This window comes from Echiichthys vipera (genome assembly GCF_963691815.1).
Source record: "Echiichthys vipera genome assembly, chromosome: 1".
NCBI classification, from domain to species: domain Eukaryota; kingdom Metazoa; phylum Chordata; class Actinopteri; order Perciformes; family Trachinidae; genus Echiichthys; species Echiichthys vipera.
The window spans coordinates 38,389,070-38,450,500 of record NC_139826.1 but is presented as its reverse complement, the minus strand read 5'-3'; the positions used below and the strand labels follow the sequence as shown (position 1 = coordinate 38,450,500).

The 61,431-nt window shown below is 43.2% G+C and overlaps 3 protein-coding genes across 3 annotated transcripts; 1 reads left to right on the top strand and 2 right to left on the bottom strand.

The window, feature by feature from the left end:
- Positions 1 to 20,989: 20,989 nt before the first annotated feature.
- cdhr5a (cadherin-related family member 5a) lies at positions 20,990 to 31,585 on the top strand (the record flags this gene model as incomplete). Its single annotated transcript, XM_083920723.1, has 13 exons — positions 20,990 to 21,016; positions 22,809 to 22,898; positions 23,056 to 23,142; positions 23,829 to 23,933; positions 24,021 to 24,206; positions 24,430 to 24,520; positions 25,832 to 25,929; positions 26,025 to 26,231; positions 26,378 to 26,491; positions 26,826 to 26,892; positions 27,017 to 27,177; positions 28,237 to 28,786; positions 31,578 to 31,585. The coding sequence occupies 13 exons, from the start codon at positions 20,990 to 20,992 to the stop codon at positions 31,583 to 31,585; spliced, it is 1,791 nt and encodes a 596-aa protein (XP_083776849.1).
- A 1,347-nt stretch (positions 31,586 to 32,932) lies between these two features.
- Positions 32,933 to 41,415, bottom strand: ctsd (cathepsin D). The gene is made up of 9 exons (XM_083917886.1): positions 41,274 to 41,415; positions 39,166 to 39,322; positions 36,551 to 36,674; positions 36,343 to 36,461; positions 36,063 to 36,262; positions 34,499 to 34,621; positions 34,050 to 34,194; positions 33,706 to 33,804; positions 32,933 to 33,474 (listed from the first exon to the last, which is right to left on the bottom strand). Exons 1-9 carry the CDS (start codon positions 41,333 to 41,335, stop codon positions 33,313 to 33,315), a joined length of 1,191 nt encoding a protein of 396 aa, XP_083774012.1. The 5' UTR covers positions 41,336 to 41,415; the 3' UTR covers positions 32,933 to 33,312.
- A 4,219-nt stretch (positions 41,416 to 45,634) lies between these two features.
- Positions 45,635 to 47,308, bottom strand: LOC310950221 (tripartite motif-containing protein 16-like; the record flags this gene model as incomplete). The annotated part of the gene is made up of 1 exon (XM_083917915.1): positions 45,635 to 47,308. Exon 1 carries the CDS (start codon positions 47,291 to 47,293, stop codon positions 45,635 to 45,637), a length of 1,659 nt encoding a protein of 552 aa, XP_083774041.1. The 5' UTR covers positions 47,294 to 47,308.
- Positions 47,309 to 61,431: the final 14,123 nt, after the last annotated feature.

Genomic DNA, 61,431 nt, shown 5'->3' with positions numbered 1-61,431 from the left:
ATCCAATCAGGAAGTGCCAAAAACGTCAGTTCTCTGAGTGTCCACTAGGGGCAGGTTTCATAACAGAGCAGTTTCTCATTGAGCCCCATGTTAAACAGGCCGTTTACACAGCATCATTAAACCTGTTTAAGGCCTGGGGCGGGGGCGAAAAAGGAAAAACAGGGCACATAAAGCGTGTCCTCGCCACGGAAGAGGGCACTTTAGCACACGTTTTGCTCCTAGAGGGCACTTTAGCACGTGTTTGGCTCCTAGAGGGCACTTTAGCACGCCTTTTGGCTCCTAGAGGGCACTTTAGCACACGTTTTGCTCCTAGAGGACACTTTAGCACGTGTTTGGCTCCTAGAGGGCACTTTAGCACGCCTTTTGGCTCCTAGAGGGCACTTTAGCACACGTTTTGCTCCTAGAGGACACTTTAGCACGTGTTTGGCTCCTAAAGGGCACTTTAGCACTCGTTTTGGCTCCTAGAGGGCACTTTAGCACTCGTTTTGGCTCCTAGAGGACACTTTAGCACGTGTTTGGCTCCTAAAGGGCACTTTAGCACTCGTTTTGGCTCCTAGAGGGCACTTTAGCACTCGTTTTGGCTCCTAGAGGGCACTTTAGCACACGTTTGGCTCCTAAAGGGCACTTTAGCACTCGTTTTGGCTCCTAGAGGGCATTTTAGCACACGTTTTGGCTCCTAGAGGGCATTTTAGCACACGTTTTGCTCCTAGAGGACACTTTAGCACGCGTTTTGGCTCCTAGAGGGCACTTTAGCACGTGTTTGGCTCCTAAAGGGCACTTTAGCACTCGTTTTGGCTCCTAGAGGGCACTTTAGCACACGTGTTTTGTTCCTAGAGGGCACTTTAGCACACGTTTATGCTCCTAGAGGGCACTTTAGCACGTGTTTGGCTCCTAAAGGGCACTTTAGCACTCGTTTTGGCTCCTAGAGGGCACTTTAGCACACGTGTTTTGTTCCTAGAGGGCACTTTAGCATGCATTTGGCTCCTAGAGGGCACTTTAGCATGCGTTTCGGCTCCTAAAGGGCACTTTAGCACTCGTTTTGGCTCCTAGAGGGCACTTTAGCACACGTGTTTTGTTCCTAGAGGGCACTTTAGCATGCATTTGGCTCCTAGAGGGCACTTTAGCATGCGTTTCGGCTCCTAGAGGGCACTTTAGCACGCATTTTAGCTCCTAAAGGGCACTTCAGCACGCCTTTTGGCTCCTAGAGGACACTTTAGCACGCGTTTTGGCTCCTAGAGGGCACTTTAGCACGTGGTTTGGCTTTCATGAGGGCACTTTAGCACTCATTTTGGCTCCTAGAGGGCACTTTAGCACTCGTTTTGGCTCCTAGAGGACACTTTAGCACACGTTTATGCTCCTAGAGGGCACTTTAGCACGTGTTTGGCTCCTAAAGGGCACTTTAGCACTCATTTTGGCTCCTAGAGGGCACTTTAGCACTCGTTTTGGCTCCTAGAGGGCACTTAAGCACTCGTTTTGGCTCCTAGAGGGCACTTTAGCACACGTTTTGTTCCTAGAGGGCACTTTAGCATGCGTTTCGGCTCCTAAAGGGCACTTTAGCACGTGTTTTGTTCCTAGAGGGCACTTTAGCACGTGTTTTGGCTCCTAGAGGGCACTTTAGCACGCATTTGGCTGAGGGCACTTTAGCACAAGTTTGGCTCCTAGAGGGCACTTTAGCGCACATTTTTTCAACAATTGGACCACTGTTGTAAAAAAAAACTCCTTGAAATAAGTTTCATTCACTTTCTCATCTCTTCTGGAAGTTTGATCGCTGCCTTTTTGGACCTTTCGGTGTTTAAATTGTGTCTCATTGAATCAAATTATTAATCCATTTTGGTTCATTGGTTGAAAAGTAATAAGGAGGCAATTATCATTTCACACAGTGAAGTTTGTGTTGAATAACGTTTTTCGAGAATCATTTAAAAACTGTTTTTGTCTTTGTATGATGATCAGCAGCTTGGTTTGTCTGAAACAGTCAAATGTGCAAAATTCAGATCGGATAGTATCTGCAGCACAATAGATAGTAGAAAATGTGGATTCCTCTGGTGTCTGAATGGAGTTTTACGCTTAAATGTAAGTTCACAAAGTTCAGTATTTCTTATGTTTCCTTCCCCTCCTCTTCCTGTCATGAGTTCATTGGTCGATGTTAATCCTGTTTTGACTTTTCGCACTCAGACGTTTTGATGAACCATGACTTAATTAAGAGGAGCATGAGACACGAGGCGGCTGCCGAACTTCTGTTAAACAACTTCGGCTGTTGATGGAGGTCACAAGACTGAAACCTCAGGCTCTTTATCTTTAAAAACATATTGTGGGAAAACTGACGCTCGTTAATACAATATTTTCCTTTAGGCCAGAAGTCTTGTCTCACATCTGACCCTTTACTTCCACTTTAAAAACAGGAAATGAACTTTCTTATTGTTTTGTCTCAGTGTGATTCCACTGTAGTATTCTTTACCGTACCTTTCTTACTGTTTAAAGACGAAAACAAGTTTAATGAAACCTTAAGTACAGCACCAAAGTATGGTTTACCTTCATCATTTCAAGTGTTAGGGCGCACTCACACTGTGCTCCGTCCCGTGCCCCGTGCTTTAGGGTCCTTGTCCCCCCCTCCAGGCCCGTTTGTACTCACACTACCTGGGCCTCGGAGAATGCTTCTTGCTGCCTATACGTCATCACGCCGTAACACGTCACACGCATTGATGACGTCATGGCGATGCGTGGCTTTGTTTCCAGATCTTTCCGTAGACCTCTGAGTTTTTGTGCGTCTTGTCGACTGTTTTTGAATCTTTTCATCGACCAAATCTGCAGTAAACACTCCACCTCCGCATCACACCAACGTGAACCTTTCGCCGCCATTGTTTTAAATGTCCGCACATGGTCCCTCCTTTTTTCTATGTCCCAACAGGCGCACAGGAAATGACCTCTGAACCGCCGTAGGCCTCGTGCTCGTGCTCGTACACGTGCGCACGCTCGTGCTCGTACATGTGCAAACGCGCTTTACAAAAGCCCACCTCTCTCAGACGGGCCGTGGACGGCAAGCTGGCCGCAGCTAGACGCAGAACGGTTGCACTCACACTGGTCAAAGGAACCAGACTTAAGTCGTGAAACGTGTTTGGGCACGGTGCGGAAGGACACTGTGAGTGCGCCCTTAGTTGTAAAAAGAAATGCTCTAATTGTCGACTCTTCAGAACTTAGTTAGATAACAAAAAAGAAAGAGACCAAACTCCCTTTTCACCTTTTTGTTTTTGTTCGTAAAAATATATTAAAGGCAGTCATCAGCACATTACAAGAGGCCTCAATCCAGAGATGCCTGCACAAACCAATCTCTACCCCACAGCTGGTTTGGTTTGGTTCGGGCACTATGAGGCCAGCCTGACACAAGGCTAGGGTCCTTTGTCCCTGCCCTGCACCAGGAAATACTAGGGTGAGAAAAGACCAATTACCGTATTTTCCGCATTATAAGGCTCATAGAACAGACGCCACAGTGGAGGCTGGGGTTACGTTAAGGACCGCCTCTAAATTAATTGATGCTAAGTTGGCGTGCTTGCGCTGTTGCCTTCAGTGGAATAGTGATTGTACGGACTCTTCTACTTGCCGCTCTCTGTTCAACAACCCACTGTTGGAGTTTGTCCTCCAGCTGCAGCCGTCTCGCTCTGTTCCCTCTAAACTCTGTTTAGTCTTCTTTACTCGGCGCAGGTCGTCTTGTTGCTTCCTCCACTTCGGCACCATTGATTGGTTCATGTTAAACTCTCTGGCTGCTGCTCTATTCCCGTGTTCTACTGCGTGACTAATGGCCTTGAGTGTAAACTCTGCGTCGTAAGCGTGTCTCTTAACAGGAGCCATTTTGGGCTCTTTACACAAACACACACATGGAAATGAAACGGCACGCTTCACGCAGTCGTATATCTCAACATGCACCCGTGTTACTTCTTCTACGGGGAAAATAGAGTCGGCGGCTGCTCACCGTAGTTGGAGACCTGTTGTGGCTCAATATTGGTCCATATATAAGGAGCACCGGATTATAAGGCGCACTGTCGGCTTTGGAGACATTTGGAGGTTTTTAGGTGCAACTTATAGTGCGGAAAATACGGTAGTTAAACTCAGGATTACTATTATTATTAGGAAAAAATACTCAAAACAATACATGTTTGTGTGTGTGTCTATGGAAAACTATGAAAATACATAACACAGGACACTTACTGGGATGTTAACTGTAGTTCAGTGTGTGCACCCACCAAACTAACAACAGTACGCAGCCTTGCTAACATGTGGTATGTGGACTGAATGATGGTGTGGTGTTTTACCAGTGGCAGGGGAAAATGCCACAGTCATGTAATAAGTGTTCGACTTGCAGTGTGTAGTCTTGTGATCCCACATTGAGTAAAAAATACATGTTAAACTCTATTTGACTGTTTGTGTGTTGTCTGATAAATCATTTTGGCCATATCCTGCTGTAGTCTGGGGTTGTTTTTCCCTCTTTATCCGCAGCAACTGAGATAAATCTCCCCATCACCTTTTCTGTGACCACCCAGTGAGACGTTTCTTTCCCTGGATCCTCAATCTTCCTGCTACTTGGCCGCCGTTTTTCACAGGTGAGTCTGTTCCTAAGTGACACACACACACACACACATACTGTACACTCTCACACACACACACACACACACAGATAAATAAATTAAAGATGTATTTCAAAAAGCCGGGGGGCTCCTCGATTCATCTTGGAAGGAGACTTCTTTAAATTTGGTTTGAAAAATTCATCAGAAGACAGCAGGAGCGCTGTGAGACGGAGCTGACTGATGGGATAAGGCTAATTACTGAAGTGTGCGTGCGTGTGTGTGTGTGTGTGTGTGAGGAAGTTGATGTGCTTCCCAGCAAACTAACCTGACCACCTAATAAAGATGAATAACCAGACAAATAAATAAAAGACAAAAACACGTTCAGGGCCAGGCTAAGTTAGTCATCTGCAGGTTTGCGAGTAAGACGCATGTTCTGTGTGTATGGAAAGACGCGCGGGGGGCAAAGGGGTTGTGTTTAGTCATTCCCTTTTAAAATTCAGGTGCACCTGCAGCGAGCGCATTATTATTTAAACAGAAACGGATCTGCTCGTGCACAAAGAGGACGATGTGTGTGTAACAAGCATGAAGCAGCTCTGATATCATCCACCTGCAGGCGGCCGCTTTTAAATGATTTATTTCATCTTCTATTTTGATGAATGAGCATTTTCTTCAGTTATTTACTTCAATGGAGATAAAAACACAATAGAAGAAGGTAAAGACACAGAAGAAGAAGATATAGACACAATAGAAGAAGGTAAAGACACAGAAGAAGAAGATATAGACACAATAGAAGAAGATATAGACACATTGGAAGAAGGTAAAGACACAATAGAAGAAGGTAAAGACACAGTAGAAGAAGATGAAGACACAGTAGAAGAAGATAAAGACACAGTAGAAGAAGATGAAGACACAGTAGAAGAAGATAAAGACACAGTAGAAGAAGATGAAGACACAGTAGAAGAAGGTAAAGACAATAGAAGAAGATAAAGACACAGTAGAAGGTCACGTCTCGTTGCTGTGATTGGTTGTAGGTCACGTTTCGTTGCTGTGATTGGTTGTAGGTCACGTTTCGTTGCTGTGATTGGTTGTAGGTCACGTTTCGTTGCTGTGATTGGTTGTTGGTCACGTTTCGTTGCTGTGATTGGTTGTTGGTCACATTTCGTTGCTGTGATTGGTTGTTGGTCACGTTTCGTTGCTGTGATTGGTTGTTGGTCAAGTTTCGTTGCTGTGATTGGTTGTTGGTCGTGTTTCGTTGCTGTGATTGGTTGTTGTTCACGTTTCGTTGCTGTGATTGGTTGTTGTTCACGTTTCGTTGCTGTGATTGGTTGTTGTTCACGTTTCGTTGATGTGATTGGTTGTTGTTCACGTTTCGTTGCTGTGATTGGTTGTTGGTCACGTTTCGTTGCTGTGATTGGTTGTTGGTCACCTTTCGTTGCTGTGATTGGTTGTAGGTCATGTTTCGTTGCTGTGATTGGTTGTTGGTCACGTTTCGTTGCTTTGATCGGTTGTTGGTCACGTTTCGTTGCTGTGATCGGTTGTAGGTCATGTTTCGTTGCTGTGATTGGTTGTAGGTCAGGTTTTGTAGCTGTGATCAGTTGTTGGTCACGTTTCGTTGCTGTGATTGGTTGTTGGTCAGGTTTCGTTGCTTTGATCGGTTGTTGGTCACGTTTCGTTGCTGTGATCGGTTGTAGGTCACGTTTTGTTGCTGTGATTGGTTGTTGGTCATGTTTCTTTGTTTGATTTTAGCAGAAGATCATAAAGTTGTGAATGCATAATGATCCTGTATTTCACATTATACTTTACATAACTGTTGATACTCAGAAACAAAACTATGAAAATGTAAATTTTTGTGGCTCAGTGAAAGAGTGGATCGTCCTCCATTCGAGAGATTGGCGGTTCGATCCCCACCTCCCCCGGTCCACATGTCGAAGTGTCCTTGGGCAAGACACTGAACCCCGAATTGCTCCCCGTGCTGCGCATGGGTGTGTAAATGTGGTGTGAATGGTCAGATTAGATGGTCTGTAGATGTCCACTGCCATCAGTGTGAATGTCAGTGTGAACGGGTGAATGTGACAAACACTGTGAAAGCACCTTGAGTAGCCAGAAGACTAGAAAGGCGCTTTATACGTACAAGTCCATTTACCATTACCATAAATGGCCTAGTGTGAACGAGTGAAAGGAGTAAATGTTTGGAGAATGTCAGGTTCAAACAACCTAAAACATCCAAAACATAACAAAAGAGAGAAAGACGGGTTATATGTTGCGAGGAGAACGGACAGAGATGCGTTCAGTTACAATCTCCCACCGCTCTGAAACACACTCTGCCGAGCCCTTTCTCTTTATTTCCTTTAGTTGGACCCGAGTTACAGTATGAGTTAGAGCTGTAAGGGAGAGGGGGCACACACCTGCAGCTCTTCACATGTTGCTCAGTTCATTATCTTCATGAGTTACAGCTGTGAGGGAGAGGGGACACACACCTGCAGCTCTTCACATGTTGCTCAGTTCATTATCTTCACGAGTTACAGCTGTGAGGGAGAGGGGACACACACCTGCAGCTCTTCACATGTTGCTCAGTTCATTGTCTTAATGAGTTACAGCTGTGAGGGAGAGGGGACACACACCTGCAGCTCTTCACATGTTGCTCAGTTCATTGTCTTCATGAGTTACAGCTGTAAGGGAGAGGGGGCACACACCTGCAGCTCTTCACATGTTGCTCAGTTCATTGTCTTCAGGAGTTACAGCTGTGAGGGAGAGGGGACACACACCTGCAGCTCTTCACATGTTGCTCAGTTCATTATCTTCATGAGTTACAGCTGTAAGGGAGAGGGGACACACACCTGCAGCTCTTCACATGTTGCTCAGTTCATTGTCTTCATGAGTTACAGCTGTAAGGGAGAGGGGACACACACCTGCAGCTCTTCACATGTTGCTCAGTTCATTGTCTTCATGAGTTACAGCTGTAAGGGAGAGGGGACACACACCTGCAGCTCTTCACATGTTGCTCAGTTCATTGTCTTCATGAGTTACAGCTGCAAGGGAGAGGGGACACACACCTGCAGCTCTTCACATGTTGCTCAGTTCATTGTCTTCATGAGTTACAGCTGCAAGGGAGAGGGGGGCGCATGTTGCTCGTCCTGGAAACATGTTCTGTCTTTAAGCAGATGAGCAGTTTCTGTTTTTGCACAGATACCTCTTTGGTGACTCATCAGCAGTCACGCTTATCTGATTTCTTCTACCTGCGAAACAACTCTGCACAAATTAGCTTTTCACACACACACACACGCACACACGCACACACACACCAAGGAAGGTTAGTTTATATGTAAACATAATAGGTCATTGGAGTAAATATGAGATTACTTTATGTACAATTATTCCAACAGAGGAAAAAGAAAGTTAGACAGGTTTTTGTTTCACATGTGACATTTGTCGACGCTGATCTCTTCACACTCCTGCTGCGAACAACACGCAAATATACGTGAATCATAAATATACTGCATGTGTGTCAGCCCAGCGCCTCCTCGTGCTTAACGTGCCACATCCTGAACTCTGCATTTACCTTTTAAATGTGCTCTATTTTTGTGTGTGTACGTGTCAGTAACAAGGATTTCTGCAGCGCCGGAATCTAACTGACTGAATATCACCCGTATGTGATACTTTTGACTTCATTCATGAGAGAAAACTTCCACTATATTTGCATTTTTAACAGCTTATGTTACTTTGTATTTTAAGGTTTTACAAACAGATGAATATCAACTCAAACATCAAATATGGTACATTATTAATATATGTATAACTAAGTACATTTAATCAGTTACTGTATACTTAAGGACAAATCCAAGGTACCGTATTTTCCGCACTATAAGGCGCATAGAACAGACGCTACAGTGGAGGCTGGGGTTACGTTCTGCATCCATTAGATGGAGCTGCACTAAAGGGAACGTCAACAACACAGTCAGGGGAGGTCGTCTTGCTGCTTCCTCCTCTTCCGCACCATTGATTGGTTCATGTTCAACTCTCTGGCTGCTGCTCTGTTCCCGTGTTCTACTGCGTGACTAATGGCCTTGAGTGTAAACTCTGCGTCGTAAGCGTGTCTCTTAACAGGAGCCATTTTGGGCTCTTTACACAAACACACACATGGAAATGAAACGGCACGCTTCACGCAGTCGTATATCTCAACATGCACCGCGCGTTACTTCTTCTACGGGGAAAATAGAGTCGGCGGCTGCTCACTGTAGTTGGAGACCTGTTGTGGCTCAATATTGGTCCATATATAAGGAGCACCGGATTATAAGGCGCACTGTCGGCTTTTGAGACATTTAAAGGTTTTTAGGTGCAACTTATAGTGCGGGAAATACGGTACTTGTACTTTATACTCCACTTTAATCCAAAAACATCAAATATAATAATAAACCACTGACAGGGAACATTTAAGCGCACAATTAATACGTTTACTTTAGGTACATGAATCAACCTGCATCCATGAGAAGAGTTATTTTAAACCAGCAGTGGAAGAAGTAATCAGGGGGAAAAAGCACTAATACCATTAAAAACTTGAAAATGAACCAAATAAAGTCTTGTTTTATTTCTTTTTAGAATCAGAAAACCTTTAATAAGTGTCTTTAAATCTATCTATCTGTCAATTAAATCAATATATTCGATATATATATATTAATTAATGTACATACAGGATACAAATTTACTAGAATAAAGTGTAAACAGAACTTTTTATTGTGATCAAATATATAAATATGAATAAAAAGGTCAAGTTTAACTCCAAACAGAACATCCAACTACATACAGGCCTTTATATTCAGATAACTTCAGATAAAAAAGTAAATATAAAGGAGTGAGAACTGTGTAAACACTGACTCTCTGTTGCTGCTTTATGTGGAACAAGAACTTTATAAAGTAGGTCTCTAATGAGATTAGCTTCTGCGCTAAACCCCACCAACACCTACGCACGGTTACGTCACCGGCGCCGCACAAACTATTTATTATATAAACGGGCTCGGTTCAAAAGTCCAAAGTTCTGTAAACACGCTGAACACACGTTTATATCCACGCCGTGAGGCTAAAAACAAGAAGGAAGGGAAAACAACTTTCTGCTTCCTCCTGTTGGTCGCGTTTCGTTGCTGTGATTGGTTGTAGGTCACGTTTCGTTGCTGTGATTGGTTGTAGGTCACGTTTCGTTGCTGTGATTGGTTGTAGGTCACGTTTCGTTGCTGTGATTGGTTGTTGGTCACGTTTCGTTGCTGTGATTGGTTGTAGGTCGCGTTTCGTTGCTGTGATTGGTTGTTGGTCACGTTTCTTTGCTGTGATTGGTTGTAGGTCACGTTTCGTTGCTGTGATTGGTTGTTGGTCACGTTTCGTTGCTGTGATTGGTTGTAGGTCACGTTTCGTTGCTGTGATTGGTTGTAGGTCAAGTTTCGTTGCTGTGATTGGCTGTTGGTCATGTTTCGTTGCTGTGATTGGTTGTAGGTCATGTTTCGTTGCTGTGATTGGTTGTTGGTCACGTTTCGTTGCTGTGATTGGTTGTAGGTCGCGTTTCGTTGCTGTGATTGGTTGTAGGTCACGTTTCGTTGCTGTGATTGGTTGTTGATCATGTCTCGTTGCTGTGATTGGTTGTAGGTCACGTTTCGTTGCTGTGATTGGTTGTTGGTCACGTTTCGTTGCTGTGATTGGTTGTAGGTCACATTTCGTTGCTGTGATTGGTTGTAGGTCACGTTTCGTTGCTGTGATTGGTTGTTGGTCACGTTTCGTTGCTGTGATTGGTTGTAGGTCACGTTTCGTTGCTGTGATTGGTTGTAGGTCACGTTTCGTTGCTGTGATTGGTTGTTGGTCACGTTTCGTTGCTGTGATTGGTTGTAGGTCACGTTTCGTTGCTGTGATTGGTTGTTGGTCGTGTCTCGTTGCTGTGATTGGTTGTAGGTCACGTTTCGTTGCTGTGATTGGTTGTTGGTCGTGTCTCGTTGCTGTGATTGGTTGTAGGTCACGTTTCGTTGCTGTGATTGGTTGTTGGTCGCGTTTCGTTGCTGTGATTGGTTGTAGGTCGTGTTTCGTTGCTGTGATTGGTTGTTGGTCACGTACGTTGCTGTGATTGGTTGTTGGTCACGTCTCGTTGCTGTGATTGGTTGTTGGTCATGTTTCGTTGCTGTGATTGGTTGTTGGTCACGTTTCGTTGCTGTGATTGGTTGTAGGTCACGTTTCGTTGCTGTGATTGGTTGTAGGTCACGTTTCGTTGCTGTGATTGGTTGTAGGTCATGTTTCGTTGCTGTGATTGGTTGTAGGTCACGTTTCGTTGCTGTGATTGGTTGTTGGTCACGTTTCGTTGCTGTGATTGGTTGTAGGTCGCTTTTCGTTGCTGTGATTGGTTGTAGGTCACATTTCGTTGCTGTGATTGGTTGTTGGTCATGTTTCGTTGCTGTGATTGGTTGTAGGTCATGTTTCGTTGCTGTGATTGGTTGTAGGTCACGTTTCGTTGCTATGATTGGTTGTTGGTTATGTTTCCTTGGTGTCATTGGTTGTTGGTCACGTTTCGTTGCTGTGATTGGTTGTTGTTCACGTTTCAGTGCTGTGATTGGTTGTTGGTCACGTTTTGTTGCTGTGATTGGTTGTTGGTCACGTTTTGTTGCTGTGATTGGTTGTAGGTCACGTCTCGTTGCTGTGATTGGTTGTAGGTCACGTTTTGTTGCTGTGATTGGTTGTTGGTCACGTTTTGTTGCTGTGATTGGTTGTTGGTCATGTTTCATTGCTATGATTGGTTCGTTGGTCATGTTTCATTGCTATGATTGGTTTGTTGGTCGCGTTTTGTTGCTGTGATTGGTTGTTGGTCGCGTTTCGTTGCTGTGATTGGTTGTAGGTCGAGTTTCGTTGCTGTGATTGGTTGTAGGTCGCGTTTCGTTGCTGTGATTGGTTGTTGGTCACGTTTTGTTGCTGTGATTGGTTGTTGGTCACGTTTCGTTGCTGTGATTGGTTGTTGGTTACGTTTTGTTGCTGTGATTGGTTGTTGGTCACGTTTCGTTGCTGTGATTGGTTGTAGGTCACGTTTCGTTGCTGTGATTGGTTGTTGGTCACGTTTCGTTGCTGTGATTGGTTGTTGGTCATGTTTCGTTGCTGTGATTGGTTGTTGGTCACGTTTCGTTGCTGTGATTGGTTGTAGGTCACGTTTCGTTGCTGTGATTGGTTGTTGGTCACGTTTCGTTGCTGTGATTGGTTGTTGGTCACGTTTCGTTGCTGTGATTGGTTGTTGGTTGCGTTTTGTTGCTGTGATTGGTTGTTGGTCGCGTTTCGTTGCTGTGATTGGTTGTTGGTCACGTTGCGTTGCTGTGATTGGTTGTAGGTCGCGTTTCGTTGCTGTGATTGGTTGTAGGTCACGTTTCGTTGCTGTGATTGGTTGTAAGTCACGTTTCGTTGCTGTGATTGGTTGTTGGTCACGTACGTTGCTGTGATTGGCTGTTGGTCGCGTTTCGTTGCTGTGATTGGTTGTAGGTCACGTTTCGTTGCTGTGATTGGTTGTAGGTCACCTTTCGTTGCTGTGATTGGTTCTTGGTCACGTTTCGTTGCTGTGATTGGTTGTAGGTCACATTTTGTTGCTGTGATTGGTTGTTGGTCACCTTTCGTTGCTGTGATTGGTTGTAGGTCGCGTTTCGTCGCTGTGATTGGTTGTTGGTCGCGTTTCGTTGCTGTGATTGGTTGTAGGTCACGTTTCATTGCTGTGATTGGTTGTTGGTCGCGTTTCGTTGCTGTGATTGGTTGTAGGTCATGTTTCGTTGCTGTGATTGGTTGTTGGTCACGTTTCGTTGCTGTGATTGGTTGTAGGTCACGTTTCGTTGCTGTGATTGGTTGTAGGTCATGTTTCGTTGCTGTGATTGGTTGTAGGTCAGGTTTCGTTGCTGTGATTGGTTGTAGGTCATGTTTCGTTGCTGTGATTGGTTGTTGGTCACGTTTCGTTGCTGTGATTGGTTGTTGGTCACGTATTGTTGCCGTGATTGGTTGTTGGTCACGTTTCGTTGCTGTGATTGGTTGTTGGTCACCTTTCGTTGCTGTGATTGGTTGTTGGTCACGTTTTGTTGCCGTGATTGGTTGTAGGTCATGTTTCGTTGCTGTGATTGGTTGTTGGTCACGTTTCGTTGCTGTGATTGGCTGTAGGTCATGTTTTGTTGCTGTGATTGGTTGTAGGTCACGTTTCGTTGCTGTGATTGGTTGTAGGTCACCTTTCGTTGCTGTGATTGGTTGTAGGTCGCGTTTCGTTGCTGTGATTGGTTGTAGGTCATGTTTCGTTGCTGGTTGTTGGTCACGTTTCTTTGCTGTGATTGGTTGTTGGTCACGTTTCTTTGCTGTGATTGGTTGTGGGTCACGTTTCGTTGCTGTGATTGGTTGTTGGTCACGTTTCTTTGCTGTGATTGGTTGTGGGTCACGTTTCGTTGCTGGTTGTTGGTCACGTTTCTTTGCTGTGATTGGTTGTAGGTCACCTTTCGTTGCTGTGATTGGTCGTAGGTCACGTTTTGTTGCTGTGATTGGTTGTTGGTCACGTCTCGTTGCTGTGATTGGTTGTTGGTCACGTCTCGTTGCTGTGATTGGTTGTTGGTCACGTCTCGTTGCTGTGATTGGTTGTTGGTCATGTTTCGTTGCTGTGATTGGTTGTAGGTCACCTTTCGTTGCTGTGATTGGTCGTAGGTCACGTTTTGTTGCTGTGATTGGTTGTTGGTCACATTTCGTTGCTGTGATTGGTTGTAGGTCACCTTTCGTTGCTGTGATTGGTCGTAGGTCACGTTTTGTTGCTGTGATTGGTTGTAGGTCACCTTTCGTTGCTGTGATTGGTCGTAGGTCACGTTTTGTTGCTGTGATTGGTTGTTGGTCACATTTCGTTGCTGTGATTGGTTGTTGGTCACGTCTCGTTGCTGTGATTGGTTGTTGGTCACGTCTCGTTGCTGTGATTGGTTGTTGGTCACGTCTCGTTGCTGTGATTGGTTGTTGGTCTGTCCAGTTGCATCCAGAAGCATTTCGCTCTGCACCGTTAAACTCAGAGCCTTTGATTGTTTTAGGGTTTATCAGTGCTCTTTTCTTCTTTTCCTGTTTATTGTGTTTATTTATTCTGTTCATAGTGTTTATTTGATGTTTATATGTTCATTCGTTCGGTTTATTCTGTTAATTTGTTGTTTATTATTTTTATGTGTTGTGTTTCTATGTGTATTTGTTGTTTATTCTGTGTATTTGTTGTGTATTGTGTGTTTTTTTGTTATCCTCAGTGCTGAGCTAACGGCCCTGGCAAGAGTAAATACAGTTGTATTTAAAATGTAAATGAAGGAGCTGAAGGTCGCTGATGTTAAGGCTCCTCCTGGTGGTCAGATGGGAAACTGCAGTGTGTGTGTGTGTGTGTGTGTGTGTCTGTCTGTCTGTCTGTCTGTCTGTCTGTCTGTCTGTCTGTGTGTGTGTGTGTGTGTGTGTGTGCCTCTGTCTGTGTGTCTGCCTGCCTCTGTGCGTTTGTGTGTGTGTGTCTGTCTGTCTGTGTGTGTGTGTGTGTGTGTGTGTGTGTGTGTGTGTGTGTGTGCGCCTCTGTCTGTGTGTGTGTCTGTGTGTCTGCCTGCCTCTGTGCGTGTGTGTCTGTCTGTCTGTCTGTCTGTGTGTGTGTGTGTGTGTGTGTGTGTGTGTGTGTGTGTGTGTGTGTGTGTGTGTGTGTGTGTGTGTGTGTGTGTGTGTGTGTGTGTGTGTGTGTGTGTGTGTGTGTGTGTGTGTGTGTGTGTGTGTGTGTGTGTGTGTGTGTGTGTGTGTGTGTGTGTGTTGAGCATCTCTGCACGGAAACATAATGAGCTTCATGTAACATCATGACACTGTGAGCTTGTTGTTCCCACAAAGAGGAGGTGTGTGTGTGTGTGTGTACTTAGTATGTCAGCCTGGTGTGTGTGTGTGTGTGTGTGTGTGTGTGTGTGTGTACTTAGTATGTCAGCCTGGTGTGTGTGTGTGTGTGTGTGTGTGTGCACAGTGGTGCCTTGTCCACATGTGAAGCCGTTATGTGTCCCAGTTTGTGCCAGTGTAACTTTGTGTCATTATTACTGAGCAGACAGGAAGGAGAACGACACATTTCTCACCCTTCAGTCGTTTTTTTAATCAGTGTCATCGTTCGCTGATGAAATGGAGAAGAACTGAGGCTCGGCTCCTTCTGAAGACGTAAATCTCTAAAAACACACACAGAAACTTTACATTTTCTCAAACAGCTGATCACTGACGGTGTATTTGCAGCGGTGTAAGAAGTGTTCAGATCCTTTACTTTGGTAAAAGCACTAATAACACTGTGAAAAGACTCCGCTACAAGTGAAAGTCCTGCATTTAAAGTACAAACTTGTGCAGAGCAGCATTATATCTGGTGTCTGTGGGTTAATCTTCCTGCTGCGTTAATGGGTTTGTTTCATTTTCCTGCTGTAGATGTTTTAGTTTGAGCTCGTTTTAACTCTTTATATCCTGTTGGGTAGTTTAATCTGCACCAATGCGTCATATTATATAAGATCATCATGTGTTTGTATCGGGCTGTCGCTCTAAAAGGTAGAGTAGACGTTTGGTCTCGAAATACTACGACTTTTGTTTGAAAAACAAAAGTTTCATCAGTTTTTCCAGTTCATCACAAACACTCAACATCAACACATCTGGAGATAGTCTTGAAATACAACTTCTGTCTTAGAATAATGCGACTTTTGGTCTCAAAATACGACTTTTGTTTCAAAATATTCCTGGAAAAACTAAACTTTTGGTCAGAAAAAACAGCCTTTTATCAGTTTTGTGACGCTGCATTTTCCAGCTGATCCAAGAGACTTTTTAAAGACTTTATTTTTATTTAGGAGGAGAATTTTATTAACATATAAAGAAACACTTCATCCTTCAGTTCATCACAAACACTCAACATCAACACAGCTGGAGATAGTCTTGAAATATGACTTTTGTCCCAAAATATTGCTGGAAAAACTAAACTTTTGGTCAGAAAAAACAGCCTTTCATCAGTTTTGTGACGCTGCATTTTCACAAAACATTCATGAAAGACTTTATTTAGATTTAGATTTAGAAGTAGGAGATTTTGTCGACATATAAAGGAACACTTCATCCTTCAGTTCATCACAAACACTCAACATTAATGTAGTCATAGTCTTGAAATACGACAACTTTTGGTCTTAGAATTATGTGACTTTAGGTCTCAATATACGTCTCTAAATACTGCGACTTTTGACTCTAAATATTCCTGGGAAAACTAAACTTTTGGTCAGAAAAAACAGCCTTTTATCAGTTTTGTGACGCTGTATTTTCACAAAACATTCATTAAAGACTTTATTTAGATTTAGATTTAGAAGTAGGAGATTTTGTCGACATATAAAGGAACACTTCATCCTTCAGTTCATCACAAACACTCAACATCAACGTAGTCATAGTCTTGAAATACGACTTTTGGTCTCAATAATGTCTCGAAATACGACAACTTTTGGTCAGAAAAATCGCCTTTTATCAGTTTTGTGACGCTGCATTTTCCAGCTGATCCAAGAGACTTTTTAAAGACTTCATTTAGATTTAGGAGGAGAATTTTATCAACATATAAAGAAACACTTCATCCTTCAGTTCATCACAAACACTCAACATCAGCACATCTGGAGATAGTCTTGAAATACGACTTTTATCTCAAAATATTTCTGGAAAAACTAAACTTTTGGTCAGAAAAAACAGCCTTTTATCAGTTTTGTGACGCTGCATTTTCACAAAACATTAATTAAAGACTTTATTTTGATTTAGATTTAGAAGTAGGAGATTTTGTCAACATATAAAGGAACACTTCTTCCTTCAGTTCATCACAAACACTCAACATCAACGTAGTCATAGTCTTGAAATACGACTTTTGGTCTTAGAATAATGCGACTTTTGGTCTCAATAATGTCTCGAAATACGACAACTTTTGGTCAGAAAAACAGCCTTTATCAGTTTTGTGACGCTGCATTTTCCAGCTGATCCAAGAGACTTTTTAAAGACTTTATTTAGATTTAGGAGGAGAATTTTGTCGACATATAAAGAAACACTTCATCCTTCAGTTCATCACAAACACTCAACATCAACACATCTGGAGATAGTCTTGAAATACGACTTTTGGTCTTAGAATAATGCGACTCCTGGTCTCAAAATACGACTTTTAGTCTCAAAATATTGCTGGAAATACGACAATTTTGGTCTTAGAATAATGTGACTTTTGATATCAATATACGTCTCGAAATACTGCGACTTTTGTCTCAAAATATTGCTGGAAAAACTAAACTTTTTGTCAGAAAAACAGCCTTTTATCAGTTTTGTGACGCTGCATTTTCTTAAAACATTCATTAAAGACTTTATTTAGATTTAGATTTAGAAGTAGGAGATTTTATCAACGTATAAAGGAACACTTCTTCCTTCAGTTCATCACAAACACTCAACATCAACGTAGTCATAGTCTTGAAATACGACTTTTTGTCTTAGAAAATACGACTTTTGGTCTCAAAATACGACTTTTGTCCCAAAATATTGCTGGAAAAACTAAACTTTTGGTCAGAAAAAACGCCTTTCATCAGTTTTGTGACGCTGTATTTTCACAAAACATTCATTAAAGACTTTATTTTGATTTTGTCAACGTATAAAGGAACACTTCATCCTTCAGTTCATCACAAACACTCAACATCAACACATCTGGAGATACGTGTTTTCGCTGCACGGGAAGAGGATGAAACTAAAGCTGTGAGACAAATGTCATAAAAAGTACAACATTCACCTCTGAGCTGTCGTAGAAAAGTGCTCTGCTGTTGTGTAAATGCACTTGTGTTCATGCATGTTTGTGTGTTTGTGCACCTTTTAAACAGGTCCGTCTAACCTGAAGATTAATCATGAGAAATGTCTTCAGCGGCCAACATTCCTCTGCTGGAGCCCTCCCAGAATGCATCAGGGCCACCAGCACAGAAGTACCAATCCAGCTCAAACAGATGCAAGTATTTTAGTAGGAGGCAGCGAGTCCTCTGCTGGCAGGCGCTTAATGCAATATGTGCCCGTAAGATGAAGTCACAAACATTGCAACTGTAGTCGACTCCCACTCGCCGGGCAGCACAGACGGGGCATTATGTGGACGAGTACCAGCTGGTACCACGGGCTCCTCATCCTCCTCCGGGACTTCATTTGTTGCTGCCTCTGAAATCAGGACATGGAACTGAAATGGAAGAGCAAACCTGTTCTCCTCGGATGTATCGTCGCCGTCTGCTTTTGTACACTTTGTCCGGCTGAAAGACGTGAGTAGAGCTCTGATCTCGGGCGAGGGCAGGGCAGGAGAGGATGAGGATGCGGAGAGAGACAGCTGATGTTTTCGGTTACTGCTCCTTTTCTAAAGCAGCGGTTCCCAAATAACCTTTCTGGACTGGTGTTGTGATCGCTGATGTTATTTTCCTTCTCTAACAAGGCATCTCAAACTGCATCAAAGAGAATAAGAAATTAAAACAAGCTAAAAGAAAATAAGACGAGTGTAAAATACAAAGATAAAAGTCACAGCACAGGCCTGAAGAAGTCAAAGAGGCCAGAATTTCACCACAAAATCACAGAAATTACACAAAAGTAATGATAGAACTTTGTGCAACTAAAGTACTTTTGTCTTTTTTGGTCGCTTTAATCATGTGGTGACCCCCCGCTCAGGTTTAGGGGCCCATCGCTGGGTCCTGACCCCAAGGTTGGGAACCACTCTGACTTCATTTCTGTTTACTCCGCACAGCAACAGTCGTGGGGATTTGATTTCAGTACAACACAGAGCAGACGTATTCAGACTTCAGGTTCAGGTTCAGGTTCAGGTTATGTTATTGATGACCAAGGGTAAACAAGCAGTCGAGAGTGGAGACATCCATCATGATATGAACAATAAAAACAAGACAAAACATAAAACGAGGGGCAGATTAGACTCGACAAAGTGCTGCGATCCATTAAATAAAAGCATGAAATCTAATTAAAAAGGTAAAAAGCCAGAAAAAAGCTACATTTATGGGTGAGAAAGTAGATAAAATATATAAAAAACATTCTGTAAAACGAGAATAAAACAATGAGATAAAACAAAAAACAGATCTATAAATAAAAGAATCAGACGCATGCTCCAAAGTGACTCGTGCAGTTTAACACTAAACCCTTAAAAGGATAATTTATATTGTTTTAAAGGGAGGTTGTATGGCGTGTTATTTGCAGTAGGTGACAGTTTGCAGAAGCAGACAGAAGAACTGACACCGGGTCAGGGGATTTAAACAGATTTTAGACACTTAAAAGTTTAAAAGTACTCTATATTAACATCATACGTTTCCCCTCTCTCTCTCTCTCTGCACAAGTTCTTCTTCTGTATCTTTTAAAGTGTGTAAACAATGATGACGTATGTCCTCACACGCAGTTTGGAAGTACAGCGAAGTGCGAGAGCTTTGCACTTCATGCACAAGTTTTAGTAAAGGGCAATGTGCAATAAATATATGAACAGCTGCACTTCATCCTACAGGGGGGGCAGCAGCTTTAGCAGGGGACCCCAAACTTCCCTTTCCCGGGCCACATTAACCAGCTCTAACTGGGGGATCCTGAGGCGTTCCCAGGCCAGTGTGGAGATCTAATCTCTCCACCTGGTCCTGGGTCTTCCCCGAGGCCTCCTCCCAGCTGGACGTGCCTGGAACACCTCCCTAGGGAGGCGCCCAGGGTTCATCCTTACCAGATGATCCTGAACCACCTCAACTGGCTCCTTTCAACGCAAAGGAGCAGCGGCTCTACTCCGAGTTCCTCACGGATGCTGAACTTCTCCCCCTCTCTCTAAGGGAGACTCCAGCCCCCCTCCTGAGGAAACCCATTTCAGACGCTTGTACCCGCGACCGGGTTCTTTGGGTCCTGACCCAGCTTTCATGACCACAGGTGAGGGTAGGAACCAAGATTGACCAGTAGATCCAGAGCTTTGCCTTCCTCAGCTCTCTTTTGGTCACAACGGTGCGGTATCACGCGCTGTGCCCAAGACAAATTAAACAACAAAGTTTGATTTAGCTTAGCTTAGCTTGTCAAGCTATGACGGAAACAAATTCACTTTAATACTGGCGGACTTTGGGTCCAGTGTTCATGCAGTGGCCAGATTTACACACGTATCTCATGGAGAAACGCACATCAGCGAAACATTACGAGAATATAAAGTGACACCTGCAAAATGTTTGTTTTCACCAAACCTCAACATTATTACTAATTCATAAACATCTGTCAAACCACTAATTCATTCACAGACTGTTGGAAGATTCATTTATTACAAAACAGAATCTTTTGTAAACTCTGTGTGTTTTGTGGTGTTTTGTGTGCATGAATCTTAATTTGTGAGGTAACTCGAGCTGTCAGATGAATGTAGCTCAGTAAAAAGTACACATGTCCCTCTGAGATGAGTTGAAGTATAAAGTGTCATGAAAAGAAAATAGAAATTGCGACTACTTAACTACTTAAAGTGTCATTCCGGCGCAAAAGCATCCCATGGTCAACGCTTACATACATCAAATGAGCCATTCAGACAGTTTTTTGTGTATAAACTATTTACGGAGTAATCACGGACAGTTGTTAAGCGTCGCTAGCAGCCGGACGTGGCTAACAGTGATTAGCTCGGGGCAGTACGGTGAAGGCATTCAAAGGTCTTTTTTAACCACTAATACTGCTGAAAATAACAGCAAACCTCTGCAGCAGCATGAGAAGAGTCCCTACACACAAAACAAAGCAGCAACAGCGTAGTTAGTGAAGCCAGAGTTTATTAAAGAGTGTTTTAAAGACTTACCTACTGGCCCCTGTACCAGCTCCTCTCATAGTAAAGTCCATTACAGTGGATTACCAAAGTCAATCCCAAAGGAAGGAGCCCATTGGTGCTTTGTTTTGTGTGTAGGGACTCTTCTCATGCTGCTGCAGAGGTTTGCTGTTATTTTCAGCAGCATTAGTGGTTAAAAAAGACCTTTGAATGCCTTCACCGTACTGCCCCGAGCTAATCACTGTTAGCCACATCCGGCTGTTAGCGACTCTCCTGGATTTCTCCTTTAACAGTTGTTACATGAAAGAAACTATCTCCCCGGCTTATTTGATGTATGTAAGTGCTGAAAAAGACCATGGGATGATTTTGCACGAGAATTACACTTTAATTGTACTTTGTTACAAATCTTCATATTGTTTAATAAAGATCTAATGGAGCTCCTTCATGCTGCAGGCCTGAGGCTGACTGTCTTTCTAAGAATATATCTGATTGATCCGATTGCCTCTCTCCTCCCTCAGTCTGCACGGTTCCTCCGGGCCCCGTGACCGTCCCAGAAAACACCACGGCCGACGTCCAGCTGGTGAAAGTCGTCTCCGGTAGTGATGTGACTCTGAGCGTCACCGTGAACCCCGAAGATCTGTTCTACCTGAAAGGAAATGCCCTGATGGTGAAGAAAGGACTCGACTACGAGGTGATTACAGCGTAAAGATGAACACATGTGGTCCCATCAGATCCTTTAAATATGTTTATTTCTCAAAGATTTGTGAGAGAAAATGTGCCAGAGTTGTTCTTATACTGACACCAGCACTGGAAATGCCTCTGATACTGCCTCTAAAGATATCAGCGTAGCAGATATCACATCATTTAGCCCTGAAGAAATCCACTCTAAAGTAGTTTATACATGTTTTCTTCAGGCTCTAGGATTCAAACATGAACAGGAAGTGTAGAGGCCACAGCTTTGAGTGACTTCAGCACGTCTGCGCCCACAGGACATCACTAGTTTCTCACTCTGCTCTGCTTTGATCTGCGTCCGTTCTGACTCGCTCTCTAACACACTTCACTGACTGCAGTGGGTTTATTACACTTTACTTTGTTACAGAGGCTTTTCCAGAGATTCTCTATGGGGTTTAGAGCCATGCTGGACATACAGAACAGTGGGCCCTCGTTAATCACCGGAGTTACGTTCTAAACATAACCAGCAACTAACAATGACCAAAAATAGATGCAAAATGACTAGAAATAAATGCAAAATCGTCACAAAATGGGCTTTGTCTTGCATGAAAGTAGCAGCTGATTGGAGACAGTTACAGTGAGGGTGTTGCATGTTGCTGAAGGAGTTTCTCATAAACATTTGCATTCACCCTGACATGTAGCTGCACAAGAGGCCCAACTCCTGCTGCAGAAAACATCATCCAGACCATGAAACTTCCTCCTCCAAATGTAACTGACTTCTTCTCACACTTTGGGTTCAGTCTCTCCCCAACATAAAGTTTCCCATCAGACCCAGATAAACTGAACAACATGCTCCTCAGGAAAGACAAGTCTCGCCTTTTTATTCTGTCTGCTGACGAGAGGTTTGGTCACTGCAGAGTGGGCTTAAATGATGAGACACTGTGTGCAGAGACAGATCTTTTCCCTGTTCAGCACTGAACTGGTGACCAACTGGTGATACGCAAGTTCAGGAATCAGTATCAGGAAGGAACAGATTCTCTAAAATGTGCGGGGTGGAGGGACTTCTTTCCATTACAGAAGTTAAAGTGATATTTTGGCACAAAAACACCACAAATACTGCTGAAAATAACAGCAAACCTCTGCAGCAGCATGAGAAGAGTCCCTACACACAAAACAAAGCACCAATGGGCTCCTTCCTTTGGGATTGACTTTGGTAATCCACTTGAACTACTATGAGAGGAGCTGGTACAGGGGCCAGTAGGTAAGTCTTTAAAACACTCTTTTAATAAACTCTGGCTTCACTAACTACGCTGTTGCTGCTTTGTTGTGTGTAGGGACTCTTCTCATGCTGCTGCAGAGGTTTGCTGTTATTTTCAGCAGCATTAGTGGTTAAAAAAGACCTTTGAATGCCTTCACCATGCTGCCCCGAGCTAACCACTGTTAGCCACGTTAGACTGTTAGCGACTCTCCTGGATTTCCCCGTTAATAGTTGTTACAGGGAGTATTTTGTGTTTACCAGTGTATATGTGGACTAGGCTCACTCCTTGACAGCTTAATGATCGTTGCCGGTGTTTAAATGAAGTGAATGTGTGTTAAACTGTGTGTGTGTGTGTGTGTGTGTGTGTGTGTGTGTGTGTGTGTGTGTGTGTGTGTGTGTGTCTTCTTCAGTCGTTGCACAGTGCAGCTCTGACAGTGTGGGTGCAGTGCAGCAGAGAAGGCTCCAGTTCTGTGAGTATAAAACAAACTATGAAGCGATCACAACAATTATCTCCTAAACAAGAAAATGGATTGTTTGATCGTTTCTCCTCCAGGTGAACGAGTCTGTGGAAGTTTTGGTTGAAAACGTGAACGATAACCCTCCAAACTTTGCACAAAGTCACTACGTGCTGGACGTGAATGAGGTGAGTGTGTGTGTGTTTCAGTTGTGTGTGTGTTTCAGGTGTGTGTGTGTGTGTGTGTGTGTGTGTGTGTGTGTGTGTGTGTGTGTGTGTGTTTGTTTCAGGTGTGTGTGTTTCAGGTTCTAGGAGATGTGTTGACTGTGTGTTTTGTCTCCTGCAGCTCACCCCGGTTAACTCCAGTGTCGGACTGATTGAAGCATCAGATGTTGATTCAGAGCCGCTCTACTATCGTTTAGAGCCGGCAACAGTAAGAATATATTTAACTCACGGGTTACATTATTTAAGAGATGCAGAGGAAACATGGAACTGTATGTTCTGTATTTACATTATTGGAGAATCGGAGCAGCGGGGGCGGAGCTGCAGTCGCTCTACCGCACCGCTGTGATGAAAAGAGAGCTGAGGAAGGCAAAGCTCTGGATCTACCCTCAGTCCTGGTTCCTACCCTCACCTGTGGTCATGAAAGCTGGGTCAGGACCCAAAGAACCAGGTCCAGGTCCAAGCGTCTGAAATGTGTTTCCTCAGGAGGGGGGCTGGAGTCTCCCTTAGAGAGAGGGGGAGAAGTTCAGCATCTGTGAGGAACTCGGAGTAGAGCCGCTGCTCCTTTGCGTTGAAAGGAGCCAGTTGAGGTGGTTCAGGATCATCTGGTAAGGATGAACCCTGGGTGCCTCCCTAGGGAGGTGTTCCAGGCACGTCCAGCTGGGAGGAGGCCTCGGGGAAGACCCAGGACCAGGTGGAGAGATTAGATCGCTGTAAGAGGAGTCTCCTCCTGCTGGACATTAGAGAGAGCACAGTTAATTGTGGTGTATTAAATTCCAATTCATTGTCTGTTTTTTTTATTTACCCAAAGTCATTTAATTGTAATGTTTTTTGTTCACGCTGCTAAATATAGTTTATTAATAACACTGCTTCTTGTCTCTCCGTCTGTTACACTAGGATAAATATTTCCGCCTGGAGAACATCAACTCTCCAAAGATCATCATTAAAAGCATCCTGGACTACGATGTTGTTCAGAAGATCTCTCTGGTTCTGCACGTGCAGGTGCAGTAAACCTTTCTATAAACAACACCCAGGTGAAGCTGCTTCTCTCTGACCCGTTGACCTCTGAATACGTGTCTCTGGCTCCAGGACACGCTGGACGGTTCGTCCTCCAACGAGCCCTTCTTCACCGCCGTGGCCACCATCACGGTGCACGTGAAGGACGTCGATAACCGCCCGCCGTGGTTTCAGCCGTGTTTGAGGACCAGTTTGGGAATCGCCAAACTGTGTGTGAGCACCGGCTACAGAGGCAAAGTCAATCTGACCGAGAAGGAGGTGAGCGTGGTTTATTTATAATATAACATTTCTCCTCGCTGCTCCTGTAAACACACACGGTTAGTTCCCGTACAGGTGGGAATTCACCGCGCACGTTCCCCTCAATTTCCAGCATCCTACTTTTGCCCCTTTTTACTAAAATCTCTCTGAACATTGAGCCTCTTACAGACCTAACATTAACTCGACACCAATATTCAGAGTTAATAAAGCTTTCGATCCACAGGACGGGCCGCTGGTGCTGGAGCCCGGTCCGGTGTTTGCCAAGGACGGAGACAAGAACCGGAGCGAGCAGATCAGCTACAGAATCCTCCGAGGTTTGAACAGAAACAACGCGCTTTATGTCTTTACACCTCCATCGGGATGTAGGGGGTCACTTCTTTAAAGCAACAACATGTAGGGTCTGCTCTCTGGCTCCCCCTATAGTTGGGAAACAGTATTTCTTTCCGGCTAATGTCGTACAAGTTGTCGCGGTTGCACGATCATGGGATACACGTGCATTTGTTGACAAGCTAGGATACAACGCAGTCCGCCCAGTCCCAAGCCAGACGTATCAGGGAGTGGTGTTTGAGCATGGAACGTCATATCGATTTAATTTAATTGGTTTTATTATTTTTTTCCGACGCCAAAATACCAAATTGCTTCAGTTCACGTAACTCCCTACGTACTGGTCCAACAGCACGAGAGCCAGGTGTCCATCTGTGTTGTATCCCTCTTCCTCCTTTAGCTCACGCCAGCGAGTGAACGCCGGGCCGACATCGATCCTCGTCCGCCCTCAGACTCTGTCACTATCCCTTCTTCTTTTCTCGGTCTCCTCCGACAAAACCTTTGCTTTCTTTGGTTCAGTTTAATTTTGGACCGTGACGTCAACACAGTACGCACAGTTTACACACGCTGCAGCAGCCGACACACAGGAATACACACGCTACGCTTCACAGCTGGGCTCTGGCATCCGCGGCGGTGACGTACGCCGTAAAGCAGACGATTCTTTTGTAGTTTTTTGTGCACAGGTGTCGACCCCAAATCCCCAGTTGCGTTGTGCCGGTGAAAGTGAGAAAGACTCCGTCAGGATACGACACATGCGTCATTAAACTTATTGCAAGTTGATGAACTATCGTCTTGGAAATACGTTGTGAAGGTTGAAAAACGACATGGTGTTGCTTTAACAGCGTGGTCACCTCCGTCTCCAGGGTTAGTGTTAGGTTTTATGATGCGGACATGAGTTAATAAGATGTTAGAGTAACACGTCATAATGCAGTCCGGTTAACCTACATCTTGCTTTACACCAACTTCCAGACACGTGCAGAGTAACTCTCGCTCACTTCCACAACTAATTTCTTAACTAGGCGGCGTCTTTGAGTGTAACTCCCTTACAATTATGTGCTACTTTGCCCAGACTTAGCGTGTAACTCCTGGTCATTTCACACCAATCATTTTAACCACCAGACAGGAAATGGTCTGCTTTATAATATGTGCACAATTGTTTGGGAAATTGCGTGCCGTATTATGTGGTGTTCCCGATGTTACTGCTGCGTGTATTGTAATAAGCATGTGTTTAGACGTGCTGCCCTTCTGATGATACTAAAGTCTAAAGAAAATGTTTTTATACTGTTGTTTTCTTTCATCAGGAAATGAGGGAAATATTTTCCAGATCGATGAGGAAACAGGAAACATCTCCATGACTAAAGCCGCAGACATCGTCGGCCCAATAACTCTCACTGTTCTGGTAAAAAAAAGCAACTAACAAACGTAGTTATTAAAAGGAAACTCTGGATGCATCTTTGGTGTAACCCACTTGTCGTCCTCTCCTGTCCCCCTCAGGCGTCGCAGGTGACCAACAGGGATCAGTTCGCGGTGACGCTGGTGACCATCGACGTGATGAAGAAGAGCAGGAACCCTCCCCGGTTTGAGAGGGAGCGATACGAAGGATTCATCTACAGCAACTCGGTCCCGGAGAGCATGATCCTCCGAGACCGAAGCACCAACCGGCCCTTTAGGGTCCGAGCTCGGGACGAGGACTTCGCCGCCGTAAGCGTCAAAAAAACTCCCTATATGTTCAGTTTTTACCTCCCCTGAATATTAGACAGTGTTTCTTTTCCTGGATGGTCGTCTCGTATTCGGGACATTACGGTACGTTTGCGTTGGGTAACACCTCAAATCCATTTTTGTGTCAGGGTGCAAATCCAGACGTGAAGTACGAGGTTCAGTACAGCAGCTACGTCAACGTGACCTCGGACGGTTTTGTGATCCTGAAGAGAGTCGTCAAGACCGAGTCCTTTGCACTTCAGGTGACACACGCGCAAAATCAAATCAAGCACAATGAAACATACAGTGAGTGCTGTATATGAACCCCGTCTCTTGTTCCAAACTTTGCTGCGTCCCAGACTCAATTAAAAGAGTGAAAATCCCTCTTTTTCCTCAAAAACGACTAAAAATCTGTGTTTGCTTTGTCATTATGACGCATTGTGTGAAGATTGTTGAGGAATAAAATGGATTTTTATCTATTTTAAATTGAGTCTATAACATGACGGGGTTCACAAACTTCCACGCAGCACTCGACCTTTGGAAACTTTAACTGACACGTCTTCTTCTTCTTGCCGTTGTTGTTTTTTGTGAACGCAGCTCAGAGCCGTGGACTCGACAACAGGCGAGTTTGGAACAGCTGCTCTCTCCGTTCAGGTCATTCCAGGTAAAACAAACGTTTGTTATTTGTTACTGAACGAATGTTGCCTACATTGTTTCCATTTCATTGAAATGACCGGCCCTGATGTGGAGTTAGATTCAGCGGGCGTAACCTTCGGCTCTCTTTGCAGCGGTGGCCATCCCGTCTCCCTCAAACGTCGGCTACCGTCCCGGCGACATGGCTCTTCTGGGTCTGGTCATGGCGGCTCTGCTGGTCCTCTGCCTCATCGTGATTGGCTTCTTGATTTCCCGCTTGTGGAAGGGGAACGCCAGCATGGATAAGATATGTGAGGTCAGTCAGTATAGGCTGGTAAGTCCCGCCCCTGTAATATGGCGTCCTGTAGACCCCGGAGGGACCTCAGCTCATCTGTCCTCATCTGTCCTGGGTTACACATATGATGTTTGTAGATTAAATTATATTTTTTCATGTTCAGGGTTTAGTGTAAGATAGTTCAGTGGGTAAAAAGCCTAATGAGAACGACTACATTTCATGTTCCTATGTGACTTCACGTCGTCACGCTTTCCCTCCACTTCTCTGAGGGCATGTTTTCCAAGAGTAACGACGGACAGGAAGTTGACCTCAAAAAATCACCAACCCAGAAGGGCAACAAACTACTTTAGCCAACAAAAAATCAACTTTAGCTAACAAAACAACGATTTAAGCCAACCAAACAACAACCTTAGCCAACAAAAAAATCTACTTTAGCCAAAAAAACAACGATTTAAGCAAACAAAACAACGATTTTAGCCAACAAAACAATTTTAGCCATCAAAACAACGACTTTAGCCAACACAAAATAGATTTGAGCAAACAGAACAACAACTTTAGTCGTTAGCGCATGAATGGTAATCCCCATTATGTGTTAGCACTGAGCTAACTGACTTTTTAAAAATGATTATTATTGTAAATCAGTGAAAATGGAACAGTAAAATCTAACGGACTAAGTGTTTTTTGCCTCGTGGTTGTAGCCGACATGCTCTATACACAACACAAAGTCAGTGGAGCTGGTGTATAACCTGAGCTTCAGTCTGTCCACATGTTGACAGAAATCATTTCCTGACATGTAAAATGTGTTTTGATGCTTTAATTCTCTAAATGTTTATGCACTAACCTCCACACTGACACTTCAGACTCAGCTGTTTGATGCTGCACGTGCAGAGCTCCTCCTGTGTGCTTTGATGAATATTTATCAGCTGAAATCCACAGAAGGGCTCTGTGTCACAACGCAACAAATGAACCTAGCTCGCTCTCGGGGAGCCGCGGTGGCATCTGCAGCGTTGAACAAAGCCTCAATATCCTCCATGCTTCATTAACTGCTGTGTTAATGCTGGGCCTCTCTCCTGCCTGCAGTGCCTGGGCCCCTGCCTGAAGTCCGACCAGCACCGGTCCGGCCACAGGGACTCCCTGCAGTACACCAACGACGGCTTCCAGAATGAGGGCGACCAGAGCCGTGGGGGTGGCAGGCGCTCGAACGCCATCCCCAGACGGAGCACCTTCCCCGGGACACGAGGCAGAGTCATCCCCATGGAGAGACGGAGCCGCCACTGCTCCTCCTGTGGCGTCTACACCAACCACGTCCCCAAGGGGAGCCCGTCGGCGAGGCCGCCCAGGAGAGGCAGAGGGGACGGGGACGATGAGTACACCAAGAGGTCGATCGTCGCCAAGCAGAGGAGGAAGGAGGGCCAGAAGACGGTGTGGTTCAAGGAGATCGAGGACTCCTCCGACATCGAGGTGGAGATCATCCCGGACACTGTGGGCCGGGTGGAGGAGGAGACGGAGGAGGAGCTGAATATGGAGGGGGTCGTCAGGGACCCGGCGGCGCCGCTGAGAGAGTCAGACGGCGAGCAGGAGAGCCAGAGCACGGAGAGCCAGAGCACGGAGCCCGGCGAGGAGCAGGACGGTGGAGACGGCAGCTCAGAAAAGAAGAAGGAGGGAGAGAAGGAGGGCTGACAGCAGAGGTCAGAGGTCAAACTCCAGACGGAGAAACTGAGCTGTGTGTTTTTTGGTCACTTTGTGGAGACGACAGCCGACAGCGGGGGCGACTCTTCCGTCCGACGTCTCTGGATTACCGCAGGGCCTCGAGAACTCAGTCAAGGATCCCCAAAGTATTTATTTTCTACTGTGAGTATCTGAGAAGACGAGTGTCCGAGGTAACAACTTCACACAACGTTTGAAACATAGACCTGTCACGAGTGTCGGGCGAGTACACACACTTATTATAACTCACGAATGAAAGCTGCAAACAAACCTGCAGGGAACTAAAGATAGAAAACTAAGAACAATGAAGTTGTTACTCAACATGTTCCAGGTCTCTGCCGTTATAAAATGTTCTCAAAAACAAAGAAACGACGGCCGAAACTATAAAAATAAACATTTTCTAATAAGGCATCATTTAATAAGAAAGGTTTTTATGTTGCAACGAGGGCGGAAACTAACTTTTTATCATTAATGGGAAAATTATTTTGTATTTTCTTATAAACAAAACGACATTATTACATTTATTATATCAACAAAGCAAAAGCAGCACATTTTCATATTTCAGAAAGCACCCAAAGTTTTTTGTCTTTGCTTAAAAAATGAATTAAATAATAATAATTAACCGCCTCATTGTTGCAGCTTCAGTTGCTTTGTTACCGGTTAATAAATCACAACGACGTTTAGGACGCCAGGTTTAACGACACTCTCTGTTCTTCAGGTATTACTAAAGATTTATTATAAAAAAGTCTGCAGTTATAAATGTTGTAATAAATGGATATTAAAGTCTAACTCCGGCGCAAAATCATCCCGTGGTCTTTTTCAGAAACGTACACACATCAAATAAACCATCGGGTCATTTTTTCGTGTACCAACTATTAACGGAGAAGCCGATACGTCGTTATGTGGCGATATGGCGACTATATGTGGGCGACTGTGGCTCAGTTGGTAGAGCGAGTCGGCCAATGTCCGGAAGGTCGGCGGTTCCCTGCCCTTGTGTCATGGTCGTTGTGTCCTTGGGGAAGACACTTCACCCACCTTGCCTCGTGTGAACGTGTGTGACTGCTGTATGTTTGAGGAGGTGGTCGGAGGCGCTGATTAGCTGCCGCGCTTCCGTAAGTCTGCCCCAGGGCAACTATGACTACCACGTAGTTTACCATCACCATGTACGTCTGTGTGAATGAACGAAACCTGGAGTCTGTAAAGCAGCGGTGTCAAACTCCAATTCACAGTGGGCCAAATTTAAAAACTGGGACAAAGTTGCCAAACTCAATATCGACAGACTGCAAATGTCTGATTAAACACCGACTGGCTGCTAACAAAAGAACATTCAGGCGACAACGCTGCAGTGGAAACACCCCCCAACGCTGTAAACCAGGGGAAGAGTCCCTACTCAGACAACAAAGCACCAACAACGTAGTTAGTGAACCCAGAGTTTATTAAAAGAGTGTTTTAAAGAGTTACCTACTGGCCCCTGTACCAGCTCCTCTCATAGTAAAGCCCATTCAAGTGGATTACCAAAGTCAATCCCAAAGGAAGGAGCCCATTGGTGCTTTGTTCCAGCAAAACTCGTAAATGTTGTGGTTTGTGGCAGTTTGGTGAAATATAAATAGACAGTGAATTTCCCCGCAGCACCAAAGTGTCCCGTGAGGGGGTGGGGTGAGCATCAGTCTCGGTTTGCAGCGTTTATTGGTGCGTCTGTGGTTCTGTGAGCCCTTGGGCACCGCAGAAGAATGTTTCTGCTGCCGACAGAGTTTTTCACCGTGTCCCTGAATCACTGAATACTGCAACACGCTGTGTGAGTCCACGTCATCGACCGCACCGTAGTGGACACTTTCTAACACGTCGCCAGAATAAACCGGAAGAGACGGCAGATTCCTAAATAAATTACAGCATTTGACGTAAGTGCCGAAAAAGACCATGGGAGGATTTTAAAGGCTTGAAAAAGAGCAACAAATGTGGAGGAAACCTCGCATCTCCATGTTTTTCCGTCTTTATTCGTCTTCATAAATCAGCGCTAATGGTCGCTCTTTGCGTCCGTGTGTGGGGTTTATAAAGTTTTAACCAATGGAAAGAATAAAAAGAGCTTGTGACTAAAGCTTGTAACTCCAGTGGAGTCAGTTTAACCTGCATGAACACAAACACTGGAAAATATAAAGCATTTAAATGATTCAACTCAAGCTCTTAATGTTTCATCTCTTAACAAGATTGACTGGAACTTAGAGCTGCAACAAACAAACAAACATCTGATTATTTTCTCTATCCATTAAAATGCATTAAAATCTATTTTACGGCAGAATTACACTTTACGGTCAAATGGTTCATTGGCGTCGTCTACCTGATGAACTGAAGCAGGTTATAGCGACTTACATTAGATCTTTAAAGCATTAATAAATGATTCATCCACCTGTTAATAACCCTGTTATAAAGGATGCCTTATTAGACCAGGTTAAAATGTTGGATTTGCAGCGATTTTTCATTCATTTTAAGACGTTTTTTTTGATTCTACAGTTATTAAATTTGCCTGACGCCTCTTTAGTTCGTCCATTTGTTTCCAAGTTGTCGGGAAATTGATTACACACAAAGCAAGAAACGATTCGAGTCTCACGTTTGTGTTGAGTTATAAAACATAAGAATATAAAACTGCTCTGCGCCCTGAACACCGTTTACAGGGAAGACATTTTTACGATAAACGACCCGACTGTGATTTGTGTCAGCGCTGTGACGATGTTACTTTTACTAAAACCGCATTTTGTAGTAAAACACAAATATATGAAGACAAACTTTCATCTACTGAATACTAAACCGCTGCGAGGACGTGAGTGAGTGCACTGTGTTTCTATTGAGCGTGTTAAAGTAAAATAACCTCTTTTATGGATAAATCTATGGTTTAAAGTGTAAAGTTGACTTTTTGTACATTAAAGCGATCGAGGGAATAATAAAGTTTGAAGGATCTGTTGAGTCTTGGGGGCGCTCGTGTGTTTCATTCTAATATGTTTTTAAAAAAGGAACAATTTGACCTTTTGATACCACTAATGTCTTTACGTTCAGTATGAGGCTGCAGCTGGTTAGCTTAGCTTAGCATTAAGGCTACGGAAGAAGGGAGAAACAACTGCTAACAAAAGCAAAAGTACAAAAACAGGATGTGGTTTGATGTCGGGGTAAAGATTGGATTATTTCTTACCCCATAAAAACCTCGACCACAATCGTTTTTACATTTTGGTCTTCGTACGGATTAAATAAAAAGGATAAAACGTGTTTATTTGTGAACTTTAGAGGAGCTGGGAGGTGGATTTTGGGCTGTGCTAGCTGTTTTGCCCCGTCTCATGTCTTCATGCTAAGCTAGGCTAATCGCCTCCAAGTTTGAAAAAGCAAGACAGGTTTACTCGACTTCTGTGTCCGGCTCTGCATCGCTGCTGCAGGCTACATTAGCTTCTGTTAGCATAAAACACCTGAATCTCTGACAGAACTGTCTGCGGTTAAGTTGCGTTGTGGGTTTTGTAGTCGCTCGGGATGTAAAAACCGAACCGTTCATGACGCACATTTGGCTTTTTGGTTCCATGAGGAAAAGGAAGTTGTGGCCGACGGTTTGTTGAAGTGTTGCAGGAAACAGGTTTGCTGCAAATAACGTGCAGTATAGCAAAGATGAAACTCTTCTGGTGCATCAATTTTGATCCTTTCAGTCATTCATTCATTCATCTTCAACCTCTTGTCCCTGTCGGGGTCGTGGGGGGCTGGAGACGATCCCAGCTGACATTGGGCGTGAGGCGGGGTCCACCCTGGACAGGACGCCAGTCTATCACAGGACACATAGAGACGAACAGAGACAGACAACCATTCACACCTACGGGTGATTTAGAGTCATCAATGAACCAACACCTGCACGTCTTTGGACTGTGGGAGGAAACCGGAGAACCCGGAGAAAACCCACGCAGACACAGGGACAACATGCAAACTCCACACAGAAGGGCCCCAGCAGGGATTCGAACCAGGAACCCTCTCGCTGTGAGGAGACAGTGGTAACCACCACATGAGATGTAAGAGAACCGACTAACCAGGTGAGAGTCACTGCTTCTTTTAAAAACGTATTTTATTTCAGGCCAATCACATGAAGAGACATCTCAAAGTCAGTAGAAGAGGAACAACTTCCTCCTAAAATGCAAATTAAAACGGTTTAAAACAATTTCCCTGATTAAAAAACAACAAAACAAATCACTTGGATGTTTTAAAAAGGGCAGTACCGTAACAATCGACTGATCCCTGATCACGTACACCCGTCGCACAACTCTCACTCTTCAGATCAGTGCATTCAGGCTCTACACAAACACCTATTGCTAAATACGGTTTGATTGCGAAGCAACAGAAAGCGTGTGCAGCTCGGGTTTTCTCAGCTCCCAGAAACTCGGATGTTAAACTTCGTACTTGAACGCGTCGCTGCAGCGCAGGTCGCGCTTACTTGGCCTTGGCGAAGCCCACCCTGTTGTTGTCCCGATCGAACACGGTGTAGTACGGGCCGATGAATACATCTCCCAGAATCCACAGGGGCCCGGCGGGGGCGGGGATGTCCAGACCCATGAAGCCGCTCAGACACATGGTCTTTCCAGCCTGACTCACCTGAAGGACCAGAGAAAGACACAGTCAGAGAACGAGCTGTCAAAGAAATCAGCGACGAAGGAACGGGAAATCACTCCTCAGACAACATCAGCCTCCTCCTGGGGTCGGACAAGTGAAACAAAGCTGCACTTGTTTAGTTTTCATGACGCAACACACACACACACACAGTCAGTGTTGTGTTGTTGCCGCCTCTCTGTCGCCACCTGCTGGATGACAAACACGCCGCCTCACCTTGAGGATGTACTGCTCTCCGGTCAGAGAGTAGGACTGGCCGCCCACGTTGAAGGTGATGACGGGCAGCGACGGGACTTTGTCACAGCTTACCATGTACTGAAACACAAGCAGGGGTCAAACTTTAACACACCGGTTAAAATAAGGAAGTTAACAAATGAGCAAGACAGGAAAATAAAGGCTTGAAAAAGAGCAGCAAATGTGGAGGAAACCTCGTATCTCCATGTTTTTCCATCTTTATTCGTCACTCTTTACGTATATTAAGTATAAAATGAGCTTGTGACTAAAGCTTGTAACTCCAGTTAAACCTGCTGTGTGTGTGTGTGTGTGTGTGTGTGTCTCACCTCTCCCTGGATGAGTGGAGTGGCTCCGATGGCCTTCTGCAGGGCCTTGACCTCCGCTGAGGGGCCGGTGATCAGAGACGTCCCGGTGTCCACGATGGCCTCACAGCCGCTCTTACACAGACTCAACTGGCTGCCCACTGCCATCCTGTCACACACACACGAGTTGTGTGAATTGTATGAATTGGGGGTTGGTCGAGTTCAATAGAAGAAGGCATGACAGGCATTCTGGTGCACTTTGCATAGTTGGAGGTCTGGAAACTTCCCATGACACTTGAACGCATCACTATTCAATTACTTGTCAGATATTTAATTAAACCACATACATTAAATGTTGATTTTCACCCTTTGTGTTGTACATTAAAGCCGAGTCAGGCTCAGTTACAGTGATGATTATTAGAACGACGATGACACGCTCCTCTGTGTTTGGAGCGTAACGTTCGAGCACTCACCCGTCCACGTGGATCTGCCAGTACGCCTGGCGGGTGATGTTGACGTAGTTGAAGTCGCCGGTGTAGTATTTGGGGTCGGTTCCTCCCAGCAGCAGCTCACCGCCGGGCTCAGTTTCCGGGTTCCTGACGAGAGACACGACAAGAAGACGAGTGTCAACAAACACCAGGGACGACTGCGGAGGACGACGCTAAAGCAGAGCTGGACGGCGTGGTCAAGATGCATCACGACACAGCGGGAGGTATAAGCACATTTTTGTTTACTTCTGTGTGAATACGTCACAAAAACCAGTGTCACCTTTATGAGTTTGATCCTGTAAACATCATATCCTGTTCTCAGAAACTTGGAAAAGCCCTAAAACTGAATAGTTTACCTGGAGAACTCCAACAGATACTGCTGCAGGTATGTCAACAAAAAGCTTTTCACTGACTTCTGCTTCTCTCTTTCCCTCACTTAAATTCTCTCCATGTTTTTATGAATCAGGCTGTGAATGATATCTGAACAAAGCTCTCGGTACAAACCTTCAGAATAAAGACAGGAATGAAACTGGAAAGTTTGGTGTCTGTTAGGGCGCACTCACACTGTCCATCTGTACCGTGCCCAAACAGGCTTCACGGCTAAAGTCCTCTGACCAGTGTGAGTGAAACCGTACCACGCCTAGGAGCGGCACGCTTGCCTACCACGGACCGTTTGGGAGAGGTGGGCTTTAGTAAAGCGCGTTTGCACATGTACGAGCACGAGTGTGCGCATGTGTACGAGCACGAGGCCTACGGCGGTTCTGAGGTCATTTCCTGTGCGCCTGTTGGGACGTAGAAAAAAGAAGGAGGGACCATGCGCGGACATTTAAAACAATGGCGGTGAAAGGTTCACGTTGGTGTGATGCGGAGGTGGAGTGTTTACTGCAGATTTGGTCGATGAAAAGATTCAAAAACAGTCGACAAGACGCACAAAAACTCCGAGGTCTACGGAAAGATCTGGAAACAAAGCCACGCATCGCCATGACGTCATCAATGTGCCTTTCCTGCAGAAATGCATCAAAAACGGAAACAGGAATTCTCGCCATCGTCACAGGTTTTTTTTTCTTTACACCTAATCGAAAGGAAGTACCATGGATGATTCAACCAAAACCTCAACTTTACTTCTGCATCTTTATCAAATCAATGGTGGTCAGCACTGTCGCCTCACAGCAAGAGGGTTCCTGGTTCAAATCCCGGCTGGGGCCCTTCTGTGTGGAGTTTGCATGTTCTCCCCGTGTCTGCGTGGGTTTTCTCCGGGTTCTCCGGTTTCCTCCCACAGTCCAAAGACGTGCAGGTGTTGGGTTCATTGATGACTCTAAATCACCCGTAGGTGTGAATGGTTGTCTGTCTCTGTTCGTCTCTATGTGTCCTGTGATAGACTGGCGTCCTGTCCAGGGTGGACCCCGCCTCACGCTTGATGTCAGCTGGGATCGGCTCACACATTACTTTCATTCCAGCTCAAAAATTCCCGAAATCCGCCGCCAGAAATCGGTGAAACCTTCCCTCAAAAAACAGTATCCCCCTGAGAACCCCACATTAGTTTCCTCACCTGTTCAGGTAGAAGGAGAAGACGTTCTGCTCCACCTTCTTCTGGCTCATGATGTTGTCAAAGACCGGAGCCACGCCGTCCACAGAGATGCGTGGGTAGGCCATGCCGAGGATCCCGTCAAACTTGGCGGCGATGAACGCCACGCCGGGCTGCTTGATGGCTTCTCCGAAAAGCTGCTTCTCCACCGACAGGTCTCCGATCTGGAAGAGAAATTAATACCCTGAAAGTTAGTCGCATAAAGCTCCGTTAACTGCGACGCTGGCGTGCGAGATCAACTCACCGTGCACGTGTCCTGACTGAGGTAGCCCGACAAGCTGCCGGTTCCATACTGGATGGCGAAGGCGGTGCCGTTCTTCACGTATGAGCTCGACTTGGCAGAGTTGTATTTGTGGTGCAGCACTGTGAAAAAGACACTCGTTGTTAACACACCAGAGAAGCGTTAGCGGACAGCGCGGGACCGGGTTTGTGACGACCACGGCAGAACTTACAGCAGGCGATGTCTAAGAGGGAGCAGTGAACGGACGGCACCCACAGGTTTGAGGAGCCGGTGTCGAACACCACGGTGAAGGGCTGAGGAGGGGTGCCCAGGCCGATCTCCCCGTAATACTGAGCCTGGACGAAAGACAAGAAAACACTCATTAGTATTGTTATTGTTCTTATCGATAACAAGCTGGTGGAGATTTACTGGCCCAGAGTGAGAGAACACGTAATCCTCCGGCTGATCTCAATGTTTTTCCGGAAAAGAGATTTTGATAATCCACCCCAGCGTTCTTCCACAGCTAATCCGGGCTACGGTAGAAGAAGAGAGCGCATGAACACTTGTTAACAGCAGATTAAATGCCATTTGTTCTCCATTGGCCTTAAACACTCAGAATATATAAGCTGAGTTTAGTCATTTTTGCTCAAAAGGACCTCAAATTAACTTGTTTTCATCGTGAAAGTAACTCTTAAGTGTAATTCTAGCATAAAAGCATCACAGTGAAGGCATTCAAAGGTCTTTTTTAACCACTAATGCTGCTGAAAATAACATCAAACCTCTGCAGCAGCATGAGAAGAGTCCCTACACACAAAACAAAGCACCAATGGGCTCCTTCCTTTGGGATTGACTTTGTTAATCCACTTGAATGGACTTTACTATGAGAGGAGCTGGTACAGGGGCCAGTAGGTAAGTCTTTAAAACACTCTTTTAATAAACTCTGGGTTCACTAACTACGTTGTTGCTGCTTTGTTGTGTGTGTAGGGACTCTTCTCATGCTGCTGCAGAGGTTTGCTGTTATTTTCAGCAGCATTAGTGGTTAAAAATGACCTTTGAATGCCTTCACTGTACTGCCCCGAGCTAATCACTGTTAGCCACGTCGGCTGTTAGCGACTCTCCAGGATTTCTCTGTTAATAGTTTACACACAAAAACTGTCAGGACGTCTTATTTGATGTAAGTGCAGAAAAAGACCACAGGATTATTTGAATTACACTTCAAATACGCGATAAATTCACCAAAAGATCGTAAAGACTTCTCAACAACCTGCATATTCTCGGATAAATCTACAGGGGTGCAAAGTCGTCAAGGGTGAAAATCCAGAGAGATGCCTAAACTCGAGTGTCGCCGCCGCAGGACGGTTACATTTGTCGGCTAGACTTAAGAGCAACGCCCGCTAAAACGGCCGTGTTCTTACGGTGCTCTGCGCCCGGCTCACAGTCACCTTGTCTCTGCTAAATTTAACCGTTAGACAATCGCTCCGTCCGTTTCTATTCTCGCTGCTCACACCGCCTCGCAGCTGTTGGTGTCAGCGGTGTCTCGAGGACGCAGGTCAAATATTTGCAGAGTCACGTCAATAAATCACTCCTTATCGTTTCACAATTACAGTGTGACACAACAAATGATGACTCCACAGAGTCCGCTTCATGTGACAGAAAGTCAACGCGGCCTGAGTGACTCGACGAAACTCGGAGAAAAGGGAAGTTCTGCGGTTTAAACCTCCCGACTGAGACGCATTTGAAAACCGCCTGATTTGTTCTGCGAGTGCTCCGGGCTGCTTCTCTTCTTCTAAACCCACACCCGGCTGTTTTTAATAGGTTTATTATATTTTTATAGCTTTATTTGATCAGATTTTCAGGCGTCTTTCTTTGATATTTCTGCTCAAATTGCAGAATTTTAACAGCAACGTTTCCGGCTGCAGTGTCTCTGATAATCTGAATGATGTTCTGCTTTTTATTGCACGTTGTGTAAAATAGTTTCACCACATAATAAATGAGGCAACGATTGACTTATCTTCGAATATCTCAAACCAGCAATAACCACTGAAATCACCCAATAGAAAGATTATTAAATATGCAGTTTTTCACCAGGGAATCCCCCGTGTACATGAAAAACAGGATAGGAGTCGCCCTTTTTTGTCCTGACGTATGCAGTTACTTTACTAAACAAACGGGCCTGGGGTGCAGGGGGAGAGGGAGGGGGGACAAGTACCCTAAAGCCCGGGGCGCGGTGCGGAAGGACAGTGTGAGTGCGCCCTAAGCTGCCGAAATGTGTTTCCTCAGGAGGGGGTCTGGAGTCTCCCTTAGAGAGAGGGGGAGAAGTTCAGCATCCGTGAGGAACTCGGAGTAGGTTAATGTTCCTCATTTAAAGAAGATTATCAAATGATCCACTCGGTCGTTTTTACCCTCTTCTCCTCTGTTACGGCTGAACTGACGTCAGTGCTGAGGAGAAAAGGTGATTATTTAATATATTAGGTAAAACTGACGGCGAACAAACACATTTGTGTCAGCTGATGAGGAGTAAGAGGATCAACAGATCAACAGTGAGTCAGCCGTCATGCGGGAAACGTCCCCTCTGCTGTCGCTCTCAGTGTCATCACTTAAAAAGCTGACATTAGTCGACATCACAATGACTCAGCCGTTCTTTTCTCTTTGCGTTTGCAGAAGATTTGCTCGTGTGATTTTCCGTCCAGCTGGGAGGATTTACAGAGAAAGGCGGAGGAGGAGGTCACGGCACAAGAAGACCTTTGTTGCTTGGCTTCTCGGCTTCTGAGCGGAGCGTTAAGGGGGAAAGGGGAGATTTAAAAGAGCCACGCGGGTCAGTGGGTTTGGAGAGAGAGCGATGCTTACGTCAAGGTAGTTCTTCAGGGTTTCTGGAGTGGGTCCGTTACTGGAGGGGAAGCCAAAGTTGTACTTGAGGGAGTGCTTGTCGGCCCGGAGCTGCTCTGCCGTTCTCCCCGAGTCCGTCAGCTCACGTCTGATGGAACGGAATTTCTTTAAGGGGATTCTGACGGGAGAGAAACAAAGAAAAGCGTCGATTTGAATAATTTAGTAACGTACGAATGCAGCAGTACTTAAGTTTGATTATCAGGCTGCTTCGTTTGTAACAACACCAACACACGTGGTGGCCTTGCAGATAAGGTTTGACCCACATGCTTCGTCCTTATCTGCACGGAGACATCCTTCAGACTGTTGCAAAATAAGCGTTTGGCATAATTCAGCACGCCCGTCACCACAACACGCACCCATGAAGTCAATATTTTTATAAACGTCCGCCTTGTTGCACACAAAAAAAGTGGACAAATGACAAGAAATACAAACTAACAGTTCCCAGAGCCTGTTTCAAAATGACTATGGGGCATCATATCAAACAAGCAGGATGCTAACAACAAAATCCAACAGAAATAAATGAATAACAGCAAAGTAAACGCATATTTGTCCCTTATTTTGTCAATAAAGCTGATTCTAAAACATTTAATGCCGCATTATAAACAGATGATGAGACGCAGCATCAGCAGTGCCATTAACTGGTTTCAACCTACAGAGAAGTGGTGGGATTATGGATTTAAAACATAATTATCAAAATAATAATAAGTGTATTTGATATAGCACCTTTTACAGACAAAGCCACAAAGTAATTAACATTAAATTGTTCAAATAAGACCCAAATAAAGGGTTCCTACACCTTATCTGAGGTCAAATTCAAGCTTTTCCAGCACCTTACAGTCGTGGTAAATTACATATTTCTATTAAAAATGATTATTTCACTTTTTTTCCATTAAAAAAAATAAAGTTAATGCTTTCATAACAGCAGGAAGATGAGAAATTGAATTATAGTTCTGCCGATAATGCTGATACAATTTTTTTAACGTATTTTCCCAAAAATTCAAGCACTTTTTTAAACCTTGAACATTAAAATTCAAGCATTTGAGGTTTTTTAAGCACCTGAAGGAAACCTGCAAACAGCAAAATGAGCAAGCAAAACAATAAAAACAGATGGAAATTAAATTAAAAACACGAGCATCAGACAAACCAAGTGTATGGTTAATTAAGAATATATATATATATATATATATATGAGACGCAGCATCAGCAGTACCATTAACTGGTTTCATCCTACAGAGAAGTGGATGGATTATGGATTTAAAACATAATAATAATAACAATAATAAGTGTATTTGATATAGCACCTTTGACAGACAAAGCCACAAAGTAATTAACATGATAAAATTGTTCAAATAAGACCCAAATAAAGGGTTCCTGCACCTTTTCCGAGGTCAAATTCAAGCACTTTCAAGCTTTTCCAGCACCTTACAGTCGTGGTAAATTACATATTTCTACAAATACATTAAAAATGATTATTTCACTTTTTTTCCATTTAAAAAAATAAAGTTAATACTTTCATAACACCAGGAAGATGAGGAATTGAATTATAGTTCTGCTGATAATGCTGATACAATTTATTCAACGTATTTTCCCAAAGATTCAAGCACTTTTTTAAACCTTGAACATTAAAATTCAAGCATTTTAGAGGTTTTTTAAGCACCTGTAGGAAACCTGCAAACAGCAAAATGAGCAAGCAAAACAATAAAAACAGATGGAAATTCAATTAAAAACACGAGCATGAGACAAACCAAGTGTATGGTTAATTAAAAAAATATATATAAATATATATATATGTGTGTGGGAGAGGTTAATGTGTCACAAGATCAACTGTCCCCTCTGAAACAGATACATAGCAACTAGCTAGCTAACGTTAGCTCTGTGATACAAACATGAAGCTAAAGTAGCCGTTAGCTAGCATAACACTTTTGACTTTAACTACAAATTAGCTACAGTCTGGTTTAAATGCGTAGTGTTAGGTGTGAGGTAACATTGTGTAACTTCCACGCTAGCTCGCATTAGTTGCCATAAACCGTGTTCACTTCATATTAATGTGTTTTTTTATATATTCTTACCGGACCAGAGCGTTTCCGGTGAGCGCTAACGCCGCCGCCACGAACAGCAGGAAGGTTTTCATGGTAACAGTCGGATAAAATCACAGATTCATGGAGAAACACTGACGGAGCAGCGCAGAGTGTTTATGTATTTATATCCTTTAATCAGCTGACTGGAGAGGGCTCCGTCACGTGAGGCCGAGGCCGTCCTAATGCGTCACTTCCGGTGTCTGTTGAGCCGACTTAAACATGAACAGTACACACTAAATAAATAAAATAAATAAATAAAAATATAAATAAATAAGAAAACATGAAACAGTACACACTAAATAAATAAAATAAATATAATACAAAATATAAATAAAGAAGAAAACATAAACAGTACACACTAAATAAATAAAATAAATATAATACAAAATATAAATAAAGAAGAAAACATAAACAGTACACACTAAATAAATAAAATAAATATAATACAAAATATAAATAAAGAAGAAAACATAAATCAGTACACACTAAATAAATAAAATAAATATAATACAAAATATAAATAAAGAAGAAAACATAAACAGTACACACTAAATAAATAAAATAAAAATATAAAAAATATAAATAAATAAGAAAACATGAATCAGTACACACTAAATAAATAAAAAAATAAAATAAATAAAATAATATAAAATATATAAATAAATGAGAAAACATGAAACAGTACACACTAAATAAATAAAATAAAAATATAAAAAATATAAATGAATAAGAAAACATGAATCAGTACACACTAAATAAATAAAATAAAAATATAAATAAAATAAATCAAGAAGAAAACGTGAAACAGTACACACTAAATAAAAAATAAAAAAAATAAATTAGATAAAAAAATATAAATAAATGAGAAAACATGAAACAGTACACACTAAATAAATAAAAAAAATTAAAAAATAAAATATATAAATAAATGAGAAAACATGAAACAGTACACACTAAATAAATAAAATAAATATAATACAAAATATAAATGAATAAGAAAACATGAAACAGTACACACTAAATAAATAAAAAAAATAAAAAAAATAAAATAATATAAAATATATAAATAAATGAGAAAACATGAAACAGTACACACTAAATAAATAAAATAAATATAATACAAAATATAAATGAATAAGAAAACATGAAACAGTACACACTAAATAAATAAAATAAATATAATACAAAATATAAATAAAGAAGAAAACATAAATCAGTACACACTAAATAAATAAAAAAATAAAAAAACAATAATAATATAAAATATATAAATAAATGAGAAAACATGAAACAGTACACACTAAATAAATAAAATAAAAATATAAAAAATATAAATAAATAAGAAAACATGAATCAGTACACACTAAATAAATAAAATAAAAATATATATATAATAAATCAAGAAGAAAACGTGAAACAGTACACACTAAATAAAAAAAAAAAATTAAATTAGATAAAAAAATTTAAATAAATGAGAAAACATGAAACAGTACACACAAAATAAATAAAATAAAAAATATTAATAAATAAGAAAACATGAAACAGTACACACTAAATAAATAAATAAAATATATAAATAAAGAAGAAAACATGAAACAGTACACACTAAATAAATAAAATAAAAATATAAATAAAGAAAACATGAAACAGTACACACTAAATAAATAAATAAAATATATAAATAAAGAAGAAAACATGAAACAGTACACACTAAATAAATAAATAAAAATATAAATGAAGAATAAAACATGAAACAGTACACACTAAATAAATAAAATAAAAATATAAATAAATAAGAAAACATGAAACAGTACACACTAAAGAAATAAAAAAATAAAATAAATAATATAAATGAAGAATAAAACATGAGACAGTACACACTAAATAAATAAAAGGAAAAATATAAATAAACAACTCCACAGTGGCAAAGCCCCAGGGATCGATGAGATTCGTCCAGAAATGCTGAAAGCTCTGGGTTTGGAGGGGCTGTCTTGGTTGACGCGTCTCTTCAACATTGCGTAGAAGTCTGGTGATTCCTCTTTTTAAAAAGGGGGACCAGAGGGTGTGTGCCAGTTACAGGGGTATCACACTACTCAGCCTCCCTGGTAAAGTCGTCTCCAAGGTGCTGGAAAGGAGGTTCGTCCTATCGCCGAACCTCGGATTGAAGAGTAACAATGCGGAGTCCGTCCTGGACGTGGAACAACGGACCAGCTCTTCACTCTCGCAAGGATCCTGGAGGGGGCCTGGGAGCATGCCCATCCAGTCTACATGTGTTTTGTGGATCTGGAGAAGGCATATGACCGGGTCCCTCGGGAGATACTGTGGGAGGTGCTGCGGGAGTATGGGGTGAGGGGGTCACTTCTGTGGGCCATCCAATCTCTGTACACCCAAAGCGAGAGCTGTGTCCGGATCCTCCGCAGTAAGTTGGATTCGTTCCCGGTGGGGGTTGGCCTCCTCCAGGGGTGCGCTTTGTCACCAATCCTGTTCGTGATTTTCACAGACAGGATATTGAGGCGTAGTCGTGGTTGGGAGGGGTTGCAGTTCAGTGGGCTGAGGATATCGTCTCTGCTTTTCACAGATGAGGTGGTCTTGATGGCATCGTCGGTCCGTGACCTGGATCAGTCCGCAGCCGAGTGTGAAACGGCTCGGATGAGGATCAGCACCTCTAAACCTGAGGCCATGGCTCACAGCAGGAAACCGGTGGATTGTTACTCCAAGTAGAGAATGAGTCCTTACCCCAAGTGAAGGAGTTCAAGGACCTCGGGATCTTGTTCACGAGTGAGGGGACAATGGAGCGTGAGTTTGGCCGGAGAATCGGAGCAGCGGGGGCGGTGCTGCAGTAGCTCTACCGCACCGAAAAGAGAGCTGAGGAAGACAAAGCTCTGGATCTACCGGTCAATCTTGGTTCCTACCCTCACCTATGGTCATGAAATTTGGGTCAGGACCCAAAGAACCAGGTCGTGGGTACAAGCGGCCGAAATGGGTTTCCTCAGGAGGGGGGCTGGAGTCTCCCGTAGAGAGAGGGGGAGAAGTTCAGCATCCGTGAGGAACTCGGAGTAGAGCCGCTGCTCCTTTGTGTTGAAAGGAGCCAGTTGAGGTGGTTCAGGATCATCTGGTAAGGATGAACCCTGGGCGCCTCCCTAGGGAGGTGTTCCAGGCACGTCCAGCTGGGAGGAGGCCTCGGGGAAGACCCAGGACCAGGTGGAGAGATTAGATCTCCACACTGGCCTGGGAACGCCTCAGGATCCCCCAGTTAGAGCTGGTTAATGTGGCCCGGGAAAGGGAAGTTTGGGGTCCCCTGCTGGAGCTGCTGCCCCCGAGACCCGACCCCGGATAAGAGGCTGAAGATGAGATGAGATGAGATGAAGAAAACATGAAACACACTAAAAAATTAAATCTGGGCGTTGTTTTTTTATTTTTATGTTTTTATTTCAGCACTTTATTCATGAACATCTGGTTTAATGAGCTTTAACAATTATGTTTATTAATTATCACAATAACATCTAATTTAATCTGCTACTACATTATTAAAATAAATGAATTAATACATAATTAAAAATATAATTTAAAAAAATTATTAGTGAATAAAAGGGGAAATTAAACAGGATTTTATTTATTTAATTAAAGATTAATTTTGCAGTCATATTAATTTATTTCATAGGCATATTTTTAAATGATGTCTATATTTATTTATTAAATATCTAATGAAAGAGCATAATTACTGTACAGTATGTTTCATTAGTTTCTTTTGCAGCTGTTTATATTCCAACATTATCTGATTATATGTTATTGAAACAACAAAGAGGAGAAAAGAGTGTGTTGACGTTTATTTCTTGATAAAGCTTCAGTTTGTTAACACGTCCCATCAGTAAAGTGAAATGACTCAATGATTTCAGGAACACTTCATCCACACAATCAACATGTTTGAGCAGAATCTCAGCTGTGGAACAGAGAAGAATCAGGATTTCCTCCCTCATTATAATCTGGATTATTACACTTTAGCATCAATCCCAGAGCCTCATTCGTACGTGTGACAAACAAAGAAACAACAACATACAAATGCATCCATAGAATCAGATATTCATCAGACATTTAGAGCACACACACGTTTCCTTTTCCATCCCCATGAGCAGTGATAGGCTCCGTGGCTAAACACACGCAGGAAGGAGCGCCACCTAAAGACACTCAAACATTTACACCACAACTTAATGACAAGACGTCAAAGTCCCGCCCACAACGTGTGAGTGACAGCTGATCTGTGTGCAGCCGAGACGTGGAAAGAAAAATCAGCTCTCAGCGACAAACGTGGAGACGAAATAAGTTTGAGGATTTAACCATTAAATGACTTCTGTCTATTTGACTTTACACAACTCAGCAGCAGAGTTAAAACCATAAATACCAAGTCCAGCATAGAGAGGCTGAGTGAATGTGGTCTGGACTCTGTGGAGGAGAGTCATGGTTTCAGAGACGCTGTAGAAGGACAGAACACCTGCACTGTGATCCAGGTACACTCCGACTCTGGAGGACCGAGGACCTGAGACGGGAGTTTTGACTTTGTTGTGATTAAAGTAATATCTGTTGTTGTAACAATTTAACCTCCAAGATTTGTCATTGAATCCAAATTCATCTGCTCTGCTCATATTCTTGTATGCGACTGCTACATAAACTGCTCCTCTCCACTCCACCTCCCAGTAACAACGCCCAGTCAGACTCTCTCTACTCAGGACCTGAGGAAGATAATGACTGAATCTGTCTGTGTGATCAGAATAAGACTGTTCTTTACTCATGTATGTTGCTTTTCTGTTCCCCTCAGATAATAACAGATATTTGAATGCTGTGTTTGGATCCAGTGTGATTTCACGTGAGTATCTTAAGAAGTCAGCTCTGGTCTTGGGCTCTGCTCGTGGATCTGACAGTAAAACATCCACTTCAGTCACAGTCAGTGAGACGTTTGTCCATTTCTCTCTCAGGACGTCCTGTAGTTTCTCTGTGACTTCTGACACAGCCGCCGTCACGTCCTCAAAGTGTCTCAGAGGACGGATCTCGAAGCTGGATGTAGATTCAGTGAGTGGAGACAGTGAGGTGTAGCTGTGGAGAAACTGGGTGTGATCCTCTGTGTGTGAGAGTTTCTCCAGCTCAGCGTCTTTCCTCTTCAGCTCAGTGATCTCCTGCTCCAGCTCCTCCTGAAGCTCTTTGACTCGACTCACTTCAGTTTCCTGCTGGGATCTGACCTGCTGCTTCACATCGGAGCGTCTTTTCTCCATGAGACGGATCAGCTCGCTGAAGCTCTTCTCGCTGTCCTCCGCTGCTTTATCAGCAGAGCGGTTGATGGCCTCCACCTGCTGCTGAAGCAGCTTCACATCTTTCTCTCTGTCCTGGATCCTCTGCTGGATGTTTAGTCGACTCCCCTCCAGCTCTCTCTGCCTCTGGCTCCTTTCTGCTGCAGCTGAGACTGTGTCGTGGCCTTTGTGTTCGTCCATAACGCACACAAGACAGATACACTGCTGATCAGTACGGCAAAACAGCTTTATCACCTCATCGTGACGAGAGCAGATGTTCTCCTGCAGCTTCTTGGAGGGCTCCACCAGCTTGTGTTTCTTTAAAGCAGCTACGTTGTAATGAAGCTGCAGGTGTTCCTCACAATAAGAGGCCAGACAGACGAGACAGGACTTGTGGGCTTTCAGTTTCCTCCCAGTGCAGACATCACATCCCACATCCTCAGGTCCAGCATAGCAGTGATCACCAGGAGCAGCTTGGAGTCCAGTCTTCTTCAGTTCCTCCACTAAAACTGCTAACATGGTGTTTTTCAGCAGGGCAGGCCTCGGTGTGAAGCTCTGCCTGCACTGAGGGCAGCTGTGTGTTTTCTTCCCCTCCTCTTCATCCCAGTAGCTTTTAATACAGTTCATGCAGTAGCTGTGTCCACAGGGAATAGTCACCGGGTCCTTCAGTAGATCCAGACAGATGGAACAAGAGAAGGTTTCCCGGTCCAGCTGAACTCCTTTCTGCGCCATTTCACCTCTCAGTGCCAACGCCTGTGTGAGTTTCTCTTCCTTAGCAGTGAAACTAGTCTGAGCTCTGATCTCAACAACAGGTGTGTGTGCAGTGAGTGGGGCCTGTCAGCTCCTGCACGTCACCACCATGTTGGTTCCACCCATTTTCAAAGTGTAGATCTGAAGGGGAGGGAACAAGGAAATAAGTGGAGTTCAGGGTGGAGCTGGCTGTGTTTCAGAGCAGGAGGAGGAGGGAGGGGTTATCAAGCTGTGTTCACTCCAGGAAGAGGAGCGCCACTTTGTTTCCTCGTTTACAACAAAGCCTCGGTTCAAACCCGCTCCACGTCTGAAAACACGTCCAAACCAGAAATGGATACTTGAGCGGTGAAGGGAGGGAAAAAGAAGTAATCAGATAAAATCATTAATACCACAGTGTGACAATAAAACATTACAAGTTGCCTCAAAGTCCTGAAATGAAGATGTTAGTAACAGTGAGGAAAATCAGGAGCTCATTTTGAACTTCTACCTAATTCAATTTTCATTATGGATTCATCTGCAGAATAATATCTTCATTATTAGATCGTTTGATTTGTAAAAATAGTAAACCTCAAACCTCAACACCATTAATAATAGACCTACTACTATTAGCATTATTTAATATAAGGACTTATCAGGAAATATATTTACATTTTATTACAGCCTCAGGGTCGCGGAGACTGCTGAGGTTTTTAAAAAGAGGCTTAAGACCCATCTTTTTAACCAGGCTTTTAGTTGATTTCTTTTAGGCAGTGCTAATCAGAGCACTTTTTATCCTTTTTTACTGTTTTAATCCCTGTGTTTTAGCCTTCATTCATTCATTCATTTATCTTCAACCGCTTGTCCCTGTGGGGGTCGCGGGGGGGCTGGAGCCGATCTCGGCTGACATCAGGCGTGAGGCGGGGTCCACCCTGGACAGGACGCCAGTCTATCACAGGACACATAGAGACGAACAGAGACAGACAACCAATCACACCTACGGGCGATTCATCATTTAACCTAACACGTGCTTTTCTTTATTTTTATGGCCTCATGACTTATGCTCTTATGCTTTTATTTTATATTTCATGTTCTTAGCCTCTGTGCTTTGATGCTTTTATGTTTTTAGCCTCCATATTTTAACCCTTTACTGTTCTAGGCAACAGTTTTAGTCTCCAGTGTTTCCTCAGGGTGCTGCCAGATTGGGAGTTGTGTCTGGTCTGGCCGCGGGGGGTGCTGTCTCCGGCCCGGGCTCTGCTCCTTGGTGCGGAGGCTCCTGTCTGCCCGGGTTGGGGGGGTCTCTGTGGCGGTGCTCCCTGTGACCTTGGACTGGGATCTCTCCCGGTGTGGTTGGCCCCCCAAAGGCAGCTTCCTCTAGCCTCCTCTGTACCTCAGGTCTCGCTGCCCGGCCATGTCTCTGTAGTGACAGCTAGTGTTGGTGTAGGTGTGAGTGTGTGTGTCTGTGTGTCAGCGTGGCTGTGTGTGTGTGTGTGTGTGTGTGTGTATGAACGTATACATATGTGTGTGTGTCTCTGTGCATGACTGTGGGGGTGGGAGGGTTCTTTGAACTCTCTTCTCCTGGTTTTATTTGATGTTTCTCTTCTTCTCTACATCTCTGTAACTCGGCACTTTGCGACACTTTTCTGTCTGAAAAGCGCCAAATAAATAAAGGTTGATTTGATTTGATTATTGATTACGGTGATGTGTTATATATTCAATGCCTCCACATGCTGGATAGTGTGTATCATGATGCTCTTAGGTTCATTACAAACTGTGGAGCTCTAACTTATCATTGGGTCTTATACAGTAAAGTCAATTGGCCGTCGTTATATGTGCGCAGGCTCAGTCATTGGTAAGTGCTGATTTACAAAGCTACTCTTGATCTTATTTATCTTAACTAACAGGGCCGACAGTCTCCGCTCTCAGGACTTTTATCATGTTGCTGTTCCTAAGGTGAGAACAGAAATGGGGAAGAACGCTTTTAGATGAAGTACGTGGAACATTTTGCAGTCGGAGCTTTGAGGTTAAAGCTGAGGTTTTTCTTCAGAAATAGAGCCTGTTTCTCTTTTAAAGCCAGGAAACGTATTGTTGCGGCCACTTTCTTGCCACTCCTGGATTATGGGGATGTTGCATCTATAAATGCCTCTGCTCACTCCCTGCAACTACTGGATGCCGCATATCACGGGGCCTTGAGATTCATAACTGGCTGTAAACCCCTCACACATCACTGTACATTGTACTCTCTCACAAACTGGTCTTCACTCTCCATGCGCAGAACCACTCACTGATATTTATTTGTCTATAAATCCATTATCGGACTGCTCCCATCTTATTTGTCAATGTATCTGGCACGGAAACAGACGGATCGCAGCCTCCGGTCCCTGGACATCATCTCGTTTGCCATCCCGCCAGTCCGCACTGAGCTTGGCAGGAAGGCTTATTCCTACGCTGCGCCTTCGACCTGGAACCAGCTCCAGCAGAGGCTGAAGCTGCACCTGCGACCTGGAACCAGCTCCAGCAGAGGCTGAAGCTGCTCCTGAGACCTGGAACCAGCTCCAGCAGAGACTGAAGCTGCACCTGAGACCTAGAACCAGCTCCAGCAGAGGCTGAAGCTGCTCCTGAGACCTGGAACCAGCTCCAGCAGAGACTGAAGCTGCTCCTGAGACCTGGAACCAGCTCCAGCAGAGGCTGAAGCTGCTCCTGAGACCTGGAACCAGCTCCAGCAGAGGCTGAAGCTGCTCCTGAGACCTGGAACCAGCTCCAGCAGAGGCTGAAGCTGCACCTGCGACCTGGAACCAGCTCCAGCAGAGGCTGAAGCTGCACCTGAGACCTGGAACCAGCTCCAGCAGAGGCTGAAGCTGCACCTGAGACCTGGAACCAGCTCCAGCAGAGTGAAGCTGTCCAGCTTTGTTACTTTAGGGGACTTCAAACTGCTCGTGGGAAGGCTGTTGAGAGAGTCTGTGGGGGTCTGCACTTGTACATAACTTAACTTGAACTTATCTTGTTCTTTGCCCTTTGTACTGTAATATTTTACTGTTTTACTGTTTGTGTTCTGTGTTGTGTCTCCTGTGTTGTGTCTCCTGTGTGTTCAGTTAGTCTGTAACTTTGTGTTTTGCTGCTGCCGACCTGAACAGGTCTCTCTTGCAAATGAGACCCTGGGTCTCAATGAGATTTTACCTGTATAAATAAAGGTTAATAAAAAAAATAAAAACTCCAAAGTCTGGTGTCTCTGAATGTGTTCAAGTCCAAGATCAACTCCATTACACCCAGGCTTCAGGAGTGCAAATGTCTTATTTTGAGTGCAAATGTTTAAATTAATCTTGTAAATTCTCTTAACTAATTTTTTTGAAAATTCAATTGTTATTATATTCTAATAGTTTGTTTCTTTTGTCTTTGTGTTGAAACTTCATGTGCTGTCATTCTTGGCCAGGTCTTGGATCTTGGATCTCAGTGGGACAAACCTGGTTAAATAAAGGTTATATATTATTATTAGGCTTTATTATTCAGAGGTTTGGAGGTGAAGTGGTATGAAAAGAAAATACTCAAGTAAAAGTTCCTCATATTTGTACTTAAATAGACTTTAGCAAATGTTTCATTTAAATACTGCTGCTTTCACAACTATATTTTCTTCTAATTTATCGTCTTCCACATACAAAGTCACGTCTTCCCTCAGGTAAGAATATTCAGTTGTGATGATAATAGTTAAAACCAGCTCTACTGAAGGTTGCTAGTGTTTGAACAGCCATTTGTTGGAGTCACACCAGTAAATAAACTGTGCTGTAATAACGAGGACTGAACAGCGAGAGGCGTCCTCGTCCAGTGAATCAGAGACCACCATCTAGATTCTCCCTCAGTGTACAAATCACATTTATACCTTTTTTCTCATAAAAGCTCACAGGGGAGACTCTGAACTATTAAAACATCATATTTACTTCTATCGTCACATTATATCTACATTGTGATGATGAACATCTACAGATAATGGGATATTTAACCGCGTGTCTGCTTGAAGAGAGTAGATTTTATGAAAAGGAAACGAAAATATGTAAAATTCAGCAACAAAAAGCCAAATAGGTTAAAAAATTCAAGACCTAAAACCCCATAATGACCATTTATCCTGTACTAAATAATGAACTGCTTTATGAAATCTGCAGTGCATGATTTAAAAAATAAAGTGATGGCACTTGGGGGCGCTAGTAGCTCAGTCCATAAGTGACTTGGCTGGGAACTGGAGGGTTGCTGGTTCGAGTCCCTGTGTGGACCATGAATGAAGTGTGGACTTGAGCTGCTGAGCAAGACACTGAACCCCCAACTGCTCGGGATGCCGGTCACTGGCAACTAACATCTCTCGTGTGTGTGTGTGTGTGTGTGTGTGTGTGTGTGTGTGTGTGTGTGTGTGTGTGTGTGTGTGTGTGTGTGTGTGTGTGTGTGTGTGTGTGTGTGTGTGTGTGTGTGTGTGTGTGTTCCCCATTCGCGGGACTAATAAAGGACTTCTTCGTCTGGAGCAGCTGCAATCACGTATGTCCAAATGGAAAATTAGCATTTGTGTTTATAAATTCACAATAAAGGGCGGAGTCAATAAACAAAGACTGTACATTCACTAAGTTAGATAAAAGGGAATTCAGCTTGCTTGTATCCTTTTAAGCTAGTGGTGTCAAAGTGATCCAGTAAAGGGCCGTGTGGCTGCAGGTTTTCATTCCAACCAAGCAAGAACACACCTGACTGGACTTACTCAATCACCTGAACTGTCTTCACACAGTTGATTTGTTGGACCAGGTGTGTTTTTGATTGGTTGGAGCTGGCTGTGTTTCAGAGCAGGAGGAGGAGGGAGGGGTTATCAAGCTGTGTTCACTCCAGGAAGAGGAGCGCCACTTTGTTTCCTCGTTGACAACAAAGCCTCGGTTCAAACCCGCTCCACGTCTGAAAACACGTCCAAACCAGAAATGGATACTTGAGCGGTGAAGGGAGGGAAAAAGAAGTAATCAGATAAAATCATTAATACCACAGTGTGACAATAAAACATTACAAGTTGCCTCAAAGTCCTGAAATGAAGATGTTAGTAACAGTGAGGAAAACCAGGAGCTCATTTTGAACTTCTACCTAATTCAATTTTCATTATGGATTCATCTGCAGAATAATATCTTCATTATTAGATCGTTTGATTTGTAAAAATAGTAAACCTCAAACCTCAACACCATTAATAATAGACCTACTACTATTTGAGTGCAAATGTTTAAATTAATCTTGTAAATTCTCTTAACTAATTTTTTTGAAAATTCAATTGTTATTATATTCTAATAGTTTGTTTCTTTTGTCTTTGTGTTGAAACTTCATGTGCTGTCATTCTTGGCCAGGTCTTGGATCTTGGATCTCAATGGGACAACCCTGGTTAAATAAAGGTTATATATGATTATTAGGCTTTATTATTCAGAGGTTTGGAGGGGAAGTGGTATGAAAAGAAAATACTAAAGTAAAAGTTTCTCATATTTGTACTTAAATAGACTTTAGCAAATGTTTCATTTGACTACTGTTGCTTTCACAACTATATTTTCTTCTAATTTATCATCTTCCACATACAAAGTCATGTCTTCCCCCAGGTAAGAATATTCAGTTGTGATGATAATAGTTAAAACCAGCTCTACTGAAGGTTGCTAGTGTTTGAACAGCCATTTGTTGGAGTCACACCAGTAAATAAATGCTGACTCCAGTAAATAAACCGTGCTGTAATAACGAGGACTGAACAGCGAGAGGCGTCCTCGTCCAGTGAATCAGAGACCACCATCTAGATTCTCCCTCAGTGTACAAATCACATTTCTACCTTTTTCTCATTTGAGCTCACAGGGGAGACTCTGAACTATTAAAACATCATAATTACTTCTATCGTCAAATTATATCTACATTGTGATGATGAACATCTACAGATAATGGGATATTTAACAGCATGTCTGCTTGAAGAGAGTAGATTTTATGAAAAGGAAACGAAAATATGTCAAATTCAGCAACAAAAAGCCAAATAGGTAAAAAAATTTGAGACCTAAAACCCCATAATGACCATTTATCCTGTACTAAATAATGAACTGCTTTATGAAATCTGCAGTGCATGATTTAAAAAATAAAGTGATGGCACTTGGGGGCGCTAGTAGCTCAGTCCATAGGTGACTTGGCTGGGAACCGGAGGGTCGCTGGTTTGAGTCCCTGTGTGGACCATGAATGAAGTGTGGTGGAGAGGTGCCAGTTCATCTCCTGGGCACTGCTTCGGTGCTGTTGAGCAAGGCACCGAACCCCCAACTGCTCAGGGTGCTGGTCACTGGCAGCCCCCTCGCTCTGACATCTCTCCATTAATTGCATGTATATAGGTCCTGTTTGTGCATGTGTGTGTGTGTTTAGGGCCTGTGTGTGTGTAAAAATAAAAAAATAGAGTGAAAATTGAATTTCCTCATTGCAGGACGAATAAAGGAATGCTTCTTCTTCTTCTCTTAGTATCCCAAAGGGACCGTTTTGCAGAGTTCATATCTTTCTTCCTTTTTATTGCACAGTCCTCTAAACTAGTCGTGATCAGGTAGATCATTGAGGAGAAACGCAGACGCCGTAAGTTATCTGCATGCTTGTTTGTTGGGAAGATCAAATATGTTCAGTTATAACGCACTTATAGAGCTTCCACTTCAGCTCAACATGTACAGAACTGCAGCGTATTCATCATTACTGAGGAGTACTCAGCACATAAAGAATATGGAAATGTAATTAATGACTCAGTCAGGGTTTTAGCGTCACGTGGTGGTGCTGAATTCGTGCCAGTGTCACATGTTTCATTAGAAATTAATCCTCTGCTTAGAAATGTCTGAGTCATGTTTAAGAGCGAGAGATAACAGTTGAATTAAAGCCTCGGCTGTATATCATGCAGTGACATCCTGTGTCTTCACCTCCTTAAATGTTTTCAGAGTCCCTCCGGCGACGCTTTTAATAAATACTTTCAGCCGCGTCTGCATCTTGAGATAATGTTCATAATTTACATCCATCACCCACTGATGACGACTCGCATTCGCAGCTGTAATAAATCCTGCAGAATGTCTCGGTGTAATTGCATCACTGAATTGCAACCATTAACTGTAAACAACAAGTATTGAGACAAAGTGACAGCGCGCTAAATCAAAATGATGAGATAATGTCAAACCCGTCTCTCATCTCATCTCATCTCATCTTCAGCCTCTTATCCGGGGTCGTGTCGTGGGAGCAGCAGCTTTAGCAGGGGACCCCAAACTTCCCTTTCCCGGGCCACATTAACCAGCACTAACTGGGGGATCCCGAGGCGTTCCCAGGCCAGTGTGGAGATCTAATCTCTACACCTGGTCCTGGGTCTTCCCCGAGGCCTCCTCCCAGCTGGACGTGCCTGGAACACCTCCCTAGGGAGGCGCCCAGGGTTCATCCTTACCAGATGATCCTGAACCACCTCAACTGGCTCCTTTCAACGCAAAGGAGCAGCGGCTCTACTCCGAGTTCCTCACGGAGTAGAGTGATTATGATATAATATATGTTTTTTATGTCCAAAGTCAAAATAATGAGATATTAAAGTCGCAGTCAGCAACATTTGTTTGATCATATTCACTGAAGGCAAAAATCCACAGCGCCCGTATCATCCTGTCATCCTGGAATGAGCAGAACAGCACCATCTAGTGTCTCAGGATTGTCGTCGCAACAACAAAAAACAATTCCAGCAGTCGGGTTGCCAGGTTGGTCAGACCCGGCCCAGTAGCCTACAGGAGACCGGAGTATGTTTGAGCCTGTTTGAACCATGACTGAAAGTTAGCATTAGCCGTTAGCGTTAGCCGTTCCAGCTAAGTGCAGATGAAAGTGATGTTAGCATCAGGGAGAAGCGTAGCCATGTGGGCTAGCGTTTGAATGGCGTTCCTCTCCTTTCTCTCAGTCCATGGAGTGAATGCTCGGCCTATAGTGACTCTGGTTGTTGCCCGTCTCCGCTCACTCAGCTGCTGGGACAAAGAACGCCCCCTTCACTGAGGCTCCGAAGAAGCTGCAGGATTGGCTAACTCCATTTCACCCAGTGCCAGCCTACAGTAGCTGCACCCAACAACAGACAACCCTGGCAACCATCAACGCCCAATGCTATTGGCTGTACAATGGAAACAGAATGTAGCGATAGACGATGTATCGATACAACAACGAAAATCTTGGCCGATATTTGTGTTTTTTACGTGTATGGCTTCGGCCGATGTGGGCTGCTGCGTTCACCGATGTTCCTATTTTTGTTTTCAACTGAGACGCGTATTTGTTATCATCATTGTGTCATTAATATGATGTTAATTGAGGGAGCAAAAGTAGTATGAGCTCAAAATATCGGCTCAAGAAAATTAGAAATCCGTATCGGTCATTGGCACCGGCCCTAAAAAAATCCATATCAGTTAATCCCCAAACGGAAAATCATTGTCAAACCCGTCAACATTTAAAAAATATATATAAATTCAGAAGAATTCCTTTATTAGTCATGCAACAGGGAAATTAGATTTTTTCACTTTTATTATTCATATTACACACACACAGGCCCGAAAAACACACACATGCACAAACAGGACCTATATACAGTACATGCAATTAATGGAGAGATGTTAGAGCGAGGGGGCTGCCAGTGACCATTGGTTCGGTTTCTTGCTCAACAACACCTCGGCAGTGCCCAGGAGATGAACTGGCACCTCTACAGCCACCACTCCACGCTCCATTCTTGGTCCACACAGGGACTCGAACCAGCGACCCTCCGCTTCCCAGCCAAGTCACCTATGGGTTGAGCTACTCCCACCATTATTATGTATATTTTTATGGAAAACAATACTGTCTCATGACTTACTCATTCTGTACACATCACAACGCCCCATGGGTGTTTAATTATTATTATTTTAAATAAAGCTTTTAATAAAGATTCCACATTTTCCGTTGATTCAAAATGGCGCCGTTTCACTTCGGAACCATATACAGTGTTTCCTGTGTGTTGGGGGAACGTGTTCACTGCGACACAGCAACCGAAGAAAACGGGAAAAGGGCGCGAAAACCCTTGCTAGCTTAAAGTTACATTAGCTTGTTTTGTAAAAATATAAACATACTTTCGGAGAAAATTAATATTAGAAATTAATGTAAATAAAAAACAAAACATGTTAGAGACCCCCAGGAGCAGAAATGTTAACTTAAAAACCGAATTTACTTTAAAAAATAAAATAAAAAAACCGTTTGCTCCACCAGCCGTTGAAGACGTTACTCCGGCAGCGGTGCCCTTCAACAACAAGCCCGGTCAGAACGGCTCCAACCGCGGTCTCCTCCACCTCCACCTCCACCCCCGAGGAGCCGCTCCAGGTTCGGCTACAACCCTCCACCCTACTCGGATAATTACTGAATAAAAACGCTCGTTTAACAAAAGTTGGTTTAATTATTCTGCCTGTTTCCGTGTTTTCTGTAGTTCAACTAGCAAACCGGGAGACTGCGACTCTACCTCTAAAGGTAAGAATGATTTCGCTGTTGTTGTTGTTGTTGTTGTTGTTGTTGTAAGAATGCTGCTTGTTTGTTTGGCGTGTGGGGTAATTAGTTAGTTTAATTAGTTAGTTTAATTATTATTTGCAAGTGTAATTTAATTAATGTGAGGGCTGTGCTGTTCTTTAACCTGGAGAGAGGTCCGAGGCGTCTTTAACCTTTTTATGATATGATTTGATTTTTGATTGCATGATTAATTTAATTTATTTAATTTTGTGCAGGAAATAATAAAAAAAAATGTCCACAATTTAACACCCCCACTCAGTCACTTCATTCAGACAACACAACGGTAATAATGCGGTATAATATCAATAATATAACACACATAAACAAACTTCTTTGGCTGTGCTGCAACTCTGGAGGCCCCCAAACTCAAAGTTTGAGTCTCTTTGTAGTAATTTTGGGTAATTCGTAGTCCTTTTACATGTTGTTTTGGTAATTTAGGGTCTCTTTGTAGTCCTTTTGCATGTCATTTTAGTCATTATGCATCTTTTTGTAATTTTTCTGGGTCTCTTTGTAGTCATTTTGGGTAATTTGTAGTCATTTTGGGTAATTTGTAGTCCTTTTGCATGTTATCTTAGTTATTTTGCATCTTTTTGTGATTGTTTTGCATATATTTTAAGTTGTTTGTGTCTCTTTGTAGTCATTTTGTCTCTTTTACTAATTTGGGGTCTCTTTGTAGTTGATTTGTGAGTATTTATTTTGCCTCAAATTTAAAGAGCTGACTTTTAGTCATTTTTGTCTCTTTGTAGTCCTTTTACATTTAATTTGAGTCATTATGAATATTTTTGTGATTGTTTTGCATGTATTTTAAGTCATTTGTGTCTCTGTAGTCATTTTGTGTCTCTTACTACTGTGGGGTCTCTCTGCAGTTGTTTTGTATTTATTTTTAGTAGTTTTATGTTCTCTATTTGATCGTTTGTGTCTCCTTGTAGTCATTTTGCATGTTTTTGTTATTTTTTTTTGCTTACATTTAAGTCATTTGAGTCTCTTTGTAGGCATTTTGTGTCCCTTTTTGGTAATTTGGGGTCTCTTTGTAGTTGTTTTGCATCTATTGTGAGTATTATTTTTGCCCCAAAGTTAAATAGCCGACTTTTAGTCAGTTCAAGTCTCTTTGTAGTAATTTTGCATGTCATTTTTGTCATTTTGCATCTTATTGTAACTTTTCTGGGTCTCTTTGCATCAGTTGTGTGTCTCTTTGTGGTAATTTTGGGTAGTTCCAGTCATGTGTATGTTTTTTATCATGTGGTTTCAATCATTTTGAGTCTTTCTGTAGTTGTTTTGTATTTATTTTTAGTAGTTTTACTTTCTCTATGTGGTCGTTTGTGTCTCTTAGTAGTCATTTTGGGTAGTTTCTAGTCATTTTGCATGTCATTTTAGTCATTGTGCATCTTTTTGTGATTTTTGCTTACATTTTAAGTCATTTGAGTCTCTTTGTAGTCAATTTGTGTCTCTTTTTGGTAATTTGGGGTCTCTTTGTAGTTGTTTTGCATCTATTGTGAGTATCTTTTTATGCTGTTGTCATTTTGGGTAGATCGTAGTCATGGTTACGTTCTTTAGCACTTGGTTTCAGTCATTTTGTGTCTCTTTATAGTCATGAATTATTAGATATGAGACTAGATATCGTCTTAGATTTTGGATATCATAACACAACATACAGCAAGTGTTGTCTTTTCCTGGTTTTATGTAATTCTGAACGTAACCAGACTGTTCTGAATGTTGCATTATTTCCCTTTACACAATTTATAATTACAACTGCATCAGTGATAATTATTTACCAGCAATCTCTTTGTGTAATATATTTTGTGAAATCACCGATAGTCAACCTAACAATATTGATAGAGATATTTGGTCAAAAACAAGGTGATATTTGACTTTCTCTATATCGCCCTGCGCAATAACTTCAGTAACGACCATTAAATTGCGTGGTTTTTGCACTTTACCCTCCTGTTGCCCTCATATTCTACTAACACCATTTATTCTTGGGGTCAATTTGACCGTTAAACATCTGGAAAATGATCATTATCAATTTGTGACTCAAGTGAAGTCGGGTACTTTATGTTTTTATTTAACAAAATGAAAAATATCACTGATGTTAAACTGCATGGAGGGATTTCTGTGTGTGTGTTTTAAAGTCAGTCTGTTATTTTAAGTGCTATTTTGTGTTATTTGTAACATCTGGAATGAAAGTAACGTCCGTTATCAAGGACAGTAGCGGGAATTTGACCTTATATAAGATTTGAATTGTAAAATAGACGATAATAATAATGATTAAATCATCCAGATTATCAAATTAACCCAAAGGAACACCGATGAGACAAGTACATGTACGATAAGAACAATAAAAAAATATATAATATGACAATTTCAGTTTTTTTATGAGTTGTCCCCATAAAATGAGGAAAAGTCATAAATATAAAGCAAAAAAACACAAAAATGTCATTATTTAGAGATGTTACACATTAAATGGGATCAAATTGACCCTTAGGAGAACAGGAGGGTTAAAGGTTGAAAATGTCTGTGCATGTCCCTGCTTCTACTGGCAAACAACACATCTGATCGGTGATTACAGCTTCACCTTAACTCACACATACCATCTAGTTTGCAAACAGGGGAATTACCACAGGTCAAAAAAGATTTACTTCAATAAACACACAGAAAAAATGTGTCCAAAAGTTACTATGCAGAGGAGAATGACAAAAGAATGACCAGGAGTTGCCTGGACTTGTAAAAAAACTCATTTGAACGAAGAGTTTAGAGCTGTTCTGAATGCCTGAAAAGCCTTTTGTCATAGTGTGAATGGACTGCAGGTTTATTGTGCCTTACCAAACTTTAAAATTTTATCCTGACACACACATTCATACACTGATGGTGGTGGAGCTGCCTTCCAAGGTGCTGTCCTGCCCGTCGAGAGAAACTTGGACAGTTTCTCCTCAAAGGCGTTCATGGTGTTGCACTGGGTTACATAAGTAGTTTAGAGAAGTTCATCCCCTGCAGTTTGAGTCGCTAACTTCTCTGGTTCGAGTCTGGACTGGGATCTTTCTCCCTAACCTGCCATCTCTCTCTTGAATGCCTGTAATAGAGACATAAATAATACCCCCCAACAATATACTTATCTACTTACAGAATCTTGCTTACTGTCACACCTGCAAACTCTCTGTAAAGTCGGTTGTTTTTGAGAGACACAGTCTCCCCCTGCTGGACATTAGAGAGAATGCAGCTTTAAGTGGAGTCTCCTCCTGCTGGACATTAGAGAGAATGCAGCTTTAAGTGGAGTCTCCTCCTGCTGGACATTAGAGAGAATGCAGCTTTAAGTGGAGTCTCCTCCTGCTGGACATTAGAGAGAATGCAGCTTTAAGTGGAGTCTCCTCCTGCTGGACATTAGAGAGAATGCAGCTTTAAGTGGAGTCTCCTCCTGCTGGACATTAGAGAGAATGCAGCTTTAAGTGGAGTCTCCTCCTCCTGGACATTAGAGAAAATGCAGCTTTAAGTGAAGTCTACTCCTGCTGGACATTAGAGAGAATGCAGCTTTAAGTGGAGTCTCCTCCTGCTGGACATTAGAGAGAATGCAGCTTTAAGTGGAGTCTCCCCCTGCTGGACATTAGAGAGAACACAACTTTAAGTGGAGTCTCCTCCTGCTGGACATTAGAGAGAATGCAGCTTTAAGTGGAGTCTCCTCCTGCTGGACATTAGAGAGAATGCAGCTTTAAGTGGAGTCTCCTCCTGCTGGACATTAGAGAGAATGCAGCTTTAAGTGGAGTCTCCTCCTGCTGGACATTAGAGAGAATGCAGCTTTAAGTGGAGTCTCCTCCTGCTGGACACTGGAGGCGGCCACTCCACCCCTCAGATGTGTTGCCTCTCGTCTCTCTCCTTTAACATTAATTGCACCAATTTTGCCTTGCAGGGTCACAGCTCGCCATGAATCATTTATGAATGGCCTTCTTTATCTAAAATTGTGAGTTATTTAGCATTCAGACTCCAGCCGAGCTCTGTTTAATGCACACAATGGAATCAGCATTACGGCGGTGAAGCCCTGTTGCGATTTGCCTGGAAGCAGGTGCTGAAGCATCTTGTGATAACGATAACAGATGGACCAAAGCGTGTGGAGCCATTGATCGGGCCTCCTCCAGCACAAACGTGAGAGTGGGAGATCGTTCATGTGCTGAAATTGGATTTTATCCCTTTTTTCTGCAATTGATCCTTTTATATCAAACAGACCACAGACTTTGTGCGACTTATGGTTGCTTACACGGCTATAAAAAGACCACCTGCACCACAAATAGTCCAAAGGAAGATTTTCTTCTTTATTTTTAGCAGTGCACTCAGGCTTTAAATATCTCTAAATGCTTTGTGGTTAAAGTCTGTTATCTTGTCAAAGGGGATGAATCATAAATGGAGCGCTCACACAAAAAAGATTTCCCTTTTTTATGCACAAAATCTCACAACCATGACAGCTAAAACACTCCTTTGTCTAACATGTTTCCTGTCTCTGTTAGGGCGCACTCACACTGTCCTTCCGCACCGCGCCCAAACCGGTTTCTCGGGTCAAGACTAGTGTGTTTGACCAGTGTGAGTGCACCCGCTCTGCGCATAACTGCGGCCAGCTGGCCGTCCAC

Coding starts and splice junctions, on each gene's coding strand:
- ctsd (XM_083917886.1), bottom strand. CDS start 41,335: ATGAAAACCTTCCTGCTGTTCGTGGCGGCGGCGTTAGCGCTCACCGGA. Junction 39,323..41,273: donor ACCGGAAACGCTCTGGTCCG/GTAAGAATATAT, acceptor CTCTCCCGTCAG/AATCCCCTTAAAGAAATTCC. Junction 36,263..36,342: donor TCAGTCAGGACACGTGCACG/GTGAGTTGATCT, acceptor TTTCTCTTCCAG/ATCGGAGACCTGTCGGTGGA.